Source organism: Schistocerca nitens, chromosome 4, assembly GCF_023898315.1.
Source record: "Schistocerca nitens isolate TAMUIC-IGC-003100 chromosome 4, iqSchNite1.1, whole genome shotgun sequence".
In the NCBI taxonomy this organism is placed as follows: Eukaryota; Metazoa; Arthropoda; class Insecta; order Orthoptera; family Acrididae; genus Schistocerca; species Schistocerca nitens.
Window position 1 is genome coordinate 123,041,421 of NC_064617.1, and position 72,089 is coordinate 123,113,509.

The 72,089-nt window shown below is 42.7% G+C and overlaps 3 protein-coding genes across 3 annotated transcripts; 2 read left to right on the forward strand and 1 right to left on the reverse strand.

The window, feature by feature from the left end:
• Window positions 1-10,878: 10,878 nt before the first annotated feature.
• On the forward strand, window positions 10,879-15,670 carry LOC126252158 (uncharacterized). The gene is made up of 3 exons (XM_049953027.1): window positions 10,879-11,023; window positions 13,287-13,380; window positions 15,552-15,670. Exons 1-3 carry the CDS (start codon window positions 10,925-10,927, stop codon window positions 15,668-15,670), a joined length of 312 nt encoding a protein of 103 aa, XP_049808984.1. The 5' UTR covers window positions 10,879-10,924.
• A 1,974-nt stretch (window positions 15,671-17,644) lies between these two features.
• Window positions 17,645-18,931, forward strand: LOC126252159 (uncharacterized abhydrolase domain-containing protein DDB_G0269086-like; the record flags this gene model as incomplete). Its single annotated transcript, XM_049953028.1, has 1 exon — window positions 17,645-18,931. A coding segment is annotated over exon 1 (1,287 nt), but the record flags the coding sequence as incomplete, so codon positions are not given.
• Window positions 18,932-19,958: 1,027 nt separating this feature from the next.
• LOC126252160 (uncharacterized) lies at window positions 19,959-27,028 on the reverse strand (the record flags this gene model as incomplete). The annotated part of the gene is made up of 5 exons (XM_049953029.1): window positions 26,963-27,028; window positions 22,633-26,898; window positions 22,255-22,550; window positions 20,621-22,199; window positions 19,959-20,579 (listed from the first exon to the last, which is right to left on the reverse strand). Coding segments are annotated over exons 1-5 (6,828 nt in total), but the record flags the coding sequence as incomplete, so codon positions are not given.
• Between the last annotated feature and the right edge of the window lie 45,061 nt (window positions 27,029-72,089).

The following is a 72,089-nucleotide window of genomic DNA, read 5'->3' on the forward strand; positions in this document are numbered from 1 at the left end:
TGCTTGGAGTGTTCACGAAAAGTGTGCAAGACTTGTGCAATTAAAAATAAAAGTTAAATTTTTTCTTTGCATTACATTTTAGTATTCATTTTCTTTGTGTTGTAACTATAATAATGTAAAAAAAAAGTATTTCTAAAGGAGTAATGTGTAAACAACAAAACACTGCAAATTAAAGTTTTTCCTAGTAATAAACTTGAATTTACTGGTATTTTAACAAATATTATGGTTCAAAAACCTATTATTATGTTTAATTACACCTTAAAGAGAGAGAGAAGCAACGTAGAAGTGCGGAAAAGTCATAAAAATAGAGAAAAATACACTTTAAATGTCCTAGCGGTCTAGCAGACCGATGTTCCATCTTACCGCCGAGTAAAAGATGTTCCGGTTAGAGGGTTATATATATACTTGAAATTCTGATACACTGTAAAGTTTTAGGGTCAACAGAAACCTCCGATCTTACTCGTCTGCTTTGACCCGTGACGTAAGCGTGTTGTGGTGTGTGACGTCATTACGGCGCGGAGTTTAGTCTTGTTTTTGTTTGTGGTGCTCTCTGGTGGTGTGTTCATGGTTTTCGTTTGTTTTAATTTAATGCTCATTGCTGTATGTCGGGTGAGTTTGTTATTGAGTGTATTTGGTTGTGGTTTTTTGTTTAGGAATGGATATGAAAGACCGCCTTAATAGTGTTCGGTTGAGGGCGATGATGGGCGAGACAGCGTTAGAACTTATCAAGTTCTTACAACTATTCGGTTTAATCGCCGAAGTTGTTAAGTGTTCTCTTTGCCTTGAGGCGATGAAATTGGTTAAAGTTCCGGCCTCTCGGACCAGCGACGGATACATGTGGTGTTGCCGGAAAGATGGCGTATAGCGTTCTATAAGGCGTACCTGGTTCGAGAAGTCTAGATTGGGCATGCGTGAGATTGTGCTTATTACATATTATTTTTGTTATAGATGCCCACAGAGTTTTTGCGCGTTTGAGACTGGTGTGAGTGAGAGGACTGTTTTAGACTGGTATTCCTTTTGTCGTGAAGTGTGTTCGGAATTTATTAAGTACAGGGGTAAGTTGGGTGGGCATGGGGTGCTTGTGGAGGTGGACGAGTCGCAGTTTGGTAAAAGGAAGTATGGGAGGGGGAAGTCTGTGGCTGGTCTTTGGGTGTGGGGGGGCTGTTGTTCACGGGGGTGGGGGTACTGAATGTGTTTTTAGGGTTGTGGAGGGGAGGTCGAAGGCTGAATTAGTGGGGTTAATTGAGGAGTATGTAGAGCCCGGGTCCACAATAGTTTCTGATGCTTTTTCTTCTTATAGGGGGTTGGGTGACAGGGGATTTAATCATTTAGTAGTGAACCACAGTCTAGAATTTAAGAATTATGATACTGGGGCTTGCACTAACACAATTGAGGGGATGTGGGGGGGCGGTTAAGTCAGTTCTTGGGAGGGGGAAGAGGCGCTCTTCCAACCTTCAGTCTCATTTAGATGAGTACTGTTGGCGGAAGAGTGTCCCAGAGGCCTATTGCATTTTTCGGGTTTTTTTAAGGGCTGTGGGTAAAATGTATAGGCCGAAAGTGGTTAGTTAGGGTGCATTTGTGTGTGATTGTGGTGGCCAATCTAGTTTGTGGGGCTGGAACTTTTTTGAGGTAAGTTCCGTTTTTTTTTTTGTTTTTGATGTATGTTTTGTGTCAACAGAAACATCCGATCTCACGCGTCGGCTTTGACCCGTGACGTTAGGGACCTACACATTGATCTGTAGCGTAGCCCTGAATACGAGGTTAGGTTGGGAGGTTTTTTTTTTTGGCGGGGCGGGTCGGGGGGGGGGGGGGTCGCAGCCCCCCCCCCTGCCTGGCCTCGAGTACCACTTGTTTATTATTATCTTTGTTCGATCGTAATTTATGCGATTGGGAACTGTTGTAGATGTATGTAGGTGTAAGGGAAGTGTTCGTTTTTTTTTTTTTTTTTGTATTGGAGGATGTTATCGGTAGGTTCTGTTGAGCTACATAGGTCAAGGGAAGTGTCCGATTCTGGATAGGAATGTGTTTTTTGGTATTTGGTCAGTTTTGTGATGTTGATTTATTTCGTTGTTTTGCGTGGTTTTGTATGGCGGTCGGCGGCTACATTTGTTTATATTTAGTTTGTCCCCACCCAAAAACCCCCAATTTCCCACGCTTGTCCCGTTAGAGTCATTAGGCTTTTTGTGAAACTTGTGTATTTCAGTGTTTATAATACGTATGCGATGTTTTTATATCCGCCATATTGGATAATACATATGCGATGGTTTTATATCCGCCATATTGGAATTGTCGTTTATAGTCGTTTCCGCTACATTTGTGACGTCATGGGTCAAAGCCGACGGGTAAGATCGGACGCTTCTGTATTTCCAAGTTTTACTGTATTGTTTTATTTCTGTGATTTGTCTTTAGATTTCCTATCAATCCAACGCGAAGAGCTCTCTGGGTGAACGCTTTGAGAAGGAAAGATTGGAAACCAACCAAGTACAGTAAAATATGTTCGCAGCATTTCCGGGAGGAAGATATAGATCGAACATCAGTTTCGTCAGTCCGCATTAGGGAAGATGCTGTGCCATCAATTTTTTCCGCTTATCCTGCTCACTTGCAAAAGGTTCGTGAAATGTAGCATATCAATATGGAATTCAGCTGCCATAAAATTACGGTTTAAAACCTCAATATCCGGAACTACTTGTCTGGAGATTTCAATTGCAATAGTTACGCACGTGTAGTAACTGAAATGTGGAGACTGCAACGGAATTAACTGTATGTAATAAAAGTGTAGAATCTGTTCATAGATATGTTAATTTCACTTTGTTATTGTATTACACGTTACAGATATTTGAAGGGGAAGTTCATTTACATTTATGCCAGTTCATTTACTAATGTCCTTAAGCTAACACAATCTCTCTCTCTCTCTCTCTCTCTCTCTCTGTCTCTGTGTGTGTGTGTGTGTGTGTGTGTCATATATTATTTCTGCACTGTATGGTAGTTGTTTGTTTGAATTAGAAGTTTTCAGGCAAATTAAATCGAACATTTACTGTCCTTTATTGTCATATATTGTTGTTTGACTGTTTTCTGGCAAGATTACAAATCTTATTTCTGCTGCTGTAGGTGTTAAACAAAAATTTATATTTAATTGCATTTTAACTGGCAGGCCATTCCTAGCAAAAAAAACAAGATTGCCAAATAACTTCAGACTGTGTCAGCTTAGCACTTTGACACTGCAATCACTTCCTTGACTTCTACTGCACAATCATTTCCACTTTCGCAATTATATTTAACTTTCTTTCTGTAGCAGAAATTTCAAAAACATGCTCTGTCCCTAGCTGATCAATGAACTTTAACCACCTGTGTTCAGTGTCTTCTCTACCATATATGCATGTCCCTTCATTATTCTTGATACTGCACACAAATCTGTTTGTGCACAAGATAATTATTATGTTCCTTTAATAAGTTTCTATGAGAATGTGACATTTTCTAGAGTGCTGTCAGGCAAGTTTGGTTTTTTTCTACATGTGACACATTTCAGTTGCAATGTTTTAGCTAAGTTTTTTGTTTTCATTTTTTTTAGAAAGAGCGGAAGAGACCACCACCAGCAGAAAGGCAGATGGCTACAAAAAGCACTGCAGATTTAGCCACCAAGACTGCAACTGAATCTGAAGTGTCTATACTTGCTGCTGAGACCACAAAGTGTTCGAGTAGTAGACATGATGAAGCATCAGTTGTGGTAAAAAAACTCAAGAGGGATGTGAGTTTATCATCAAAAAATGAAGAATACAAGAAAAAAATAAAAGTTCTTCAGCAGTCAAAATGACGTCTAAAAAAGAAAGTGACATTTTTGAACAGTGTTATCAATGAACTTAGGAAAAATAATTTTATTGATGAACGTGGCCTTACTGTCCTGGAAAGTATTCCTGGAATGCAGAAGGAGTTGTTGCAACGGCAAACTGCAAAAGCAAACTGTCAGAGTGTGCCTAGAACATACAGACCCGAACTACGATCATTTGCCTTAACCTTACACTTTTACTCTCCAAGAGCATATAAGTATGTCAGAAATACTTTTAATACATGTCTACCACATCCTAGAACATTATCAAGGTGGTACCAGTGTGTGGGTGGGGCACCTGGATTTACTTCCGAAGCTTTTGCCATAATTAGGTCTAAAGCATCAGCATCAGGTAACAGTATTCTCTGCAGCCTATTGGTTGATGAGATTGCAATTAGGCAACACATTGAGTTTGATGGTAGTCAGTATTATGGCTATGTTGATATGGGGTCCTCTATAGCCATGGATAGCTTACCTGTAGCTAAAGAGGCATTTGTACTGATGTTGTGCGCTATTAATGCCTCTTGGAAGCTACCAGTGGGGTACTTTTTGACTTGTGGGATAACAAGGGAGCAGAAAGCTCAAATAATTCAACAATGCGTTAGCCTTGCCAGTGCTAGTGGTGTTCAGGTGGTCTCTTTGTCTTGTGATGGTTGTGCCACAAATTTATCCATGGCCAAATACTTGGGATGCAATCTTGTCCTTGATAATTTAAAGACAACATTTATTGTTGAAGGTACCACTTGTGAAGTGGCATTTTTGCTAGATCCTCCACATATGCTGAAATTAGTGAGAAATTCCTTAGGAGAGAGGAAACATTTCTGGGATGAGAAAGGTGGTGTAATTTCTTGGTACCTTTTTGAACTGCTTCATAAGATACAGGTAAAAGAAGGACTTCATTTAGGCAACAGCATAATAGGCTCTCATATAAATTTTTTACGCAACAAAATGAAAGTCAGATTAGCAGCCCAGCTGCTCAGCAACTCTGTGGCAGATGCAATGCAATATTGTTCTGATATGAAGATCCCTGGCTTTGACGATGCATCTGCAACTATACAATTTATCCGCATATTCAATAACCTTTTCGATGTGCTGAATTCGAGGAGCCTAATCCAGAATCAGTGGAAGAAGCCTCTGACAGTTCATAACTTTAGAGTTGTGGAAGGATTTTTGTTGGATGCAGAGAAATACATCAAAACACTTTCAGTGTCTCCAGTGCCTCATAACATAAAACTTGTGGACTCGCAACAGGAAGACGGGATTTGTTGGCTTTATTATTTGTATACACAGTGTTTTACACTTGTATGCGAAGCTAGTTGAGCCTCAATCTTCTGCGGCTTTGCTGAAATTCTTACCAATTTACAAGTGCTCTCAAGACCATTTAGAAATGTTTTTCAGTGCTATTCGTAGTCGTGGTGGGTGGAATAATAACCCAACTGCACGTCAGTTCATGTCTGCCTACAAAAGGCTATTAGTACACAATGAGATTCGCGAGTCTGAGAAAGGCAATTGTATAGCACTTGAAGATATCTCTACTCTGACTTACTGTGGCCAGAGTATTGAAGAACACATAAATCTCACCTCAACTCGCTCACAGTTAGTAGACATGGACAGCTATTTAGTGACTCATGACCATGACTATGTTGAAGCTGGTGTGTTTCTGTCTGAAGTGGCTGCCCATATTGTAGTGTACATTGCAGGGTTTGTCGTTCGCCACTTAGAAAGTACACTTCAGTGTGAACAATGCTTATCTGTGTTGCGAGGTGATGGCAGTCATACCTTATATTCCCTTATACATATGAAGAGTAGAGGTGGTTTAATTTCACCATCAAATGATGTTGTTGACATTTGCCTTTCTGCAGAAAAGACATTCAGAAAATACACTGCTGGAGATTGGGAAGTTCCAAAGAAGCACCTGTATACTAAGTGTGTGTCAGAAATACTCACGACATTTCTGTACAGACCAATATTCACTGACTTGACAGAACATACGATCAGCATCCATTAGACAATCATTTACTGCTGCTTATCAAGGCGATTGCCAAAAGGTATCTGCTGACACGGCAGAAACACTCTGCAAAATGTGCAACAGATGCACTGCATGCAAAAAAGTTGAGATCAGCATACACAAAGCTGGTGCTTTTTAAGGGTCGGTGAATTTGAAAGTTCTCTCTCAATGGAGCATTTTTTTTCTGCATGTTGTTAATACACCATAAATAATGGTAAAATGCTGTTCATCATTAAGTATAATACCCTGTTCCTTAAATCTTTCTTTCGTTTCTATTTAAACTATTTCCCAGGTATGTTTTAAGATTTTCAATACTGTGTGTTATCCAAGATTTGTGTGTGTATGCCCAGATGAGTTGACTTTGACTAATATTTTTGGAAAACACTTTCAAAATTTGTCAGTGAGTCAGATCTTGTAGACTACCAGTTGCATCAATCAAACACTTCTTACTTGGAATTGAAAATGTTAATCAAAGAAATGTGTAACTTTGTCAAGTACAAGTGATTAAAATTGGCAGCATGTTGGCACAGAATGTCATGCAATTGAAATGCGAATTTTGAAACTGGAGAATTCTCTCTTGGAGCAATATTGTGTAAAATATTGCTTTTCTTCTTCATATTGAATTGCATTCATCAAATTTGTCTCATTTCAGTTTAGTCTGTAAAAAGTAAATTCTTAACTGCTTATGTATATTTTGCCATGTCAGCATTTGTCCACTCATTATAGAGAAAAAATAAATTATTTTTCATACGTGTGTTCACTAATGTGTTGTATTGAAAATGTCAAATGTACTAAATGTTATCTGGGTGATGGATGGATGGAAGAATGAATAAATAAAAGTAATTGCATGGGATATTAATATTGTTACGGACTTATTTGCTGTAACTGTGTGTACTCTAAAACCCTCAAAATGGAATTTAAAATTAATTGGAAGGAGGTGAGCAATACACTTGGTTTCATTGTTTGGTTATTCCCGTGTAACTGAAAAGTCCTGGCAAAAAATATACTTGAAATGGGGACTTATGTTTTAAAATGCAATAATGTAATATAAAGATGTAACTATATGTAGTTAATTAAATCTCGAGTAAGATGTGTGGAACCCCTGTTACTGTGGTTAAATTAAAAGTACTTAAAGGGTTACACATGTGTTAAAGCAAAGTTCCATATCTAAGTCCAGGCTATTTAGATCAATACATTAATCACTCTGCTGTCGTGTTACCCTGTAAATTGCTGTTATTTGCCACACTGTCACTTGGTAGGTACAAATTAAAAACAAAGCACATGTGTAAACTACAATGGGCCTGACAATCTTAAATTCAGTTCTTTTCCTTCATAATTTAACGAATCTTTCACATTGTTGACATGACAGCTGGCTTGTTTATACCATCCCTGTATATGTCTATGGGACACCAAAGGAAATAAGGTAAGTTTCTTGCAAACTTGAACATTTAAAATATGTATTTGACTTGAAAATGCGACGAATACAAATCGGTGCCTCTAAACTATCAATCATTGCTTTTGGCGTTCTGGCTTTATCAATAATCGACACAAACACAATGAAAGTGAATAGAAATGGATTACGAAAGCACGTTTTTCATATCACATTCTTCTCTTCTCGGTTATCCGAAGTGTATAAACAAAAAGGATTTACAGTACTGAGGCCAGATGCGTCGTATTTTCGTGTCGTATTACTGTATCGAATACGCATTTAAGACAAGAAAAACGATGGACGTTGCGTTCCTTATGCTGTGTTGTTCACTTTGAACTGTGTAACATTTACTATATAACACAAATGAGGCACTGAGAGCACAAGCGGACTAACCCACACTTTTTGTGAATTTGAGGTATTGACATGTTGTGATAACAGTATACGAGTATTATGCAATGCATGTTGATCTGTTTGTTTATCTGAAGGTTTGTCTAATGTAGCAACGTAAACATTGCTGTTGCACTCAACCGCCGAGAGATACCGTTGCGAGCAGGAGTGGACTATGCGTCATAGTCCATTTGTGCTCTATGCTCTCCGTCCACTGCCATTGCGCGTGACGCCGGCGAACGAAAGACTTGTGTATTTAGTGTGGAACAACGTATTGGACCAGTGACCACGTGGACGTGTATTTCAGTTGATCAGCATGGCAGCCCCTGCGAAAAGCGTGGAGGAGCAATTGGAAGGTTAGTTTTTATTGTGTTCCATTCCTTTTTTGCGGATAACATTGTCGATTGTACACTAACGCGTTCATATGCAAACACGTCTAGATGTACCGTATCTCGAATGGTGACTTTGTTCAGAAAATGCAGGTTGTTTTCCATACGAAAACAGAATGACATACAAACAATACTTTATGTATTGCTATTTTGTGTAATCAAGTAACGATCACTTGTAATGTTATGTGTACAACAATGTTTTACCGCCCGCCGAGTTGTGTTGAGCAATTGCTTCGCCTGTGGATACCAATGCACACGTTGACCATTACTGTAGTGTAGTTAATATTACATTGAGGGATGGATATTGTTATTACAGAGATGTTTGCGTCCGATGGGGAAGTGCCGGGAGACGCGAGAGCGAGCACGGCTGCAGCAACAACTGTTCCAGAGGACGTGCCAGAGACGAACGACGATGCCGTGGTACGGAGCCGAGGAAAGAAGCGCCTTAGAAACGAAGATAAATGGCTTCGTAACGTTAGGAAAGAACGGAGAGCTCTAGGTCAAGAGTATGTAAACCGTAAGGGTAACCTTGTACCTCGAAAGGAATTGCGGAAAATCAGCGAGTGTACGTGCCGGTATGAGTGCCACAAACACATCAACGAAGAACAGCAGGAACAAGTGTTCAATGAGTTTTATAATTTAGGCAGCCACGATCTGCAGTCGGCTTTCCTGTTTACCACGATTAAAGTCGTTGATAAAGCACGGTCTTACGTAGGTCAGCAACATTCACGTAGGGAGAAGACGAGATTGTATTACTTGCTCAATTCAAATGGGTCTGAAACGAGGGTGTGCAAAAGATTCTTTCAGAATACTTTAGCCGTATCTGCTGGAAGAATCGATAGGGTACTCAAGAATAAAGGGGAAAAAGCCACCCCTCCTCGTGATGGTAGAGGTAAAGGTGAACCTGGTAATAAAACACCTCGCCACAAAGTTGATGTAGTAAAACGTTTCATAGAAAAATTCCCGGCGTATGAAAGCCATTATGCGTATCATAAAAATAACGGTAGAAAGTATTTAGGACCAGATTTAAATTTATCAGTCATGTATTCACTGTACTGTGCAGAGGAGCAAATGCCCGTTTCTCATTTTATTTTCCGCAAAATTTTTTACGAAAACTTCAATTTGTCATTTCATCCACCAGTGTCCGACTCTTGTCGAACATGTGATGCTTTGCAGGTAAAAATAACAGCTGCCGATAATGATAAGGAGAGGACGGAGTTAATTGCAGAACGTGAATTCCATCAGCAAAAAGCTGCGTATGCACGGGCAGGTTTACATAGTGATACATTGCTTAGCAAATCAGATGGTAACGTTACAGTGATAACATTTGATTTGATGAAAACTTTGCCTACACCGATCATCTCAACTGGAGTTTGCTATTACAAACGTCAGTTGTGGACATATTGCTTTGGCATCCACAATATGCACAATGATGATGTATACATGTTTCTGTGGCATGAATCCATTGCGTCGAGAGGGCCATAAGAAATTGGTTCTTGTTTGCTGTACTTCATACGCAATTTTGTCAGGACTGAAAAACTAATAATGTACTCTGATCAGTGCGGAGGCCAGAATAGAAACATAAAGGTTGCTGTACTGTGCCAATACATTGTCAACAGCTCAGAGTTCTCTGTGAAGGAAATAGACCATAAATTTTTAGTTACCGGACACTCGTACCTGCCCTGTGATCAGGATTTTGGCTTAGTTCAGAAACGAAAAAAGTATTTTCCTAATATTTACCGTCCTAAACACTGGAATGATGTGGTAGTGAGTGCCAGAAAAAGGAATCCATTCAAGGTAATTAATATGAATGTGGAATGTTTCTTTTCAACAAAAGAACTCGAAAGAAACATCACGAATCGAAAAATGTCTTCTGGCAATTGTAAAGTACAATGGTTGAACATACAGTGGCTGCGGTATGAAGCAACCAACAGATTCAAAATATTGTATAAATACTCGAACCAAAACCAAGAGCCATTTCAGGAAATTGATGTGGCCAAACGAACATCCACATGCATCAGCAATCTCGAACTGCTTTATCCTAATGGAAATGTAATTACAGAGGCAAAAAAGAAGGATCTGCTAAGTTTGCTTCCGTATGTACCTCCACTTCATCATGATTTCTACAAAACTTTACAAACGTCATCAAATGCTGTAGAAACATTGCCTGTGGATGATTTTGAAATGTAACACAATGCGTAACATTACAGAAACCAATGTAAAATGTTACATGTAATGTGTACAATGTATACTAGTAATGAATACTATTGTCACATGCATCAGCGTACTAACGGACCTGTCATTGAGAATGTTCAACTACTTGGAGCGAAAATGGACTAAGCCACAACAAAACTGCTAATATTCTACTATATAGTACTTTTGTAATTTATCTATGTCAAAATATTGTTCAATAAAACCACAGTTACATCATATGCATGTTACAAGGCTGCAATGTATCACAAACATACATTATTTTGTGGGCCCGTATTATGAGACCTGTTTCCTCCATATTGACTTCTCCGGGGTTAGTCCGCTTGTGCTCTCAGTGCCTCAAATATCGTGTGCACAAGACAGAAATGACGAATAAGAAGCAATTGTAAACACTCGTCTGCTAATGTTTTGGGGGATCCAAGATGGCGGCAGGCCCCGCCCACTGGCTTCAAAACAACGTACAGCGTAAATCTGTAGTGCCATCTCCCCTTATTCTACCACCATGCCAAAACCACTCGGAAGTGACGTCAAAATGACGTATACGCAAACGCCCTGCACACTTGTCGACTGCTCGAGATCTGTGGTCGAATCGAGTTAGCGGGAAAAGCGTCTGCTTTGTTCTTCACTGTCATACTGACCGTGTATCTTGAGTGGTTGTGTTTTCGCTATGGAGCAAAATGTCTCAGGTGTATGAAAACATCTTTCGTGACGCTCTGAAAGATTTCAGAGTTTCGGAGGATGGCCTGATTTCAGGCTATTGTAATTCGTTGGAGGAGGTAATAATAATTTTATGTTAGAATTAGCTGGCAAAAATATGCGCCTTAGAAAATAACTTTTTTTCTGCTGCCAGTTAAGATTTCATTTTAATAAATTTTATATGTCGCTTTCCGCAATCTGATTCCAATTTTTAAGTGAGTTTTTTAATGTATTATGCAGTTTTTTCTTTGTTTTCGAAGCGCAAACGTCGTCTCGAGTAAATGGCATAATTTAGAAGACACACACATAAAAATAGGACTCAGGGCCTGGGAACAATCATGCAAAAGGAAAATAAAAAGCAGTATATTTGCAGCCAATGTCATTGCCAGAGCGTGGGCTCTGTATTCCACATAAATGTATCCTGCATTTTCCCCAGGAATTTTACGTAGTTCTTTCTAATTGCACTATCAGCTCCAGTGCATAATTGCACAAATCCATTACTGCTGTTTTCTTTGTGCTGGCCCTGAGCTGAATTTCATTGAGGTACTGAATTCAGAGATTAGCTAGAAAGCTGTCTATGCAGGGATATGGAGCTCTGTAATTAAAATGACTGTAAGATCCTTAGTTTCTCACCAAAGTTTCAGCAAGGTCAGTGACATCAACTATGAAACAACTTTTTTCATCAATAGCACTGTAATGAATGCCACTTTATGCAAATGTTGCAACATGATCACGTTTGGGCTCCTTACTGAATTCTGAGCAAAGGTGTATTGTTGATTGATGCTGAGTGAGAGCTTTTTGTTCAGGATACCATTGCTCAATAATAACTGTCCGCTTAATTAATACATGTTATGATGTTTCAGTTATTACCACTGCTTAGGTGGCTGCTTAAGCATGTGTGTGGATAATGTTGGAACTCTATTGGGATTCCTGGATTATATTGGTAGACAAAGTCTGTCAGGATCTAAAATTTTCTCAGCACCACACTGAAATTTAATTTCTTCTGTTGATCTGGCTTTTACTGGAGATAATGATGATGGGAGTGAGTTATTAAGTCATTTATTTATTTTTCTTAGTTTTTCGTCTCACAACATAGGACTTGAGATGAGGCAAAATGTCTTCTGGAAATATTATCTCAGTTCTTCTACTGGATAGTGTTGACTTCTCGAGGACGAGAAATGTTGAGGTCTGCATCTATAACCTTGTCAGGAATACCAATAGTAGAAATAGATGGCAAATTATTTTTAAGTTTGGAGTGTATCAGTCAAATACGCCTTAAAAGTGCTGTATTATTTCTGTTGGTGATAAGGAGGAATTCTGGCTAACCAGCCCAGGTCGTGATTGATTTGCTCTATTTGTCATTAGATAATTTCCTGTATCATACAATAACTTAAGTAAGACTTCAAGACAAGAAGTCATAGCTTATGGCTTGTATGATGTGGCAGAGTATGCAAAATTATGCTGTTTTTTTTCATATGATGATTATGCGGAATCATAAGTTGTGGTCCTTGAGGGGAGTGTCTCGTGTACGTAATGGAAGTTTCATGAATTCTGTGAGCAATTCGTCGTATCGTGCTCTCTTTCCCAGGTCTTTGTCACAGATTTCAATCCCTTTGCAAATTAATGTGCCAAGATGCTTGCAGATTTTGTGATTAAGCTTAATGGATGTTGTAGTGAAGTAATGTAGTCAGAGGTCTTTCTTCTACTTTTGTTAAGAGTTTGACAGCCGAAAACATATTTTTCAATTGTAGGAGAGAAATCTTTTTGTAATTTTTACAAAAACTTTTTCATGGATGTATTAACCAGTTTCAACTTTCATCAGTTGTACTGGATAGTTTTGATTGGTGATTGTCTTACTCTTAGTATATAAAACCTGGAATTCGTAGTATGCATAATTATTATGCTTAATAAAGCTTTTGTTGACATAAGGCAAGGCGTGCTTGAAATGAGGTTAACTGAAGCACTGATCAGTTAACCCCAAAACTAGGTCATTAAACTTCATGTGCACTTGGAAAATATTTTTCATCATCATAATCACAACTGAAAGAACATTTTATGATCACAATTTTAACTGAAGTCAACAGTAACATAATTTGTGGTCAGTGAATAACAATGGCATAAAAGCAAAAGAGCAAACAAATGAACTCCCAATTTTGTTAACTCATCCATGGTTAATAACATAACACTTACTTTAGCTGTCAAAAACATCAGATGTGATGAAAGGCTGTGTACATTAAATAACTGAATTTTGTAAAGCCTAAAATTTCCCTCTTCATTCATGTTTCCCAGTTAACCTTCAGTGTAGTTACCCTCAGTTTATGCTACTGGTCACTTTATTCTCAGGTGGAAACACTTCTCGATCAGCTGAAAACTGTGGGGTTTTCATACTGCGTGAGAAGTAGTCGTTTTAAAGAGCCATCTTCAGATGTTATGAAAAGTAAGTGGACTGCTGCATTAATTACTTTCTGTGGTTTACCATTTTAGTTCATATATGTATACTTGAAGGAAGAACTTAGTTTGCTGGAATTAGGGATAGTATATATACTTTAAATGGACATTTCTTTCTAAGTTGCACTAACAATTGATGGAATTGACGTTTTTGTTATTGTTAATAGTTGTTGTGATATGCAAGGCAGAATTGTATTAATTATTTTCCTCTGTGTTGACTTGTTTGTCATTTATCCATTTTCACATCCATACATTAAGTAATTTTTACACACTTGCATTTGATAATAGGCTGATTAAAATTATTAGTTGGTTGACAATTCCTGTTGGAGCTGGTTTCCTCCAGAGTGCTGAATGTGTCAGGTCCAAACTATCTCTGTTCGCCATTTCCTGACTGCCACAACAGCTGATCAATCCACTTCCATTTTCTTGTCTGACTTCCTTTCTTGATGTGTTTGAACGCCATGCAATCATTTGCTGCCTTCAACCAGATTGGCCTTAAACAACATTTTAAGACAGTAGGCATAACTACGTATCCTTACAATATCTTTATGGTGCTAGAGCTAGCTTTCACATTGTAACATAATGTGAAAGGCTGATCTGGTTGAAGGTAGCACATGATAATTGGGACCAAATAATCTTACATTAGTGTAGTGTAGAGTGGTGGCATAGTGCAACGGATAAGAAACATTCCTGATCCATATAAAGTTGTGGATTTGAGTCTTGACAGATTCTTTCATATTTTTTATACCAAAATATTATCAAAATTACTTCATTATTTTTATTTAGTTAATAGGTTTGGATGCAGTTTTATTTCTAACACTCTGCTGTGTCATTTTCGACATTGTATTTACTTTTTAATTCCTTATATTTCTTCTTCATATCATTATTTCATTTGAAATCAGCTTGTCACCTATAACCTGTAACTGAATACAAACCAGGACTGCTCATTAGTTGGTAATTTGGCAGTCCATGCAGCTTGTGTGAGGACAGTTTCAGGTGCCATAATTAATGAAAGGAAGAAATTAGTTTGCTTTTAGCATTGAAATACTTTTTTTTTTTTTTTGCTTATAGAGAATAGCTTCAGCTAGTTTCCTGCCACATGCTTAGTGTTGGATGTTTCACCATCAAGCCAGGCCAGGCAACAGCATTAGGTGTGAGGCTCTGCTGCGACTGCCCGTGGTCAGTGTATTAATTGTTGTGAACAAAGTACGATTAACAGTTCTTCTGTAGAATGCTGATAGCTATTTTCTAGGATATATTGCACATCATGTTACGGTTAGGTTATCAAATGAGTTTAAATTCTGGGCTATAAAATGTCGTACCTGCCACAGTTATGCCATTGGTCACTCCAAAACCAGTTGTCAGCAGAGCATGCCATATTCATGTTATTTCATAATGGCCACTTCCAACACTGCACAGAGTTACATGTATACGTCTCCCATCCTTTCGTAATCCCAACCTGTGCTCTGCCTCTACTGAGCTAAACCTACTTTTTTTAACATGAAAATTAAATGGAACAGCACTTGCTGAGTGACCTGCTCTGTTTGTTGCCTATAATACAGCAGCAGCCGGTGTGCCAACACACTAGCAACAAGTAACAGATGCCAACTAACAAATAATTTTAATGAATCTATACTGCTGTGTTCATGTTGAAATGGTTTCTATGGTTTTCGATAATTGTGATGTTGATATGTAAAACAGTAGTCAGCTCATTGAACCTATTGACAGGCATGTTTAGCTTTATTGTCTTCCTAGTTACGTTTATTTTTTGTAATACCACATTTATAGTAATTACATTTTTCTACATAAGTGTTCTTCACATCTCCTTTATTTACAAAGAATATTAATTCCACATTTATTGGAACCACAATAAAGTACTTCAGTTGCTCGAAATCAGTATGGCATCCTCATTGCACATGGCAGACAGTTCCATTTCTTTGCTAGATACAATAGGTGTGACATCCTGTAAAATTTTGCTCCAGTACTATGTAAAGTAGATAGACAATCTGCTTCCATCAGTTCAGAACTTTGATAATACCTGTCAAATGAATGAAATGTTTTCTCACATTGTATTTAGTTAATTAACAATAACAGATGTGAATTATTTAACATTAACAATGTTTGTGTTTTTGTCTGTGAGAAATATATTAACTGTTCCAGGTAAAACAAAGCATTTCTTCAAGCAAATGCAGGGACATGTCCCTATCCCCTATTTTGGTTGTGCATTTGCAGTGGAGAGTGTGGTCGAGGCACTGTGTTTTGGGGCCAAAATACTATAAAAGTAAAGAGTCTAGTGTACCTGACCACTTGGTAATATCATGCTGTGTTAAGATATACTTACTTTCCATAAAACAAGTTCGTTACAGGGAAAGTTTATTAAATAAATTTTATAGTAGTTCTTTACCCTCTTTAGGAAGACCATGTGACTCCTCGTAAGAGATTGAGGATCATGGATACTAGAAAATCCAACTGCCCAGAAACTTTAAATATGAAGTGTATAAGGGTGTATCCTGATTACAGTATGCACTCAGCAACTGAACACAGGGATACCAAGGCAAAAGTAAGTATCCAGTTTGGGTTCTGCTTGGAGAAAATTTTACATGATCAGTTGACGGTATACTTTAAAATCTATTGTTTTTAATGCTCTTAATTAAATAATTGATACATTTTTGTCTTACAGGTTCTTGCAAGTCTACAGAAAGATTTGGCATTGCCATGCCCGCCTAAGAGCTATCTACGTTATTATTTGACTGCTTCCCCAGCAAGCGCACACACACATGCTACTGAAAGTGTTGAACCAAGTGGGTACATACATCCTTCACTTGTAAAGGAAATCAAAAACTTGGTACTCAGTGGAATGACATCTCTCAAAGTCATTAAGTTGGCTCTAGATAGATTTGTTGAAATCAATTTCACTGGGACACACATACCAGGTCAAATGAATACTACCTTTTACCCCACAGAGAAAACTATTTACAGTCACATTTATCGGACCCTTTATGATACGAATAAAGTATTGTTTGACGAGACTAGACTGCAGAATCAGGTTGATGAGTGGCACAAAGACTCGAGCAATCACATGATTTATTATAGACGTTGTATGGGAGCCAATGGAGAAGTGAAACCATTACTTTTTTGCTATCAGAGCAGTTGGCAGAGAGATCTTTTGAAGAAGTATGGGGGTAGTTGTTTGTTAGATGCAACATACAAAACAACAACATATGATATTCCTTTATTTTTTATAGCTGTGAAGAGTAATGTGGGCTATTTGGTCGTCGTTTTTTTTTTTCCATTCAGATTGAAACTGCAAGATCCATTCATGAAGCACTAGACATTTTCAAGGACTGGAACAAGGATTGGAATCCCCTCTATTGGGTTACTGATTTCTCGGAGTCTGAGATAAATGCAATTGAGCAAGCATTCCCTCAGACAAAAGTTTACTTATCCCTTTTCCATCGAAAACAGGCATGGGGAAGATGGTTGAAAAAAAAAAAAGGATAATCTACGTGTACCAAATGACATGAAGACATTGCTGGATATGTGGCAAGAAATTTCAGAATCACCAACAGAGAGAGAATTTAGAGATCTCGTAGAAGAGTTGCGAACGCATGAGGTTTCTCGGAGAAACGAGCGTGCATGGCCATACTTTCAACAGCAATGGCTAACGGTATGTGAAAGATGGGTGAAAGCGTATGAGGACAAGGGCAGATTTGCAACCATTGACACTACCAATGGAGTTGAAGCCATGAACAAGGTTGTAAAACATTTTTTCCTTAAACACAATTCAGACAGGACTTTAACTGGGGTTACTAAGGTTATAATAAACCAGTTTCTTCCAAGCCTAATTAGAAAGTACTGTCTGCAGAATTCTGCCATCAAAGCTTATAACAAAGATGTTCCACTGTTTTTGCATAAAAAAACAAACAAGTTTGTGAAACATGTCATGCAGCGATATGCATCAGCGATAGTTGAGTGAACTGCAAGATCAGTGAGTAGGAGATCGGATGGTTCATTTTGTGTGGAGAGTGCAAAGTCCAAAAACCGTAATTATGTTGTAAACTTTGATATACCAGATTGCACATGTGAAGATTTTCGGAGATATAAACACCCATTCAAGCATTTCTGTGCAATCTTTATTTTTTACCCAGAGTGGGGTTTTGATAAAATGCCAGGAAGTTATAAGACTAGTCCATTAATCTGTCTTGATGAAATGTATGGAGTGGGCTTTAGAAGTGGCTCTTCAGTAATTTCATATGAAGGCAGTTGAAACAGCTGAGGAGGCTGTCGAGGCTGAGGAGGCTGTCGAGGCTGAGGAGGCTGCCGAGGCTGAGGAGGCTGCCGAGGCTGCCGAGGCTGCCGAGGCTGCCGAGGCTGCCGAGGCTGCCGAGGCTGCCGAGGCTGCCGAGGCTGAGGAGGCTGCCGAGGCTGAGGAGGCTGCCGAGGCTGAGGAGGCTGCCGAGGCTGAGGAGGCTGCCGAGGCTGAGGAGGCTGCCGAGGCTGAGGAGGCTGCCGAGGCTGAGGAGGCTGCCGAGGCTGAGGAGGCTGCCGAGGCTGAGGAGGCTGCCGAGGCTGAGGAGGCTGCCGAGGCTGAGGAGGCTGCCGAGGCTGAGGAGGCTGCCGAGGCTGAGGAGGCTGCCGAGGCTGAGGAGGCTGCCGAGGCTGAGGAGGCTGCCGAGGCTGAGGAGGCTGCCGAGGCTGAGGAGGCTGCCGAGGCTGAGGAGGCTGCCGAGGCTGAGGAGGCTGCCGAGGCTGAGGAGGCTGCCGAGGCTGAGGAGGCTGCCGAGGCTGAGGAGGCTGCCGAGGCTGAGGAGGCTGCCGAGGCTGAGGAGGCTGCCGAGGCTGAGGAGGCTGCCGAGGCTGAGGAGGCTGCCGAGGCTGAGGAGGCTGCCGAGGCTGAGGAGGCTGCCGAGGCTGAGGAGGCTGCCGAGGCTGAGGAGGCTGCCGAGGCTGAGGAGGCTGCCGAGGCTGAGGAGGCTGCCGAGGCTGAGGAGGCTGCCGAGGCTGAGGAGGCTGCCGAGGCTGAGGAGGCTGCCGAGGCTGAGGAGGCTGCCGAGGCTGAGGAGGCTGCCGAGGCTGAGGAGGCTGCCGAGGCTGAGGAGGCTGCCGAGGCTGAGGAGGCTGCCGAGGCTGAGGAGGCTGCCGAGGCTGAGGAGGCTGCCGAGGCTGAGGAGGCTGCCGAGGCTGAGGAGGCTGCCGAGGCTGAGGAGGCTGCCGAGGCTGAGGAGGCTGCCGAGGCTGAGGAGGCTGCCGAGGCTGAGGAGGCTGCCGAGGCTGAGGAGGCTGCCGAGGCTGAGGAGGCTGCCGAGGCTGAGGAGGCTGCCGAGGCTGAGGAGGCTGCCGAGGCTGAGGAGGCTGCCGAGGCTGAGGAGGCTGCCGAGGCTGAGGAGGCTGCCGAGGCTGAGGAGGCTGCCGAGGCTGAGGAGGCTGCCGAGGCTGAGGAGGCTGCCGAGGCTGAGGAGGCTGCCGAGGCTGAGGAGGCTGCCGAGGCTGAGGAGGCTGCCGAGGCTGAGGAGGCTGCCGAGGCTGAGGAGGCTGCCGAGGCTGAGGAGGCTGCCGAGGCTGAGGAGGCTGCCGAGGCTGAGGAGGCTGCCGAGGCTGAGGAGGCTGCCGAGGCTGAGGAGGCTGCCGAGGCTGAGGAGGCTGCCGAGGCTGAGGAGGCTGCCGAGGCTGAGGAGGCTGCCGAGGCTGAGGAGGCTGCCGAGGCTGAGGAGGCTGCCGAGGCTGAGGAGGCTGCCGAGGCTGAGGAGGCTGCCGAGGCTGAGGAGGCTGCCGAGGCTGAGGAGGCTGCCGAGGCTGAGGAGGCTGCCGAGGCTGAGGAGGCTGCCGAGGCTGAGGAGGCTGCCGAGGCTGAGGAGGCTGCCGAGGCTGAGGAGGCTGCCGAGGCTGAGGAGGCTGCCGAGGCTGAGGAGGCTGCCGAGGCTGAGGAGGCTGCCGAGGCTGAGGAGGCTGCCGAGGCTGAGGAGGCTGCCGAGGCTGAGGAGGCTGCCGAGGCTGAGGAGGCTGCCGAGGCTGAGGAGGCTGCCGAGGCTGAGGAGGCTGCCGAGGCTGAGGAGGCTGCCGAGGCTGAGGAGGCTGCCGAGGCTGAGGAGGCTGCCGAGGCTGAGGAGGCTGCCGAGGCTGAGGAGGCTGCCGAGGCTGAGGAGGCTGCCGAGGCTGAGGAGGCTGCCGAGGCTGAGGAGGCTGCCGAGGCTGAGGAGGCTGCCGAGGCTGAGGAGGCTGCCGAGGCTGAGGAGGCTGCCGAGGCTGAGGAGGCTGCCGAGGCTGAGGAGGCTGCCGAGGCTGAGGAGGCTGCCGAGGCTGAGGAGGCTGCCGAGGCTGAGGAGGCTGCCGAGGCTGAGGAGGCTGCCGAGGCTGAGGAGGCTGCCGAGGCTGAGGAGGCTGCCGAGGCTGAGGAGGCTGCCGAGGCTGAGGAGGCTGCCGAGGCTGAGGAGGCTGCCGAGGCTGAGGAGGCTGCCGAGGCTGAGGAGGCTGCCGAGGCTGAGGAGGCTGCCGAGGCTGAGGAGGCTGCCGAGGCTGAGGAGGCTGCCGAGGCTGAGGAGGCTGCCGAGGCTGAGGAGGCTGCCGAGGCTGAGGAGGCTGCCGAGGCTGAGGAGGCTGCCGAGGCTGAGGAGGCTGCCGAGGCTGAGGAGGCTGCCGAGGCTGAGGAGGCTGCCGAGGCTGAGGAGGCTGCCGAGGCTGAGGAGGCTGCCGAGGCTGAGGAGGCTGCCGAGGCTGAGGAGGCTGCCGAGGCTGAGGAGGCTGCCGAGGCTGAGGAGGCTGCCGAGGCTGAGGAGGCTGCCGAGGCTGAGGAGGCTGCCGAGGCTGAGGAGGCTGCCGAGGCTGAGGAGGCTGCCGAGGCTGAGGAGGCTGCCGAGGCTGAGGAGGCTGCCGAGGCTGAGGAGGCTGCCGAGGCTGAGGAGGCTGCCGAGGCTGAGGAGGCTGCCGAGGCTGAGGAGGCTGCCGAGGCTGAGGAGGCTGCCGAGGCTGAGGAGGCTGCCGAGGCTGAGGAGGCTGCCGAGGCTGAGGAGGCTGCCGAGGCTGAGGAGGCTGCCGAGGCTGAGGAGGCTGCCGAGGCTGAGGAGGCTGCCGAGGCTGAGGAGGCTGCCGAGGCTGAGGAGGCTGCCGAGGCTGAGGAGGCTGCCGAGGCTGAGGAGGCTGCCGAGGCTGTCGAGGCTGCCGAGGCTGTCGAGGCTGCCGAGGCTGTCGAGGCTGCCGAGGCTGTCGAGGCTGCCGAGGCTGTCGAGGCTGTCGAGGCTGAGGAGGCTGTCGAGGCTGAGGAGGCTGCCGAGGCTGAGGAGGCTGTCGAGGCTGAGGAGGCTGCCGAGGCTGAGGAGGCTGTCGAGGCTGAGGAGGCTGTCGAGGCTGAGGAGGCTGTCGAGGCTGAGGAGGCTGTCGAGGCTGAGGAGGCTGTCGAGGCTGAGGAGGCTGTCGAGGCTGAGGAGGCTGTCGAGGCTGAGGAGGCTGTCGAGGCTGTCGAGGCTGTCGAGGCTGAGGAGGCTGTCGAGGCTGTCGAGGCTGTCGAGGCTGTCGAGGCTGTCGAGGCTGTCGAGGCTGTCGAGGCTGTCGAGGCTGAGGAGGCTGTCGAGGCTGAGGAGGCTGTCGAGGCTGAGGAGGCTGTCGAGGCTGAGGAGGCTGTCGAGGCTGAGGAGGCTGTCGAGGCTGAGGAGGCTGTCGAGGCTGAGGAGGCTGTCGAGGCTGAGGAGGCTGTCGAGGCTGAGGAGGCTGTCGAGGCTGAGGAGGCTGTCGAGGCTGAGGAGGCTGTCGAGGCTGAGGAGGCTGTCGAGGCTGAGGAGGCTGTCGAGGCTGAGGAGGCTGTCGAGGCTGAGGAGGCTGTCGAGGCTGAGGAGGCTGTCGAGGCTGAGGAGGCTGTCGAGGCTGAGGAGGCTGTCGAGGCTGAGGAGGCTGTCGAGGCTGAGGAGGCTGTCGAGGCTGAGGAGGCTGTCGAGGCTGAGGAGGCTGTCGAGGCTGAGGAGGCTGTCGAGGCTGAGGAGGCTGTCGAGGCTGAGGAGGCTGTCGAGGCTGAGGAGGCTGTCGAGGCTGAGGAGGCTGTCGAGGCTGAGGAGGCTGTCGAGGCTGAGGAGGCTGTCGAGGCTGAGGAGGCTGTCGAGGCTGAGGAGGCTGTCGAGGCTGAGGAGGCTGTCGAGGCTGAGGAGGCTGTCGAGGCTGAGGAGGCTGTCGAGGCTGAGGAGGCTGTCGAGGCTGAGGAGGCTGTCGAGGCTGAGGAGGCTGTCGAGGCTGAGGAGGCTGTCGAGGCTGAGGAGGCTGTCGAGGCTGAGGAGGCTGTCGAGGCTGAGGAGGCTGTCGAGGCTGAGGAGGCTGTCGAGGCTGAGGAGGCTGTCGAGGCTGAGGAGGCTGTCGAGGCTGAGGAGGCTGTCGAGGCTGAGGAGGCTGTCGAGGCTGAGGAGGCTGTCGAGGCTGAGGAGGCTGTCGAGGCTGAGGAGGCTGAGGAGGCTGTCGAGGCTGAGGAGGCTGTCGAGGCTGAGGAGGCTGTCGAGGCTGAGGAGGCTGTCGAGGCTGAGGAGGCTGTCGAGGCTGAGGAGGCTGTCGAGGCTGAGGAGGCTGTCGAGGCTGAGGAGGCTGTCGAGGCTGAGGAGGCTGTCGAGGCTGAGGAGGCTGTCGAGGCTGAGGAGGCTGTCGAGGCTGAGGAGGCTGTCGAGGCTGAGGAGGCTGTCGAGGCTGAGGAGGCTGTCGAGGCTGAGGAGGCTGTCGAGGCTGAGGAGGCTGTCGAGGCTGAGGAGGCTGTCGAGGCTGAGGAGGCTGTCGAGGCTGAGGAGGCTGTCGAGGCTGAGGAGGCTGTCGAGGCTGAGGAGGCTGTCGAGGCTGAGGAGGCTGTCGAGGCTGAGGAGGCTGTCGAGGCTGAGGAGGCTGTCGAGGCTGAGGAGGCTTGTCGAGGCTGAGGAGGCTGTCGAGGCTGAGGAGGCTGTCGAGGCTGAGGAGGCTGTCGAGGCTGAGGAGGCTGTCGAGGCTGAGGAGGCTGTCGAGGCTGAGGAGGCTGTCGAGGCTGAGGAGGCTGTCGAGGCTGAGGAGGCTGTCGAGGCTGAGGAGGCTGTCGAGGCTGAGGAGGCTGTCGAGGCTGAGGAGGCTGTCGAGGCTGAGGAGGCTGTCGAGGCTGAGGAGGCTGTCGAGGCTGAGGAGGCTGTCGAGGCTGAGGAGGCTGTCGAGGCTGTCGAGGCTGTGAGGCTGTCGAGGCTGAGGAGGCTGTCGAGGCTGTAGAGGCTGTCGAGGCTGTCGAGGCTGAGGAGGCTGTCGAGGCTGAGGAGGCTGTCGAGGCTGAGGAGGCTGTCGAGGCTGAGGAGGCTGTCGAGCTGAGGAGGCTGTCGAGGCTGAGGAGGCTGTCGAGGCTGAGGAGGCTGTCGAGGCTGAGGAGGCTGTCGAGGCTGAGGAGGCTGTCGAGGCTGAGGAGGCTGTCGAGGCTGAGGAGGCTGTCGAGGCTGAGGAGGCTGTCGAGGCTGAGGAGGCTGTCGAGGCTGAGGAGGCTGTCGAGGCTGAGGAGGCTGTCGAGGCTGAGGAGGCTGTCGAGGCTGAGGAGGCTGTCGAGGCTGAGGAGGCTGTCGAGGCTGAGGAGGCTGTCGAGGCTGAGGAGGCTGTCGAGGCTGAGGAGGCTGTCGAGGCTGAGGAGGCTGTCGAGGCTGAGGAGGCTGTCGAGGCTGAGGAGGCTGTCGAGGCTGAGGAGGCTGTCGAGGCTGAGGAGGCTGTCGAGGCTGAGGAGGCTGTCGAGGCTGAGGAGGCTGTCGAGGCTGAGGAGGCTGTCGAGGCTGAGGAGGCTGTCGAGGCTGAGGAGGCTGTCGAGGCTGAGGAGGCTGTCGAGGCTGAGGAGGCTGTCGAGGCTGAGGAGGCTGTCGAGGCTGAGGAGGCTGTCGAGGCTGAGGAGGCTGTCGAGGCTGAGGAGGCTGTCGAGGCTGAGGAGGCTGTCGAGGCTGAGGAGGCTGTCGAGGCTGAGGAGGCTGTCGAGGCTGAGGAGGCTGTCGAGGCTGAGGAGGCTGTCGAGGCTGAGGAGGCTGTCGAGGCTGAGGAGGCTGTCGAGGCTGAGGAGGCTGTCGAGGCTGAGGAGGCTGTCGAGGCTGAGGAGGCTGTCGAGGCTGAGGAGGCTGTCGAGGCTGAGGAGGCTGTCGAGGCTGAGGAGGCTGTCGAGGCTGAGGAGGCTGTCGAGGCTGAGGAGGCTGTCGAGGCTGTCGAGGCTGTCGAGGCTGTCGAGGCTGTCGAGGCTGTCGAGGCTGTCGAGGCTGAGGAGGCTGTCGAGGCTGAGGAGGCTGGAGGAGGCTGTCGAGGCTGAGGAGGCTGTCGAGGCTGAGGAGGCTGTCGAGGCTGAGGAGGCTGTCGAGGCTGAGGAGGCTGTCGAGGCTGAGGAGGCTGTCGAGGCTGAGGAGGCTGTCGAGGCTGAGGAGGCTGTCGAGGCTGAGGAGGCTGTCGAGGCTGAGGAGGCTGTCGAGGCTGAGGAGGCTGTCGAGGCTGAGGAGGCTGTCGAGGCTGAGGAGGCTGTCGAGGCTGAGGAGGCTGTCGAGGCTGAGGCTGTGAGCTGTCGAGGCTGAGGAGGCTGTCGAGGCTGAGGAGGCTGTCGAGGCTGAGGAGGCTGTCGAGGCTGAGGAGGCTGTCGAGGCTGAGGAGGCTGTCGAGGCTGAGGAGGCTGTCGAGGCTGAGGAGGCTGTCGAGGCTGAGGAGGCTGTCGAGGCTGAGGAGGCTGTCGAGGCTGAGGAGGCTGTCGAGGCTGAGGAGGCTGTCGAGGCTGAGGAGGCTGTCGAGGCTGAGGAGGCTGTCGAGGCTGAGGAGGCTGTCGAGGCTGAGGAGGCTGTCGAGGCTGAGGAGGCTGTCGAGGCTGAGGAGGCTGTCGAGGCTGAGGAGGCTGTCGAGGCTGAGGAGGCTGTCGAGGCTGAGGAGGCTGTCGAGGCTGAGGAGGCTGTCGAGGCTGAGGAGGCTGTCGAGGCTGAGGAGGCTGTCGAGGCTGAGGAGGCTGTCGAGGCTGAGGAGGCTGTCGAGGCTGAGGAGGCTGTCGAGGCTGAGGAGCTGTCGAGGCTGAGGAGGCTGTCGAGGCTGAGGAGGCTGTCGAGGCTGAGGAGGCTGTCGAGGCTGAGGAGGCTGTCGAGGCTGAGGAGGCTGTCGAGGCTGAGGTGAGGAGGCTGTCGAGGCTGAGGAGGCTGTCGAGGCTGAGGAGGCTGTCGAGGCTGAGGAGGCTGTCGAGGCTGAGGAGGCTGTCGAGGCTGAGGAGGCTGTCGAGGCTGAGGAGGCTGTCGAGGCTGAGGAGGCTGTCGAGGCTGTCGAGGCTGTCGAGGCTGTCGAGGCTGAGGAGGCTGTCGAGGCTGAGGAGGCTGTCGAGGCTGAGGAGGCTGTCGAGGCTGAGGAGGCTGTCGAGGCTGTCGAGGCTGTCGAGGCTGTCGAGGCTGAGGAGGCTGTCGAGGCTGAGGAGGCTGTCGAGGCTGAGGAGGCTGTCGAGGCTGAGGAGGCTGTCGAGGCTGAGGAGGCTGTCGAGGCTGAGGAGGCTGTCGAGGCTGAGGAGGCTGTCGAGGCTGAGGAGGCTGTCGAGGCTGAGGAGGCTGTCGAGGCTGAGGAGGCTGTCGAGGCTGAGGAGGCTGTCGAGGCTGAGGAGGCTGTCGAGGCTGAGGAGGCTGTCGAGGCTGAGGAGGCTGTCGAGGCTGAGGAGGCTGTCGAGGCTGAGGAGGCTGTCGAGGCTGAGGAGGCTGTCGAGGCTGAGGAGGCTGTCGAGGCTGAGGAGGCTGTCGAGGCTGAGGAGGCTGTCGAGGCTGAGGAGGCTGTCGAGGCTGAGGAGGCTGTCGAGGCTGAGGAGGCTGTCGAGGCTGAGGAGGCTGTCGAGGCTGAGGAGGCTGTCGAGGCTGAGGAGGCTGTCGAGGCTGAGGAGGCTGAGGAGGCTGTCGAGGCTGAGGAGGCTGTCGAGGCTGAGGAGGCTGTCGAGGCTGAGGAGGCTGTCGAGGCTGAGGAGGCTGTCGAGGCTGAGGAGGCTGTCGAGGCTGAGGAGGCTGTCGAGGCTGAGGAGGCTGTCGAGGCTGAGGAGGCTGTCGAGGCTGAGGAGGCTGTCGAGGCTGAGGAGGCTGTCGAGGCTGAGGAGGCTGTCGAGGCTGAGGAGGCTGTCGAGGCTGAGGAGGCTGTCGAGGCTGAGGAGGCTGTCGAGGCTGAGGAGGCTGTCGAGGCTGAGGAGGCTGTCGAGGCTGAGGAGGCTGTCGAGGCTGAGGAGGCTGTCGAGGCTGAGGAGGCTGTCGAGGCTGAGGAGGCTGTCGAGGCTGAGGAGGCTGTCGAGGCTGAGGAGGCTGTCGAGGCTGAGGAGGCTGTCGAGGCTGAGGAGGCTGTCGAGGCTGAGGAGGCTGTCGAGGCTGAGGAGGCTGTCGAGGCTGAGGAGGCTGTCGAGGCTGAGGAGGCTGTCGAGGCTGAGGAGGCTGTCGAGGCTGAGGAGGCTGTCGAGGCTGAGGAGGCTGTCGAGGCTGAGGAGGCTGTCGAGGCTGAGGAGGCTGTCGAGGCTGAGGAGGCTGTCGAGGCTGAGGAGGCTGTCGAGGCTGAGGAGGCTGTCGAGGCTGAGGAGGCTGTCGAGGCTGAGGAGGCTGTCGAGGCTGAGGAGGCTGAGGAGGCTGTCGAGGCTGAGGAGGCTGAGGAGGCTGAGGAGGCTGAGGAGGCTGTCGAGGCTGAGGAGGCTGTCGAGGCTGAGGAGGCTGTCGAGGCTGAGGAGGCTGTCGAGGCTGAGGAGGCTGTCGAGGCTGAGGAGGCTGTCGAGGCTGAGGAGGCTGTCGAGGCTGAGGAGGCTGTCGAGGCTGAGGAGGCTGTCGAGGCTGAGGAGGCTGTCGAGGCTGAGGAGGCTGTCGAGGCTGAGGAGGCTGTCGAGGCTGAGGAGGCTGTCGAGGCTGAGGAGGCTGTCGAGGCTGAGGAGGCTGTCGAGGCTGAGGAGGCTGTCGAGGCTGAGGAGGCTGTCGAGGCTGAGGAGGCTGTCGAGGCTGAGGAGGCTGTCGAGGCTGAGGAGGCTGTCGAGGCTGAGGAGGCTGTCGAGGCTGAGGAGGCTGTCGAGGCTGAGGAGGCTGTCGAGGCTGAGGAGGCTGTCGAGGCTGAGGAGGCTGTCGAGGCTGAGGAGGCTGTCGAGGCTGAGGAGGCTGTCGAGGCTGAGGAGGCTGTCGAGGCTGAGGAGGCTGTCGAGGCTGTCGAGGCTGAGGAGGCTGTCGAGGCTGAGGAGGCTGTCGAGGCTGAGGAGGCTGTCGAGGCTGAGGAGGCTGTCGAGGCTGAGGAGGCTGTCGAGGCTGAGGAGGCTGAGGAGGCTGTCGAGGCTGAGGAGGCTGTCGAGGCTGAGGAGGCTGTCGAGGCTGAGGAGGCTGTCGAGGCTGAGGAGGCTGAGGAGGCTGAGGAGGCTGTCGAGGCTGAGGAGGCTGTCGAGGCTGAGGAGGCTGTCGAGGCTGAGGAGGCTGTCGAGGCTGAGGAGGCTGTCGAGGCTGAGGAGGCTGTCGAGGCTGAGGAGGCTGTCGAGGTTGAGGAGGCAGCAAATACAGATGGTGTTGTTCAAACCCAGAATATTCCTTTGCAGCAGTTTGAAGCAAGGGAGCTGTGTAAACAGATTTATAATCTCACATACAACTGCAGCAACAGTGAAACATTACAAAAAGTACTTGAATCACTGAGCAACTGTGTGCAAGATTTGCAATTAGCAAATCCTGAAGTTGGTGGTCTCCCATTAGCAGTGCCATCAACTTCCAAACAATAGCGAAGAACGATGCCAAAAGCCTTACAAGATCTGTCTTAAACACATTATAACTTTCCATTTGAAGGGTAAGAAATGACAGTTTATTTGAATTTTAGATATCTCTTTGTGTATGTAAAATACGAATAAGCTCCATCATTTCTGAGCCTCGAGATGGAATGCTATGAGGTCTTTATGTTGGTCTCTGCTTTTAAACTTTGTTGCACATTTGAATTTCGAAGTAGCAATAGATAAAATATTATAAAAAGGATAGTTGCTACATTTGAGTGTGTGTGTGTGAGAGAGAGAGAGAGTGTGCGCGCGCGCTTTTGAAAAGGCCCTTGTTGCCCGAAAGATAAGTCCAACAGTCTTTTTGTTGTGCGTTTCTGTGACTCAGCATCTTCACTATTTGGTGAGCAGCAACAACTATCCTTTTCATAATATTGTTACATTCCATCCTGGATTTTTCGTTGTTCACCAGAGAAAAGATTTTTCTGAGGAATTAAACTAGATGATAGTGTAGAACTTGCAAACTTTTTAAAATATGAAGTAAAAGATTTCAACTTTAAATTAGGTTAATTCAAATATGGGACAATGTTGAGAATTGAGAAGGTGGAAAAAATAAATAAGACATATCTTAGTGGCATTGAGATGTCGTATGACTGATGGAGAAAAGATTTTGCATTTCTTTTTCCAAGTAAGAATGCACTTGCTCTCACTTGCTTCAATACATGTGTAGTGATTCACGTGAAACAGAGAAAAAGATAAAGACTGCCCTGTTAATGAACATGTGAGATTGCCCAGTATCACTCTGACAGAAGAGTGTGCTGTTTCCTAGATATGGTATCTGGTTGGCAATGTCATTGGGACCAAATGAAGTAAGGATTGACTTTTTTTATTTGCTTTGGAAGCTTAATGTGTATCAGTTACCTACATATTGGATATCTACCACCTTGGTTCTAATGTTCTTAATAACTTTGCAGAGTTACTGCAGATACCACACAGAAGCAATTAATGTTACTGGAATACCAGTAATGTTTATTAAATTCAGTTATAAAGTAGTTCTGGGAATTGCAGCTGGTGAGCAATGTCATTGGGCACCAAAAGAAGTGAGTACTAAATTTTGGAATTGTGCCTTGAAAACGTGTATCAGTTGCCTTCATGTTGCATAACTCAATTACTTGTTGTTAATTTATTTGTTAGGTTCAGTTATGATGGATTTCTGGCCTTCAGTCCATGGGAAAATTCACACCAGATTGCATCAAGACTGTTATATTCCAAGGATATCTTGGAAGATTGATAGTATTCCTGAAGGAAAACAATCCATATAGTATTTCACGTGTGTATCAAACTGCCATTTGTTGTGGCACATAAATGTTTGCAACTTGATTGTAATTTTTGAACAGTTTCTCAACAATCCAAGAATTTCTTGTAATGAGAAATAGACATTGTTGCTTGGGTAAAGGAAATACAAATCACGGTCAATATAACTACCTTATTAACTTTCCACAGAGAAATATTTTTCACTACTGCTACTTAAAAATTCAAATGTGTGACAAAGTTTGCTTACAGAACTTGGCATAAAGATCTCCCTTATTTGTATTTTTTAGGTAGCTCTTATTGTTTGATCCTTCAAATGGAATGCTATGACCTCCATGTGATCTATTCCTTAGTAGTTAATTATCCATTAAGGCACAAATATATGAACATTACAATGAGAGGGGTCTTTATGCCAGGCCCTGTAAAAGTAATGGCATCTTACTTAATATTATTGTTGGGAATTTGATGGCACAGCTGTGGGGAGACCACAAATTTCAGGGTTTGCTAACTGCAAATCTGGCACACAGTTGCTGAGTGATTCAAGTACTTTTCATAATGTTTCACTGTTGATACAGTTGTATGTGAGATGATAAACCTGTTTGAACACCACCTTCACTTCAAATTGCTGCAAAGAAATGGTTAAGGTATCAGTGTGATGCTCTATATGTGTTTCCTCAACTGTGTCCTCATTGCTACTGTCTTCATGTGAAATTACTGCAGACACACTTCTGAAACCAAACCTGTACATCTTGTGAAGACAGATTAATGGGCTATTCCTGCAGCTTTCTGGTATTTTATCAAAACCCCACTCTGGATAGAAAATTGCACAGAAATGCTTGCATGGGTATTTACATATCTCAAAATCTTCACATGCGCAGTTTAATAGAGCAAAGCTTACAACATAATTACAGTCTTTGAACATTGTACTCTCCATACAAAACATTGTCCAACTTCACATTCACTAATCTTGCAGTTAACTCAACTTTCCCTGGTGCACACCACTGCATGACATGTTTCACAAACTTGCTTAAAAAAAAAAAAAAAAATGAAAAAACAGTGGAACATGTCTGTTATGATTTGATGGCAGAATTCTGCAGACAGTACTTTCTAATTAGGCTTGGAAGAAATTGATTTCTTATATCCCTAGTAGCCCCATTGAAGGTCCCATCTGTGTTCCATTTTAGGAAAAAAAATGTTTACAATCTTGTTCATGGCGTCAACTCCACTTGTAATGTCAATGGCATCAAAATTGCCCTTGTCCTCATAAGCTTCCACTCACTTTTCATGTACCAATAGCCACTGCTGTTAAACGTACGGTGATGCATATTCGTTTCTCTGAGAAGCCTCACTATCTCTTCTGTATGATCTGTAAATTCTCTGTTGGTGTTTCTGAAATTTCTTGCCACATGTCCAGAAATCTCTTCATGTCATTTGGTATTTATTCAGCCATCTTCCTCAAACCTGTTTGACTGAAAAGGCACAAGTAAACTTTAGTCTGAGGAAATGCTTGATCAGTTGCGTTTATCTCAGACTATAAGAAATGAGTAACCCAGTAGGTGGGATTCCAATCCTTGAAAATGGCTAGTGCTTCAAGAATGGATCTCGCATTTTCAACTTGAATTAAAAAGAAAACCAAATAACCCACATTACTCTTTACAGCTATAAATAAAGGCATATCATGTGTTGTTGTTTTGTATGTTGCATATAACAACTATCCCTGTACTTCTTCAAAAGATCTCTTTGCTAACAGCTCTGATAAAAAAAAGTGATGGTTTCACTCCTCCATTGGCACCTATACCATGTTTGTAATAAATCATGTGATTGCTTTATTCCTTGTGCCACTCGTCAGCATGATTCTGCAATCTAGTCTCGTCAAACAATGCTTTATTTGTACATTACAAGGTACAACATGTGTGAATATAATTTTTTTCAGTGGGGTAAAATGTAGTATTCATTAGACCTGGTATTTGTGTCCCAGTGAAATTATCAATAAATGTATCTAGAGCCAAATTATTGGCTGTATGATGTCATTCCATCGTGCACCTGAATTTGCATTTCCTTTACAAGCTATTGTTAGCATGTGTGTGTGCTGATTTGCTGGAGAAGCAGAGAGATAGTCTTTCAGCTATCTTTGAGACAGTTAAAGGAGGTGCTTTAGAAATGAGTGTCCTGATTGATATGAAAAACAGTTTTCAAATTTTCTGTACAAACTATAAACAGTTCCTCAGTTGGTGATTGTGGAAGAGATTGCCATAGCCACAGTATTGATCCACTGTCAGGTGGTAAACCTAGGATTTCCTTTCAGTATGAGCCAAGTGAAGTAAAACTGTGGTTGGAGAAATGTTTTATATTCTTAAACTGAGTATTTGTAACCCATTATGTTGGATTGCAGTTCATGTGTCAACACTTAAAAATGTTTAGTTCTTCACTGATGACCCGTGATACAATTTCAAGTTTTAAGGCTATTCTGTGTCAAGTTAAATTTTGAATTATCCATTTAAGCTTATTTTTTTTTGCTGTGTGGCAGATGGATTTATGTTCATGTAATACTTTTAACGTAAGGTGTAATCATATGTAAATGCCCAATAAAATAGATTGATATTTATATTTTTTGTTTCTGTATAATAATTCTGTAGCTTGGTGACCTGAGTTGTGTGTGTGTGTGTGTGTGTGTGTGTGTGTGTGTGTGTAAGATATTATCATTTCATGGGAAATGTGGCAATAACAGATCAGAAAGTGTGTGCAGAATATACCTAATTATCAACACCTGTAAGCGGCTAAAGGTCTGGGATTTCATTCTTCGAGAGCTGCAAGATCACGAATGGTATCTGTACAGATACCAGCTTCATATAAATTAGTAAGGTTTTTACTGACTATTATTCACCAAAGCCGACAAAACAGGCTGCATTCAGTAGTAGTAGTAGTAGTAGTAGTAGTACATAATGGTGATACTTCAGTACAACTTTGAACCCTTTAACTGGTTTAGATCAGCAGGAGCTAAGTATATTCTTCAAGGTATGTTTCACATGCAACTAAGAAACCTTTGCCTTGAATGTCATGTGATTTTGCACTCTGCTGCTAAGTTTTCCTTTTAGATTTATTAAATTTCTTAAAGAGGCTTCTGTTACAAACACTAGCAATCCACATAGGTAACATATGTGACTGATATTCCTTATGCATCACAACCTTATTTCAGTTTCACTCTATTGTTGCTGGTAACTGTTATGATGGAAGAGTTGATTTGTGCCACATTAAGGAAGGTTAAGAAACAAGTCATTTACAAACTCGTGAAAAGGAGGCAGGGTTCCCCAAAAGTATAAAGGTTGCCATTAGCAGTCACTTTTGTTGGATTAAGCTATTTCCATATCCTTTCTGGATATTTCAGCCAGCTGCATCCTACTGTAGAGATAGACTAACCAAAAACCTTAGTGTTATATGAACAGAGCAGAAAAAACTTTATTAAATGCACAAAGGACTGGTAACTACCTTCATGTATGGACCACTTTCCAAAAAATACACTGTGTCAAGGCATTCAGATTGTACATATTCTTTCTGAATATTTTTATTGTAGCAGGAAGAATGGGGATTGTTTAACTTACCTTTAACCTAAGGTACATTAGATTGTGTATAAAATTCATCAAAAGAGTAAATACGGGCTCTTACTTAAACTGTTTACTATAACAAGAGAAATTAGAGTACAATATTATAAGAGACAGATGAAGACTAGGTGGGAGATAGACTAAGAGAATAATTTCACATGGTGATGAAAGACCTGCACCCAAACAAGGCACCTGGAGTAGACATTCCCTCAAATTTGTGGAGATCCTTCAGACAGACAGCCAAGTTGAACTATTTCATGTGGTATGCAAGACAAGAGACAAGTGAAAAACCTTCACGTTTCAGAAGGAAGTAATAATTCCTATTCCAAGAAAACCAGGCACTGAAAGTTGGAAATATTACAGAACTATCAGTGTGGCAAGTCATGGTTGTAGTTTGACACAAATTAAGTAAGGAATAGTGGACAAACTGGTAGGTGCCGACTGACCTCAGGAAACATTACTTTGGTATCTGGGGAAAAAGTAGCAACACATGAGGCAGTATTGGTCCTATGAAAATTCTTACAAGACGATATAGAGAAAGCTTTTGACACTGTTGGCTGGACTATACACTAGGAAATTCTGAAGGTAGCAAGGATAAAATACAAAGACTAAAATTTGCACACTGATGTAACAGTAATGTGTAAAGACATGAAAAGTGTGCAGTCCTTGGGAATGGAGTGAGACCGGTAGTGAAGTACTGTAGAAGGTGAAACCACGACTTGCAGATGTATGTTTAAAAGGGTGTTGTTCCTGTTGCAGAGGAATTAATTTAGTGTACAATCCTTACTGTGATTTGTATTACCAATGTTTTGAGAGGAATGGAAACATTAAAGTAACGGTATACAAATTCAACAAAGGTTTTTAACTAATCAGTATCATCTTCAAGCTCTGATTCAACATGCATTTAAAATGCTTGGCTGTATATCATGGCACTGTCTGTAGCTCTTGCCAGTTCATTACACACAATTCGAAGATTCAACAGTGGAACGAAAGACCTGACATAAAAGTAGCGTTCATTGAGCGATTGGATATGATGTTCTATCCTGACAATATTTTACATATAAATTATAGCCATACGAGTTGCTTATCAATTGAATTGGGTGTACACAGGTATGATCAACATAATAAACCCATAATAAATATCACTGGTATCTTTAAGTACTCATCTTAGCAACTGAAACGGCTACACATCTATGCTGATAACTGAAGCCATGTTTAACATCCTCAGATGTATTTTACTACATTAGATTCAGTTCTCATTCTATAGGCCCAAAAATGAGATGGGTTTCTTGGATATAGAATATGTCAAAGTACAACATAAAAAACAAAGACCATCTGAATATAACACTTCCATGATCACATGTCAGGATACTTTAAAGATATGTGAATACATAACAGATAAACTGGGACTGCCAACGTTTACAGAATTAATACACTCGGAATGAAACAGTTATGCACTTTTAACAAATTTATCATACACACAACACCTAATCTTAACTGTTGTAAAACCAAATCTAAGACATTTTTACTTAAGCTGGTCTAACAGTCCCTGTTAAGATATTCATTTATAGAGGAGCCGCCTGCCTAAAAATCTTTCAAACTCTGTTTAAACTGTGCTGTTTCTGAAACAAACTTTTTAATGGTAGCTGGCAATTTATTGAAAATGTGTGTTCCCGTAAACTGGACTCCTCTTTGGACCAAGGTAGCAAATTTTAGGTTTTATTGTTGCTAGTATTTGTGCTGAGCTATTGTCTGGAAATAAACATGTTATTTGCAACCAATTTCTTTAAGGGATAAATATACTGAAGCATTGGTTAGAATACCCACTTCCTTGCTCAGATTTGTACATGATTATATGGAATTTACAACACAATTGAGTCTTATTACATGCTTCTGCAGTCTAAAAACGTTTGCTCGGTTTGACGAGGTACCTCAAAATATGAAAGCAAATGAAGTAAGCATGTTTTTTTTCTATCTCCTACATCTGACATCATTCCCATTGCAAATACAAACTTGTTTAGGTGCTTCAGCAATTTTGTGGCACACACCCTTCCTAACTGAATTTATTACTGAGTTGTAACCAGAGAAATTTAACACTGTCATCTGCTTCTATCTGCATGTCTTCGTACATTATACACATCCTGGAACCTAATTTCTTACAGGTTCTTATCTGCATATAGTGGGTCTTTCCAAAGTTTAATGACAGTAAATTACTTCTAAACCATTTATTGTAAGTGAAAATTTGATTAGTAGCAATTTCTAAATCTGTACTTGACTTGCTATTTGTTGCAATGTTTGTGTCATGTGCCAACAAAACAAACTTAGCATCTGGCAATTTAACAGATGAGGTCATTACTGTAGACAGGAATAAACAACAGATTCAGGATGGAACCTTGAGGAGCACCACATGTAATTACTTCCCAATCAGACGAAGACTATTTGCTTACTCTGCACGTATTTGCAGTGTCACCCTTGTTTCCTTTTAGTTAGGTCAGACTCTAACCATTTTGCAGCACTGCCAGTGACATCACAATATTCTAATTCTCTTGAGAGAAAGCTGTGATTCATAGTCCAGGGCTTTTGACAGGTCACAGAGAATGCCAGTAGCCTCTAACTTGTTTTCTTATGAATTATTCCCACTGTATGTGCAAATACCCTTCTCTATATCAGTAAGCATAAGGAACCCAAACTGTGACTTGGATGATATATTGTTTGCAGTCGGATGCTTAAGAAGATGCTTAGACACAACCTTTTCAAATATTTTTGAAGACGCCAGCAAAAGTGAAAATGATCAATAATTTGATAGTATCTCTTTAATGCTCTTCTTGTACAGAGGCTTAACTTAGGCATATTTTAGCCAGTCTGGAAATGTTCCACTGGTAAGAGATTGATTACACAAATAATTTGAGGTACAACTCAACTCACATGAATACACTTTGAAAAACTTCACTAGAATACTTTAAGGATTTTATGATGGATGCTGCTACTTAGGGAGAAGTGAGTGTCATTTCCATTTTACTGAAGTTATTTGTAGGGAGTGGTCTCAGATGTTCAATTGCACTGTTAACTGAACCTGATAACTTGAAGCTGTCAGTAACAGATACAAAGTACTGTACCTATTTAAGAAGTTTGCAACACTACATGCATTTGTTACCAATGTCTCATTTACTTTAATTTACTGGAATTTTCAAAATTCAGAACCTGTATGTATCACAGCATCAACAACAAGTTTAAATAACACATGGCTTTATCTCAATAGGAAGTCAGACTGCTACTTAATTTACAGATGGCAGCAGAAATGATTTTCTTTCAGTGTTATCTATAAGGCAAACAGTAGCCTGTCTTCCTAATCACAGTTAATGTAACATAGCTGTTACTGTAGTCTCTTTAAATTTGGTCGTCTTGTCAGACTGTAGTGTATCAGATTGTCTTATTATTTACAGGATACCAGATGCATTAGCATTAGTAAAACAAGTGTTTTCTGGAGACAATTTCTTAATCAAAACTGTGTAGCACAATAAATACCTTACATCTCTCAGTATTTGAACATCTGAATCAAATCTACAGTTACTCTGCATTATGTGGTGCAAAATGTAGATGTATGCTCTCACAGTAAGAATGGTTACAAGAATGCTTTATGGAAAGCTTCATAGCGTTCTGTTGTTTGTAAATTTTTAGTAAATTTTCCAAAACTGAAGTCACAGCCACATGAGAAGAAAGTCTACATGACCTGGATTCATATACAAAATGAAATATTTCATTCAGCTATGAATTGTGCATAGTTAAATTGCCAGGAAAGTGGAAATAATGTGAAAGGTTTAAGACAACACTCTTTGTAACACAGCCTGTCATTTACTCTTCTTTCTTGCTGAGTGAGCTATGCACCCCATAGCAAACTGCCTTGTTTCTTATGCAGTCAAGTTATTTACCCATTCTTCTTAAATCATATATAGTTTTTGTGTGACACTGCATGGCACAACACACAAGTATTCTTACTAATTTAACTGTGGTATAATGAACACAGGAAGTAGTTTTTTAAAGAATTTTATGTTGCCCTTGGAGGTTTCTTTCATGATCCTTTAATGCCGCTTTTGCATGATCAAAATTCATTTGTATGATCATAGAAACTATTCTTAATATAAAAGATTAGCTGTCCTATGTATAGCCAAACAACTACCCCTTAAATGTATAACAAAGCCTGCTTCTTCTGAAAAGTTGTTTTCACAATTAGCTGAGAAGACGGCAAAAGGCATTAACTTCCTGTGAGGCATAATTTAGAAAACATATCTATTTTTTTAACACAAGTAACAGCTCTTGGTAAACCAATATTTCATTATAACTGCACTGGAATCTTACGTATGCCAGGAAACGAAAATTTATAGCCTTATCACGACACTATTCTTAACAGTTTGTTTTTTCCCCCAGTATGAGCTGCGTACTCGACAACAAATGCTATTTCTCGTAAGCAAACTATTCTTAATATAAAAGATTAGCTGTCCTATGTATAGCCAAACAACTACCCCTTAAATGTATAACAAAGCCTGCTTCTTCTGAAAAGTTGTTTTCACAATTAGCTGAGAAGACGGCAAAAGGCATTAACTTCCTGTGAGGCATAATTTAGAAAACATATCTATTTTTTTAACACAAGTAACAGCTCTTGGTAAACCAATATTTCATTATAACTGCACTGGAATCTTACGTATGCCAGGAAACGAAAATTTATAGCCTTATCACGACACTATTCTTAACAGTTTGTTTTTTCCCCCAGTATGAGCTGCGTACTCGACAACAAATGCTATTTCTCGTAAGCAATGGCAATGTTTAGCTTCTCTCAACGGTTATACATGATGGTTTATGGAATGTGTAACGGAAATACTGCATTTATTATTTAGGTGTATAACATTTTATGCTACCTATTTGGCACTCGGCAGAATAAGCAGATCAATCACAGCATGGTCAAGAAACAGGTAAAATCCGATAAGCTGAGAATTCGTACGATTTATTTACTTCTACGTAATTTATAAATACATTTCCATTTCCACATATCAGCGGATCACACTCGTTTCAAGACGATTCAGCAGACACGCACCGACGTTTTAACATTCACTCCAGTGTGGTCCGAAAACTTTCACGTAACTCGACTCGACTCGACCACGGATCTCGATACTCGACAGGTGTGCAGCGCGTTTGCTTATACGTCATTTTGACGTCACTTCCGACTGGTTTTGGACCACAATGATTTATTTATTTATTTACTTTCGTGCTGTCATTAACCGGAACCGTCAGCTGATCACTTCCCCTCCCCGCAGATTAGAATTGGCAACACGATTCTTTTTCCCCGATTCTATTCCTACAATTCAATCTCACATTGCGAATTGATTCCTACGATTCGTTCACGATTCATTCTAGTATGCGATGGCACGATTCTTAGGATGTAACGATGATGCTCTTTAAGCTCATACAGAACATTCTCAACCATCGAATGCTGCAGTAACTCTTCCTGGAAGCACTACCGCTTCTGAACTTCAACAAAGAGATCTTCGAGTTCCGTCTGATGCTGCTGTTCCTGTCCCGAAAACCATCTGTCAACATAAATCGCATTATGGTATGCCGAGGAAGCTTGTGATTCTTGCCGATCCTCACGGTCGAGATATTGCTTCTCGTATAAATGAAACTGTGAAGGCAACAGGATTTGTCACGCCTGGAGCATCTCTCTCTTAAATATGTACGTATATACATTCAGAAGAAATCGGTAAGTTGTCATCCAAGGATTTCATTGTACTACTCGGCGGCTCTAATGACGTGTACCGCAATGAAACATCAGTAGCTGCCAAGAAATAAAGAAGTGCTTGTATTATCTAGGACATACAAATGTAATATATGTAAACATTCCACAGAGGTACGACTTACATCAGTCGTCTTGCGTGAACAGAGAGATCGAACTTGTAAATGAACAGCTCTCAAACGTATGGAAACAGTTTAAAAATGTAAATGTTCTAGATGTAAGTGGCGTTGGTCGAGGATTCTGTACCTAACATGGGCGTCATTTGAACAGTCTTTGAAAAGGTTCCTAGCACAAAATCTAATTGAAAGAAGCACAAGCAACAGTTTTACTACAAATTCAACAGTAACACTCTTAGGATCATCTTAGAGCAAAGCAAAGAATTCCAAGCAACCATGTACCTGGCATTCATTGATTTTCAAAAGGCCTCCGATTCCGTGAAACAAAGTGCTCTGGCAGATGTTGCGGAAGTATGGCATACCACAGAAGATCTTAAACATCATAAAAGATCTATATGATGGCTACGAATGCTGCGTACTCCACAAGGGAAATATGACAGAGCCCATAAAAGTAACAACTGGAGTCCGGCAGGGTTGCATTTTGTCACCAACACTTTTTCTACTCATTCTAGACTCTGTTATGAGAAGAGTCACAGCAGGCAGGACACAAGGAATCCAGTGGGGGATCCACGAACGTCTGGAGGATTTGGATTTTGCCGACGACTTAGTTTTATTAGCTCCAAGGCTGACTGATATGCAAGCTAAATTAAACTTGCTGAAAGAAGAAGCCGAGACTGCTGGCCTCCAGATAAATACAGGCAAAACAAAGGAAATGAGAGTAAATTCAGGGAACATGGAGGTACCCCTGTTAATAGGTGAGCAGCGAGTGGAGACTGTCAACTCATTCCTGTATCTGGGTAGTATAGTGGCGGAAGATGGTGGAGCTGGAGATGACGTGAAAAACCGCATTAAAAAGGCAAATGCTGCCTTCATACAATTGTATCCAATATGGAAAAACAGAAATATCACATACAAAACAAAAATCCGTATTTTTAATACAAATGTGAAGGCTGTTCTGTACGCCAGTGAAAGCTGGAAAATGGATAAAAAGATAACAACCCAGTTACAAAGCTTCATAAATAGATGTCTTCGACGCATCATGAATATCTGGTGGCCAGAAAAAATATGTAATGAGGAGCTCTGGTGAATAACAAACCAGATACCTATAGAAGACCAGATACGAGAGAGAAAGTGGGGTTGGTTTGGGCACACCTTGAGAAAACCAGATGGAGCCATCGAGAAAAAAGCATTGGAATGGAATCCCCAGGGAACAAGGAAGAGAGGAAGACCAAGGGGCACATGGAAGAGGACAGTGGAAGGGAAAGCAAAAAGAGTTGGTAAGACCTGGGCAGAATTGAGGCAAATGGCAAAAGACAGAGACGGATGGCGAGTTCTCCTGGATGCCCTATGCCCCCATAGGGGCCAAAGGAATTAAGCCAAGTAAGTCAACAGTAATGACAAAATTTGTTTCATCGCCAACCACAGAAAAGAAAAATGTGATTTTTTTCCCACAGCAACACATTCCAGTAATAGTCAACACTCAAATAAGATCTTTTTTAGGCTAACGAACAGAAGAGAGCACAGTAATAATTTAACTTGTGTGAAAACTAACATTAAGGAACCAGTTAAAAATACATTTGATAAGTTATATTGTTTAAAAATATTTCATCAGAATATAAGAAGTCTTTTGAATAAAAAAGAAGAACTGCTGCTTTCACTTCAAGAAACATCTGACACAGACGGAATTATTCCTGATGTGCTCTGCTTAACTGAACATCACTTGGAAGCCACAGAAATTAATCAGCTACATTTAAATAGTTATAAAATTGATTCTTCCTACTGTCAGAGCAATTTAAGACAAGGCGGAGTGGCAATTTACACACACAATACTATTAGGTCACAAGTTATAGATTTATATAAATACTGTATTGAACAGCACTTTGAATGTTGTGCAGTCAAATTAGAGCTTGAAACACAGTTCCTTATCATAGTAACAGTTTACAGGTCACATATGGGAGACATTCAAAAATTTCTCTCTCAGCTAGAAACAGTTCTTACTAAACTTTATGAAACAATAGTAATGCCATCGTATGTGGTGATTAAAATAAACTTACTCACAAAAAATAACAACCAGAAACTATTAGAATCACTAATACCATCAATCTGCTCCCCATGATCTCATTCCCAACAAAAGTATATGGGCACAGCATGACCCTGATTGATAATCTGTTCCTAGATACCACAAATTACAATGAAGTGATGACACGGGCAGTAACAAATGGTCTGTCTGATCACAACGGTCAAATGACAACCCTAAAACTTGCCAGCAGAAAAACAACACATGGCACATTGTAACGAAGTTAAATATGTTAGATCAATAAATGCTGAATCTACTTGCTTGTACAGAAATAGTGTATGCCATGAACAATGGGAGGAAGTATACGAGGCTGACACAGTGAAGGAGTTCAACTCATTCCTGAACTTATTCCTTAACATTTTGAAGCTTCTTTCCTCCAAAGATAGATTAAAATCAAACCAACCTGTAGTAAAAGGAAAGAGTGGCTAACTGCTGGCATAAAAATATCATGTAACAAAGAGAGATCTGTATGTATAGAGGACTAGTACAGACCCAGCAAAAAAGTTACATTACAAGAAATACTGTAAAATTCTAACAAGTGTAATCAAGAAGGCCAAACAGTTGCACTATGCACAAAAATTAGCAATTCGAACAATAAAAGTGAGACAAATAAGAACATAAAACCTGACAATAATAAACACAAAGCTGCAGCCTCAGAGTTCAACAATTTTTTTCTTTATGTAGCTGAAAGAACAGTGAACCATAACAAACAGGCTCACACAGAATCTATTGAACTACTTAACCGTATGAAAATAACATCTAAAGTAGCACTTCATTTCAGAAGTACAACCCCTAAAGAAATTGAAAAAACCATAAAATTACTCAAAAACTCAGATTCCTGTGGACACGATGGCATATCAAGTAGGATTTTAAAACCATGTGCAGACTTAATCAGTTATATATTGTGCTATTTGTGTAACCAATCTATGGAAACTGGTGTGTTCCTAGATAGATTAAAACATGCAGTAGTGATGCCAATCCACAAAAGTTGAGCAAGGGATAAAATATACAACTATCGGCCCATCTCCCTGCTGCCAGTATTCTCAAAGGTATTTGAGAGAATAGTGTATGATAGGATTTATAGTCACACTACACAAAATGGCTTACTGTATCCTACACAGTTCGGCTTTCGTAAGGGCTCCTCCCCGAACAGAGCTATATTTAACCTAACAGATGAAATTTTAGGTGAGCTAAATTACAAAAGGTATCCAGTGGAGATATTTTGTGACCTTGCCAAGGCATTTGATTGTGTAGATCACAACACACTCTTAAAAAACGCTTCCACATTATGGCATTAAAGACAACTCTTTGTCTTGGTGAGAATCATACTTACAGAACAGGAAGCAAAGGGTTTTCTTAAGGAGGACAGGAACAGCATTAACATCAGACTGTAGAAATATAAAGTATGGAGTCCCACAGGCCTCAATTCTCGGGCCATTAATTTTCCTGATATACATTAATGATCTACCAATCACAATTAACAACAGAGCAAAAATAGTAATGTTTGCCGACGATACAAGTATCCTCGTAAAAGGACCCAACTCCACAATGCAGGATACAGCCATGACAGTCTCTACTCAAGTACACAAATGGTTCACTGCGAGTAGCCTAACCTTAAATATTTCAAAAACCAATATGATACAGTTGCTGACAAAAAAAAAAAAATAAATAAATAAAGCTCCTGAAATACATGTTAACAGTCACAAAATTAATGAAACCACACATACAAAATTCCTAGGTATCCAGATAGACAGTCACCTAAGATGGAAAGAACAAATTGATCAGCTGGTCAAGAAACTTAGCTCAGCGTGCTTTGCTCTCCATCAGTTAGTAGACAGAGAAATAATGTTGTTGTTGTCATACTTTCCATATTTCCATTCTGTTCTCTCCTATGGCATAATCTTCTGGGGAAATGCTGCAGGTGTTGAAAAAGTCTTCAGAATACAAAAACGAGCAGTGAGGCTAATATGTGGGGTCCCTAATGGGACATCTTGCTGAGGTCTCTTCAAATCTCAGGATACTTACCATCATAGGTCATTATACAGGGTGTTACAAAAAGGTACAGCCAAACTTTTAGGAAACATTCCTCACACACAAATAAAGAAAAGATGTTATGTGGACATGTGTCCGGAAACACTTAATTTCCATGTTAGAGCTCATATTAGTTTCGTCAGTATGTACTGTACTTCCTCGATTCACCGCCATGATTTCATACGGATTACTCTACCTGTGCTGCTAGAACATGTGCCTTTGCAAGTACGACACAACATGTGGTTCATGCACGATGGAGCTCCTGCACATTTCAGTCGAAGTGTTCGTATGCTTTTCAACAACAGATTCGGTCACCGATGGATTGGTAGAGGTGGACCAATTCCATGGCCTCCACGCTCTCCTGACCGCAACCCTCTTGACTTTCATTTATGGGAGCATTTGAAAGCTCTTGTCTACGCAACCCCGGTACCAAATGTAGAGACTCTTCGTGCTCGTATTGTGGACAGCTGTGATACAATACACCATTCTCCAGGGCTGCATCAGCACATCAGGGATTCCATGCGACGGAGGGTGGATGCACGTATCCTCGCTAACGAAGGACATTTTGAACATTTCCTGTAACAGTGTTTGACGTCACGCAGGTACGTTCTGTTGCTGTGTGTTTCCATTCCATGATTAATGTGATTTGAAGAGAAGTAATAAAATGAGCTCTAACATGGAAAGTAAGCGTTTCTGGACACATGTCCACATAACATATTTTCTTTCTTTCTGTGTGAGGAATGTTTCCTGAAAGTTTGGCCGTACCTTTTTGTAACACCCTGTATTTCCTAACTCAATTGAGCGCCAAAATGTCAAGTTAGTGTTGCGTATTTTCAATAATACGACAGTTGTTGCTTTGGACACATTTGGTTCAAGAAAAGCAATTAGCAACTGGGAAGGTACTGCAACATTCATAAAAGTAATAAATCTTTGGTGGGATATTGTAAATGTAAAAACATTACTCAAGGAGCAGAAGTTAAGAAATACTTTCCAAGAACCTGTGACTAGTAATTCCAATCACTTACAAGAATTCTTACAGTGCTTCATCTCATGGTTATGTTCTTGGGAAGATTGTAGTGATGAAAGAAAACTTACTCGAGAGACACATAGCGCTTTTAAACACACAAATGCTGCTTTGATCGACTTCAGTGACTACTGGCTTTCTGATTTGCTGTTAGGAAAAGTACAGACAGTTTCGACGACAGGTTCAGTAAATACAGCCAGCTATGTGGGGGAAATTATGAAGTTTCTCTAAGACAAGTTTTTGAAACTGAACAAAAACTAACGGCACAGTCTATGTTTTCCCTTGTGCTTCGGTCAAAAGTAGTTGGGGATGTTGTTATTAAGACCACTGATATTTTTTTCTACTCATACTGAAATTCAGGGATTAAAAGAAACATCAATACCAGAATTTTTAAATGTAGCAGTAGATGAAAATGATGACGGAATAGATGAGAATACTTGGCCACCGTTGCATTACATAGCAGGTTACTGCTCACACCAAGCTATTAAAAAAAAACCATTGTGAATACTGTACGGTATTCCTTACTACAGATGGAATGAAGCAGGGTGATGATTTGATTATGGTAAAAGACAGAGGAGAGTTGACATATCCTGCAGATGATGATGATGTAGTAGTAGTAGTAGTAGAATGTGTGTGTGTGTGAGAGAGAGAGAGAGAGAGAGAGAGAGAGAGAGAGAGAGAGAGGTCTATTTAACTCTACAGAAAATTCTGAAAGACCAGGAAATTTTATTTTTAGAACAGGCAAATCAGAAAAATGTACTTGTGAAGGTAGCACCCCACAACATTCCTAGCAATCTTTTTTCTGGATTTCACTGTAAAAATACACACTCATTTGATTCAGTCATGAATTGCATACTGTTTTGCTGTGCAAATATTTTGCTACACAATTTCACCAAGAGGAGGAATGATGAAACTACTGTTAAAAGAGTAACTGTGTACAAAAGATTGAAAAAATGTTAAATTATACTGTGGTTGTACATTTTCACTGTTTGAGGCTTTGGAAGATGATGTGAAATGTTTATTTCTATGTTCTGTTTTTATTTCTTGCACGTTATCTCATACATCTTGTTGGTAAATGTTTTGTATTGGACCCCTTCTGCTCTCTTCGATATGGTGCAGCCATAAACCTGAGGCTTTGCTACAGATTAATTTGTTACCACAAATTCTCTGTGAAACCCCAATCTCATAGAATTAGGGGAATAGTCTTTTCCGTTCATCAGTAAATATATAATTAATGCTGCTCCTGCTCTATGGTTGGCAAGTTTTTGTGTATACTTTTTTCGAGTGAGTAAATTAATTATTCTCACAAGGTAAACAATTCATCGCCAGTATTAGCATGTTAGTTTGCCATAATCTTAAGTAAAAATTAATCTGCAGATCAGGTCCAGTTTGTCAATACAACCAATACGCAATTTTATTTTATAACGTTTTTGGAGTTTGGAATAGCAGTGCTTTTTTTTCCTCTGGGACAACATTAATGAAAGAATTTTATTGTCATTTAGCTATTGCAGCAATATCCCGTCAAATTACAAATATATAAAAAGTATACAGCATGTATACAAAAATTACTTTACACAAATTAAAAAACAATATGTTACAACAGATTTTCCATAAAGTAAAAGATTCAAGCTAAAACGATTTGTGTAGTACATCTTAAATTGAAATCATTAAGGAAATTATGGTACACTCACAGAGAAATTATCACTGTGATATTTATACTCATACATTCAAGTGAGTAGGAAGGATTTACCGATAACCAACTGTACTACTTGTGCTTGAATAAAGCTTCTACCCATTCTAGAGGCAGCTTGTTAAACAGCTTCATACTCACTACATTGCTGTTCTATGATTTAGATAATCTCAGTAAGGTATGTGAAGATGCCTACTATTTCTAGTTCTGGCATTACTGAAGATTGGGATACCACTCATCTGCTTTCACAAATGACCCTACAGATGACATTTTAAATTTTTACAACACTGTAATACCCATTGCCAATGATCAATGTATCAAATGACAAGTATTTTAATTAAAAGATGGGGATCAGTATGTGGATGGGTGAATATAAATCGATCAGTTTGTACAGTGAAAAGTAATAACAGGTTCTTAAGATATGTCATTACATGAAGCTGATGGGTGGTGTCACATTCAATTAAACCCCAGTTCCATGAGAGTGTAAATCCTGTCTAATCTGGTATTCTGATAAGTTAGTCTTTGTATGCAGTAGAACAGTGTAAATATGCAAGTTTTTAACAGTTAATATTTTCACGTTGATAAACAATGGATTGCAGTGGGCACGTTTTTCAGAGTTAGTAATAATTCTAATGGGTGGTTCCCATGTCAATTTATAATACCTAATAACTTAACACTACCTAGTCTTCTACTGGCAAATCTGTTAAACTGAGTAGTATGTATAAGGTTCAGTGAAGTTTGCACTAATTTCTGTACGGTAATGTTTTCTTAAGTATACAACTGTAGATGACTGCCAAATGACGTATCTGTCATACAAAAATAAAATTTGACATAGATACAAGTCTCAGAGTACCTACTTCGATTCATTGTCAGTGTTTCCGATTACGGTACATCATTTTCAATTAAATTATGCAAGGCGACTTACACTGTGAAAATAGTGCTGTCAGAGTTACGGAATTAGAAATTCGCATTTTCAAAACGCAAGTGACGGAAATTACGAAAAAGTTTTTTCGCCTTCGGAGCTACAGTTTACGAGATTTGAACAATTTAATTCTGAAATGAGAAGTTTTAATGTTTGTTTACATATTTACTTAAAAAAACAATGCATAATTTACCAGGAAAGTGTTGAATGTCTATATACGCGACACTGCTGATTATAGAAATTCGCAGTTGCAAAACGCGTGAGTGACGGGAATTACGAAAAAGTATTTTCACCTTTGGAGCTGTAGTTTACGAAATTTGAACAATTTAATTCTCCAGTGAGAAGGATTAGCGTTTGTTTACAAATTTATGTATAAAACACTATGAGTAGTCTATCAGGAATGTGTTTAATGTTTTCATATACGTGGCGCAGAGCCTAACAAACCGCTCGGCATTTCAGGCCCCTAGTCATGACGTCACGAGTCGCGCTGGGAGGCCTTGCCTGAACTGTATATGTTTGGGACAATATTTGCTTTGAACTGTGTTTAGACAAGAAACTCTGATACAGTTATGCAAGTAATCAGTAATCTAATGCTGTAATGTGCATATTACTCTTGTTATTACCATGATGTGTGGAAGACCGAGCTTTAGCTCTTGTTTCTTTTTGTAAAATCATATTTTTTGGGAGAAGCTACTTATTCAAATAAAGTTGAAAGCAAACAGTTAACTAAATATAAATTTTCATTTCCGAGGTACCAGCGATCAGAGGAAACCATGTCTAACCTAAAACATATCTAGGATGTAAGGTAGGTCCAACGTGTTCGTATTCGGATAATGTTATACCGTCATCTCAAAGTTTTGATACACCTCTACTGTAACATCCAATAATAACAAAGATGCATGTACTTGCATAAAGTTTTAACAAAGAACGACATTGACGTAGTCGCAATTCAGGAGACCCATACTGAAGATGACGAGCAGCTAAGATCAAAGGGGCATAATATCTGGCTATGACCTAATAGGCGCCACACACCACAGACATTATGGCACGGCAACATACGTCAGGAGAAATATCGAAGAAGTGGCTCTCGTATCAACATCTACCACAAACGAGATTCACCAAGTCATCATAAAAGTGGGTGAAGTCACAATAAATAATATATACAAGCCTCCAGGGCAATCGTGGCCCCCACAAGCCCTTCAAATCCTGCCTCACCCAGCAATATACGTGGGTGACTTTAATAGCCACCATGAACTGTGGAAATATCGAATATCTGACCAAAACGGCGAAGACCTGGTGAAATGGACAGAAGATCATAATACTCAACTAATCTTTGACGCCAAAGACCGAGGTACATTTAAATCAGCCGCTTGGCTAACTGAGACCTGCCCTGACCTCAGTTTTGTTACAACTGACAAGAACAACAAACCCCTGCCGGTCTCTCGCAGGGTACTTGAGGATTTCCCCCACTCTCAGCATCGTCCAGTGCTCCTAGAAATAGGTATTACTATTCCCCTGATATCCTCTTATCCTCGTCCTAGATGGAACTTTGGGAGGGCAGATTGGGCTGCTTTCTCGGAGAAACTTGATAAATGCCTTGGATGGATACCCCCAACGTATAAGAACTACGAAAGATTTGTTGGAGCCGTCATCAGCTCAGCAGTTAGTATGCCCAGAGGATTCAGAAACGAATATGTGCCAGGATGGAGCGAGGAAAGTGAACGGCTTTATAGACAGTTTCTGGACAATGGGGATAAAGAAATTGCAGACGATCTATTACATAGCCTAGACGCGGCCATGCGTGCTAAGTGGATGGAGACCGTGGAACAAATGGATTTTACAAGATCAAGCAGAAGGGCATGGTCTTTGCTTCGGAGACTTGGAGGTGGAGGTAAAAATCTGCGAATGACCAGCGCTATGTCCCCAAATACAGTTGCGGTTCACATCAGCAAGACGTCCAGGGCCCCAAAGGAACGAGCCCATACTATAAAAATTAAAAAGGAGCTTAAAGAGCTAAAATCGACAGCAGAGAACAATACATCTTATTCCCAACCCTTTTCAGTCGAAGAGTTAAATATGGCCCTGAACGATATAAAACCAGGAAAGGCCCCAGGGTTTGATGGGATTCACCCAGAATTTCTGCTCCACTGTGGTAAATTTGCAAGATTATGGCTTGCGCAATTCTTCTCTAACGTGTTGCAAACTGGAAAAATTCCGCACACTCTCAAAAAGGCTAAAATTGTTGCCATATTAAAACCGGGCAAACCGAGTGACCAACCTCAGAGCTACCGCCCAATCGCCTTACTCAGCATGATCTATAAATTACTGGAGAGACTTATGTACAACAGAATGAGCGAAGTCATCCTGGAGGCTTCCGGCCGAAAAGAAGCTGCACGGATCAGGTCCTCGCTCTAACAACCTACATCGAGGCGGGCTTCCAAAGACAGCAAAAAACATCAGTGGTATTTGTCGGCCTGACGGCAGCGTTCGACACTGTCTGGAGACAGGGCCTGATTTATAAGCTTCTCCGCATCGTGCCATGTCTAAAAACGGCTAACCTTATCAACGAAATGCTCTGCAATAGACCATTCCAGGTTGTCATCGGTAACAACAGAAGTAAATTCATGAAACTTAATAATGGCCTGCCCCAAGGTTCAGTACTGGCTCCACTGCTTTTCAGCATGCATATAGCCGATATGCCTAGGACGAGATCCAAAATGTTCGGATATGCGGACGACTGGGCCTTGGCCACACAACACCGAGTGATGGAGGAAACTGAGACCACACTATCCAGCGATTTGACCACTCTAGGAAAATACTTCCGTGACCGGAGGCTCCAACCCAGCCCATCCAAAACAGAGGCCACTTGTTTCCACCTGAATAACAAATTAGCAAACAAAGAGCTCAAGATCCGCTTTGATGGCGGCATTCTTCCATATAATAGAACACCAAAGTATCTGGGCGTGACACTCGATAGAACATTGAGCTATAAACAACACCTTGTAAAAACTGCTGAAAAAGTCAGAACTAGAAACAACATTGTCCAAAAGCTTTGTGGCACTAGTTGGGGGTCAACTGCCTCCGTTCTGCGTAGCTCTGCACTAGGACTTGTCTATTCTGCAGCAGAGTACTGTTCCCCAATATGGTTAAATAGTGCTCACATCAAGAAGGTGGATGCAGTCTTGAACCAAACGATGAGGATTATCTCTGAAACGATCAGGTCAACTCCTGTCCAATGGCTGCCTGTATTGAGCCATATCCCGCCGCCACATTTGCGCAGAGAACACGCACTTGTCAGGGAGTGTCGAAAAATCCAAAATAGCCCAGATCTTCCTATCCACACCCTGAGTAATGGAATTGAGCAAAATAGATTGAAATCCAGACACCCCCCTCTCGCAAGTGCCAAAGATCTGGTAAAGAACGCTTTTATTCTTGAGGACCGCTGGAGAGAAGAATGGGAGGAAAAGACACCGCCTCAGGTTAACACCTTATTGGGAACATCTAACAGACCTCGGGGCTTTGATTTGCCCCGCAAAATCTGGTCTACCCTTAACAGGATCAGGACGAGCCACGGCCGTTGTGCGGACTCCTTGTACAAATGGGGCATAGTGCCATCACCACAGTGCGACTGCGGCGCTGACAGGCAGACAATTCACCATATCGTGGTAGAATGCCCTCCGAGGGCCTACCCTGGGCCAACAAGGGACTTCATGGATGCGACTAACAGTGCAATCGATTATATTTCTAACCTAGATGTTTGTTTGTGATATTGTAACTGTTTTGTGTGTTATGTACTTTTAGATTTTTCATACGTGATTTGTACATTGCCATACGCTAAATAAATAAATAACAAAGATTTACGAAATTGCGATATGAAATACTTATTATGTAAAATCGAGTTTTTTCAGGAAACACACCAATATAGATAAACTTAAAAATCAAAATCCGTACCTAAATATAAAAATTTATCCAAACTATTAAAGCCGTTCCCAAGGAACACGAAATTCGCGCTTTTATTTTAAAAAATCGTTTGTGTAAAATCGCGTGCTGTAAGGAAAGACACCTATATACAGATAAAAATAAAACCAAAATCTTAACTACATTCAATACGTACTAACAAAGTTTTACGAGATGGCGTTCTAAAAACGCGGCTCAGACACTCCACAAGGGCGCTCCACCGTAGCCGCGCGGACCCAAACATCGAGTCTACATTGAGATTGTATAATTTAACATTTCCATAACGCAACTCTACCAGATGACCACGAGTCTACTGTGAGTTCGTATCCATTCATTTTATCCGAAAATACTGATGCCATCCAGCACAAGAAGATTTCGAGTCTACTTTGGTTTATATAAATTCCTTACACCTTCGACGTTTCTTCGGCTACTATCGCAAGAACATCTCGAGTCTACATTGTTTTATATAAATTCTGTAACTTTTGCACGTTTCGGCGAAACCTCCAACACCAGGAAGACGTAGAGTCCACATTGAGCTTACACACTTCTAATTTTTCTTTGAACTTAAAAAGCTGACAAATTATCAAGACCTTCAGTCTGTTTTGCCTTATGCTATTTTATTGTCTGATGAATTCTGTTTTATGAAGCATCTCCAGCTAAATTATTGCACATGGCCAATTCGTTGTAAAGCTACTTTGTGTAAATCATTGCTTGTCTACGGAATTTGACCTTTAAAGAAACAATTGTTATTTGTTTACCTCTGTTCTATGTCAAGATGCTAGTATGGTTGTGTCATGAGTATGTATGTGAATAACCCTTATTTATTTATTTATTTTTTTACTTAAAATATTTGATGCATTGCACGAAATATCTGAATACTTAAACTGTCTATCCGTTGTTGATTCATATGCAAATGCTTCGTACCTTGGCTTTACCCAAACGTTAGTCGAAGACTGGAAGGTATTCTGTGGTTCGTATGCCTTCAAGCCTTCGAGGGGGCCACTGTAGTATTACTTTTTAATTAGTAGCACTTATTTTACTTTTAAAATTATTTTCGACACTTATGGAGTCAGGTTCCATATTATATCCTGTCTTATAGTTTCATCTGTGTGTACTTAACGATGTACCTGCTGACGTACAACGCCTGTTTAATTTCTTTAGTCATTTTTATGTCTTAATTCTTTTGTCTAGCGTCCGCTGGTTTGTGTTCTGTTCCCGCTCTTATCAGGTACGGATGCGTTGTCATGACTGTATGAATGTATGTCAAAATGTACCTTAAATGCGTATCATATAGTCAAAGTTAACTTAGCTATGATTTTCACTTCTATATTTCAGTCCTCCATGTCACTTTGTTATTAATAATTTATGATTTTCAGACGATCACGGCTGAAAGAGGCGCCGACGACCCATTGTTAGTGGACGTATATGGCCGAACACTTCTCGTGTTCAGTCATTAATTTCAAACCGCGTATATCGCTCCACGTCCCTGAGATCGGTGCGCCGATTATTTCATTGGCATCTTGCCGCAGTTTTCACTCAAGTGACCAAAAGAATGATTCGGCCCGCCGTCCACTAACAGTGCCGTCGTTGTGCGACACAGGCCCCGCTTCGTTCAAATTATTGATGGTGGTCCATGTTTTATTTTTTAATTTATACTAGCCGATTCACGACGAACTCGGCACGGAGCGTTGCAGTATCATTTCGCTGCGCCGTCCGTATCACGGGCGCAATACGCGCTCGACCGCCATCTAATGGCACTTTACTCATCCTTTATTAATTTGGAATGCTATTTTACATTTTTGATTCCCCTTTAAGGCTGGAAACGTGACAAGTTGTACACATCAAAAATAACATTGGTAATTACTGCACAACAGCTCTGTCCACGACCATGGAACAACTGCTAGACAATTTACATTTACCAAGAAAAAATAAACATCAAACTCGAAACAGCATTTTATATCAAGTAACAAAACTGTACTATAAATTACCAAAAGAGATTAAAGAAACTGCAAAAATACACTTACTTACCATCAAGCTATGCATAGGACACTACTAACACCTCTTCCTTTTTCTGAGCTCGACATCTCACTCATTATAGAACACTGTTGAGTCAGTTTCTCAGAATAGCAAATGGGAGGTTGCGGTACAGAAAGTGATCCAGTGTGTGCGTGTGCGTGACCCAGACTGATAGCGAGATAGGAGTGAACAGCGTGGCATTACTGTATTTAAGAAGTTATTTGTAAACGAAGTATTGTATACCAGGAGTAAATATAATGATTGTCTCTAACTAGAAGTCTGTGAATGTATGTGTATACGAATTGGCTTAATTTAAAGTGGTCTAAACTTGTAAATACTTTGACATGTCCTATATCCTTGTAAAACGATATCTACAGCTGAATAAAGCTGGTACTACTACTATTAGAAGTCTCAGAAGTGCGCGCGGGAAAAACGAACACTTAAACCTTTCTGTTCGAGCTCTGATTTATTTTATTTTGATGATCATTCCTACCTATGTAAGTTGGGCTCAACAAAATATTTTCGCATTCGGAAGAGAAAGTTGGTGACTGAAATTTCGTAAATAGATGTCGCCGCGACGAAAAACGTCTTTGCTTGAATGACTTCCATCCCAACTCGCGTATCATATCTGCCACACTCTCCCCCTATTACGTGATAATACAAAACGAGCTGCCCTTTTTTGCACCCTTTCGATGTCCTCCGTCAATCCCACCTGGTAAGGATCCCACACCGCGCAGCAATATTCTAACAGAGGACGAATCAGTGTAGTGTAAGCTGTCTCTTTAGTGGACTTGTTGCATCCTCTAAGTGTCCTGCCAATGAAACGCAACCTTTGGCTCGCCTTCCCCACAATATTATCTATGTGGTCTTTCCAACTGAAGTTGTTCGTAATTTTAACACCCAGGTACTTAGTTGAATTGACAGCCTTGAGAATTGTACTATTTATCGAGTAATCTAATTCCAACGGATTTCTTTTGGAACCCATGTGGATCACCTGACACTTTTCGTTATTTAGCGTCAACTGCCACCTGCCACACCATACAGCAATCTTCTCTAAATCGCTTTGCAACTGATACTGGTCTTCGGATGACCTTACTATGCGGTAAATTACAGCATCATCTGCGAACAACCTAAGGGAACTGCTCAGATTGTCACCCAGGTCATTTATATAGATCAGGAACAGCAGAGGCCCCAGGACGCTTCCCTGGGGAACACCTGATATCACTTCAGATTTACTCGATGATTTGCCGTCTATTACTACGAACTGCGACCTTCCTGACAGGAAATCACGAATCAAGTCGAACGACTGAGACGATACCTAGTAACAAAACTGTACAATAAATTACCAAAAGAGATTAAAGAAACTGCAAAAATACACTTACTTACAAGGGAACCTCCCCATCGCATCCCCCTCAGATTTAGTTATAAGTTGGCACAGTGGATAGGCCTTGAAAAGCTGAACACAGATCAATCGAGAAAACAGGTAGAAGTTGTGTGGAACTATGAAAAAATAAGCAAAATATACAAACTCAATAGTCCATGCGCAAGATAGGCAACATAAAGGCCAGTGTAAGGTGAGGAGCGCCGTGGTCCCGTGGCTAGCGTGAGCAGCTGCGGAACCAGAGGTCCTTGGTTCAAGTCTTCCCTAGAGTAAAAAGTTTATTTTCGCAAATTTATGATCTGTCCGTCCGTTCATTGACGTCTCTGTTCACTGTAATAACTTTAGTGTCTGTGTTTTGCGACCGCACCGCAAAACCGTGCGATTAGTAGACGAAAGGACGTGCCTCTCCAATGGGAACCGAAAACATTTGATCGCAAAGTCATAGGTCAACCGATTCATCCACAGGAAAGCACGTCTGATATTTTCTATACGACACTGGTGACGGCACGTGCGGCACATGACAGGAATATGTTGACGACCCACCTAACTTGTACACTTAGCGAATGTGTAAAAAGATTCTTCTACCTTGTCCGATTTAGGTTTTCTTGTGGATGTGATAATCACTCCCAAAAAAGTGATGAAAACACAAGGGTTTGTCACATAAACTGAAAACATAAAATTAAACTTTTCACTCGAGGAAAGACTTGAACCAAGGACCTCTCGTTCCGCAGCCGTGCACGCTAACCACGGGACCACGGCGCTCCTGAGCTCACACTCTCCTTGATGTTGCGTATGTTGCGCATGGACTACTCAGTTTGTATATTTTGCTTATTTTTTTCATAGTTCCACACAACTTCTTCCGGCTTCCTTGATTGATCTGTTTTCAGTTCTTCAAGACCTATCCACTGTGCCAACTTATAACTAAATCAGAAGGGGGTGCGATGGGGAGGTTCCCTTGTTAGCACCAAGCTATGCATAGGACAATACTAACACCTCTTCCTTTTTCTGAGCTCAACATCTCACTCATTATACAGTAATGCTGAGTCAGTTTTTCAGGATAGCAAATGGGAGGTTGCGGTGCAGAAAGTAATCCAGTGTGTGTGTGTGTGTGTGTGTGTGTGTGTGTGTGTGTGTGTGTGTGTGTGTATATTCGCGCGCGCGTGTGTTAAGTGTTATGAAACAATATGTGTACAGTGACTGATGGCGAGATATGAGTGAACAGATTTAACAAGTTATTTGTAAACGAAGCATTGTATACCAGGAGTAAATATAATGATTGTCTCTAACTAGAAGTCCGTGAATGTATGTGTATACGAATTGGCTTATTTTAAATTGGTCTAAACTTGTAAATACTTTGACATGTCCTATATCCTTGTAAAAAGAGATCTACAGCTGAATAAAGCTGCTACTACTACTACTAGTAGTAGTAGTAGTAGTAGTAGTAGTACTGTAAGTCTCGGAAGCGCCCCCCTCCACCTCCCCCTCCCGCGTGTGATCAACATTTGAGTTTGACATCTGGGACGAGTGACCTGGCGAATCATATAACTGAAAAAAAAAACGTGAAAAACTGTAATACTACTACTAGTAGTAGTAGTAGTAGTAGTAGTACTGTAAGTCTCGGAAGCGCCCCCCTCCACCTCCCCCTCCCGCGTGTGATCAACATTTGAGTTTGACATCTGGGACGAGTGACCTGGCGAATCATATAACTGAAAAAAAACGTGAAAAACTGTAATACTGTTGTGAAACAGTCTAAATTAACTGAAATGCTTAATGTGAGAATTAGCAACAAATTACGTTAAAGTGTCAAGAAAGCTGAAATACGTCTCGCTAGTTTTGCTTGTGAACACTACCAAAAAGAGCAGTAGACCACACCTATAAAAGCAATGTGTCCTGATCGTGTAATTTCAAGGCGTATTGAGTGTGGTAGAACAAAATTAACAGACGTTATTTATAATGTGACTGGGAAGGAAAATTTCTCTCAAGTCGCTGAACTTCTCAAAATAAACACATTTTCCCTTATTGTAGACGAATACACTGACAAGGATTATATTTAGGGTTGCCACACGTCACGGATTTCGCGGACAGTCTGCGATTTTATGCTCGAAGATGGGTGTCCTGGACGAAGAGGAAAATGTCTGCGAAAAATGTGGCTAGTTAGTAAAAAAAAATTACGCAAGTTTTGCCGCTGGCCACCGATCAAGTGTTTCATAACTCCTGTAAACTTTACGATAGCCGTTGAAACCTGTGCTGGTATTCCGTGTCACTTCAGAATCGCTCGGCTATTTTCAGAACACTGTGGAAGCAGTGCAATAATCGATTCTCTGCGATTGTTTCAGTTTTCCGCTGTTGGTTTACAACGTCTCTTCTGTCTGTATATGATATTCTTTGGTCGTGTAAAGTTTAACATTCAGCTGTGCGAAGTGTACTTTTAGTGTTGTTATTGCACAGAATTTGAAATTTAAAATGTCGAAACGAAAAGTACGTTTTCAAGAAGAATATATTGATGCTTTTTCAAGTATTAAACGTGAAAGAAACGAACATGAGGCTGTCTGCCCTCTGTCCAGGGCTCAGAGAAATATAACTGGTTTAAAGCATAAAGTGAAATATATATATATATATATCAATTGTAGCAGCATAATTGTGTACATGTTAATAATTTGTGTTCAGTGCTTAATTAAAAAGTAATTTAATGTTAATTGCAATTTTATTCATCACTGACCACTCCTTTATAGACACCATTAACGCTTGGATTAATTTTCCTTGTTAATTACAACTTCTTTGCTGACCGAATTACTGTTTGAATTATGGTAATTATGAAGATTTGGCTGACGTGCAGAAAGGTGAAAGGACATTGTGTGATTCCAGGTTTCAACCACATCTTCGTAATTACCACTGTAAAGTAATGATGATGATGATTCAACTCAAATGCAAACCAATGGTCACTTGCACAACATATAGGTCCGTGTTTCAACCACACCTTTATAATCACCGAATTTTGTCCTTTATTTTCGTCCTTTGATTATGGCTACCCTAGTTATATAAAACATTTACATATCGTCGCTAGGCAATGAAAACCTCGGAACTCCATCTGACAATGAAATCCACGTAACTGCATTACCAAATGTAGAAAATTATGCCACATTGAAACCTACCTTCGAGTTGGTGTTGCCATCTAGCGGCAATAATGAAAAACTCACATCTCCAGCGATATGTAGCTTGTGCTGTAAACCTCGCGTCTCCGATAATCGCCATTGTTAGTGTACAGGGCGAACACATACTCCAGGATTAAAATTTTTTGATGTGATAGTAACTTTGACTGACAGACCCAACACTGATTTATTGCTACAGGTACATGTTAGTATTTCTAGGTATTTATGTATTGTATTTTAATATACAGAATTAATAATGACCTCGTTAAATACAATGTTGACTTACGAGTTTTTCTTCGCGCGTAAAGCAGACTGCACTCGGTACATACGAGGATCTAATTTTAGAACTGAACAGAATCCTATACATTCTACAGTAACTACTTTGTTTTCAGCTATGGGTAAAAAGAATAAATTCACTCTTCACCTTGTGAAACAAGCCGACAACGGGTCATATCGTATAAAATCACCGGAAGAAGATTCTAGTCAGGTTCCTCCTTGTCCTGCACCAAAAGAAACGGTAGACCAACAAAATGAAGGTAAACCGTTGTTGTAACTTGAAGTAAGATCCTTGTTTGGAAGTTCAGGTGATTAAATTATTTAAATGTTATTGATGACGTTATGGTTTACACTACAGATAATGCGGAAAAAGAAGCCAATACAGAGGTGAATTCCACTTCTGAGTTTGAAAGTCTTTTCGAACACAGCAGCGAGGATGATATCTCCAGTGGCAGTAGTGATGCGTACGATCCAGATAAAAACAAAAATGACCATAGCAGTGACAACAGCACGGAAGACGACGTTGATGAAGTTGATGTGGGGGTAAAAAGTACTAAGCAGAGCCGTAAAAGGAAAAGCAATCACTCACTTCAAAGTTTGCAGAAAGAAAAACGTATGAGGGGACAGGATTATTTAGGAATGCAGAAATATGAGTTTGGCAAAAAGAGACCAATAATGAGCAGAAGTAGGAGGGAAATGAAACCACGATGTACTTGTAAACATTCTTCCTTAAATCGGAACAGGAATTGCAAGGATATTACAGAAGAGCAGAGACAGCTAATATTTAATCATTTCTGGCAGGATATGTCTTGGGGTGAAAGAAAAACTTTTGTTAGAAGCCATTCTACTACGTTCCAGTTAAAAGACGCAGAAATAATTCAGAATCTAATAAATCTCACCGTTCTAACACACTATATTACAATTTTGTAATAGAAGGGCAGAGAAAAACTGTCTGCAAGGCTATGTTTCTGAATACTTTGTGCTTAGGCGAATGGAGTGTCAGAACATGGGCATCTAGTGCATCAGGAAGAACGCTTGCAGAAGGGCCTCAAATGCAGGAGAGACCAACGAAAGTTTCAGGTGGACGACGATCAGCATCAGATTTTTTTTGCAGAGTTACCGAAACTGGAATCGCATTACTACCGTCGTTCTTCCACGAAACTCTACGTGGAACCTAACTGGCAGAGTTAAATCAGAACTACATAGGGAATAAATACAATTTTGCAAGAAAAGAGGACATATCCCAGCTGCTTACAAACAGTTCTGCGAGGGATTCGATGAAAATAATCTAACTTATTTTCGCCTAAAAAGGACCAGTGCGATCTTTGTTGTTCTCACCAGACAGGCAATCTCTCAGACAATGAATACTCTGCATATGGCCCGAAAAACTGAGGCAAGGGAAGCGAAAAATAGTGATAAATTAGGATAAGCTAGAGTGTTTACAATGGACCTTCAAGCACTTCTGCTTTCTCCCAGACTAAAAGCATCTGTACTATAAAAGCAAACTGAAGGTCCACAACTTTACCATCTATGATTTAAAAAGTAACGATGGTTATTGTTACCTTTGGCACGGAGTGAAGGTGGACTAACAGCTTCGGAATTTGCCAGTATACTCGTGCATTTTATAGAAACGTACGTCCAAAATGATTCAGAATCTATTTTCTATAGCGACGGATGTACGTACCAGAATCGAAACTCAGTCATGAGTAATGCACTGGCTTATCTCGCCAATCAGAAAGGCATTACAATAGTGCAAAAATTTCTGCAGAAAGGTCACACTCAAATGGAGTGTGATTCTATGCACTCCACCATAGAAAGGAAGTTAAAAAACGGACACATTTATACTCCTGCTGGCTATGTAGAAGTTTGTGCTATCGCAAGACAAAGTCGTAGACCTTATGTTGTCAATTATTTGGACCACACGTTTTTCAAGTCCTATGATAACTCTCATTGTATTCGTCTATTCGGCCAGGATCCAAAATTGGGGATCCAACAGTGACTGATATAAGGTGTCTCAAGTATGATCCCTCCGGAAAAATGGAATATAAATTGAAATTCAGCGATACATGGGAACTACTTCCAAGAAGGATGTCAAACTTACCCAGCTCATTTACAGTGCCCCCTCTCTACAGTTCACCACTAAAGATCAGCGCAGAAAAGGGGGACAAGAAAGGAGCCTCCACGAAGAGTATGTGAATGCAATACACATACTCGGGCGTCCCCTGGGCGGTTGTATACCGGCTGATCCTTTCACTGCAGAAGCAACATGACAATCCTACAGAAAAGGACCTTATCAGGCCCAGCACTGACGATTATCTCTGTAAATATTGAAGGCCTGTCTGCATGCAAAGAACGTCTACTACAAGACCTCTGTCAGAAAGAGAAATGTGACGTCCTGTGTCTACAAGAAACTCACAGAGATAGCACACTCAAAAGACCCAAGATAAACGGCATGCGACTAGTAGCTGAAAGGCCACACCGACAGTATGGCAGCGCAATCTTTACCAGGCCAAACATACAGATCCTTTCAAGCAGTATAAACGACATCAATCATACTGAAGTGCTAACCACTGAACTTCGTGACTGCACTGTTACATCAGTGTACAAACCACCAACTGTCGATTTTTCCTTACATCAGTGTACAAACCACTAACTGTCGATTTTTCCAGCTCCAACGTAAACAATTTTAATAAAGACAGAATTAATTTTGTAATCGGTGATTTCAACAGCCACAGTACGCAGTGGGGCTACCAAGAAGTAGACGACAATGGCACGGCTGTGATCTGCTGGGCCGAGCTAAACAACCTAAAACCGATACATGACAATAAACTGCCTGCTTCCTACAACAGTGGCAGATGGGGGAGAGGTTATAACCCGGACCTCATCTTCGTTAGCCATCAAGTAACGTCCCAATGCTCAAAAGGAGTTTGCTCACCAATACCAAACACCCAGCACCGTCCAATTATGTGCCAGATCACATCTATTGTTAAACCCCATAGCGTACCTTTTCGCCGTAGGTACAATTTTAAGAAAGCAGAATGGTCAACCTTTCAAAACCTCATGGAAGATTCTGTAAACAACCTACCACCTGAACCAAGATTCTATGACAATTTCGCGAAGGCTGTGCAGTGGTGTTCCAAGCAATCGATCCCTAGAGGATGCAGAAGCAATTATGTTGAAGGCCTTACGCCAGAATTAGAGGATCAGTTGCAGCAATACCTGACACTGTTTGACGCAAACCCTCTATCGGCGGAAACTATCACTGCGGGCGAGCAGCTAACCGAGTCACTAGCTAAAACCAGGAGAGAGAAATGGCTAAGGACAATAGAGGAATGGGACATGAAAAGGAGCAGTCAGAAAGCTTGGACACTCCTTAAACGTCTCAACAATGACCCGACTTTCTCTCCAGGACATGCTCCCGTCACAGCCGACCAGATAGCCCACCAGCTTCTCAAGAATGGGAAACCCGACACCAAAATCAGGAAGTCGGAGACCAAAATAGACATGATTGAACACCAAGAAAATTCCACTCTGGCCACCCCTCTCACAATGGCAGATCTGGACAAAGCCATAGCGAAATGCAAGCTAAGGAAGGCCCCGGGCCTGGACGGGATTTTTGTTGAACAGATTAAACACTTTGGTCCCAACGTTAAACAATGGCTACTGAAACTGTTTAACAATTGCATGGAAACAGGTCAGATTCCCACAATCTGGAGGAAGGCTAAAGTTATTGTCATTTTAAAACCAGGCAAAAATGCTGATGACACCAGAAATTTCCGACCCGTATCACTTCTCTGCCATATCTTTAAAATCATTGAAAGAATACTCCAGGATCGCCTCTCCATTGCCATAGAACCCTACCTAATCCCCCAACAAGCAGGTTTCCGCCCAGGGAATAGCACTCCATCTCAGGTAATTAACCTCACGCAGCTGATTGAAGACGGCTATGAGAACCGGAAAATAACCGGTGTCGCCTTTATAGACTTGACAGCCGCATATGACACCGTCAACTTACGTCTGCTAATGAAGAAGCTGTATGCCATTACCAGGGACTTTAAATTCACATCCACAGTTAGAAGTCTGTTAGAGAACCATAGGTTCTCTGTGGAATTCCAAGGGATGCATAGCAGGTGGCGGGCCCAGAAAAATGGTCTCCCTCAGGGCAGCGTACTAGCACCCTTACTTTTTAACATATACACCAACGATCAACCACTGCCAGCTGGTACGGAAAACTATATCTACGTCGATGACCGTGCTATGGCCATACAGGGTGACTCCTTTGAGGATGTTGAGACAAAGCTCACGGATGCGCTAGACATGCTCTGTCAGTACTACGCCGACAATCAAGTCAAGCCGAACCCTAGCAAAACACAAGTTTGCGCCTTCCATCTCCGTAACAAGCAGGCATCCCGTAAGCTGCGTGTCTTCTGGAAGGACACACTCCTCGAACACTGCGTTAACCCCAAATACCTAGGAGTAACCCTAGACAGGGCTCTGACGTATAAACAGCACTGTATTAACACCAAAATGAAGGTGAGCGGCAGAAATAATATTCTTCGGAAAATAACGAACTCCTCCTGGGGCGCAAAGCCAGAGGTAGTGAGGACCACAGCACTAGCAGTTTGCTTCCCAGCAGGCGAATATGCAAGCAGTGTCTGGTACAACTCTACCCACGCTAAAGAGGTCGACATTGCTCTGAACGAGACCTGCAGGCTCGTCACTGGATGTCTGAAACCGACGCCAACAGACAAGCTCTACCATCTTGCTGGGATTGCACCTCCTGCAGTGCGAAGAGAAGCGGCAGCCTATAGTGAAAGAGCGAGGGCTGAGATGGCAGACAGCCACCCCCTCCACAAAACTCAGCCAGCCACCAAACGCTTGAAATCTAGATGCAGTTTTCTCAGAGCAACCGAAGATTTTAGCGACCAACCTGGATCTAGGGTGGAGAGATGGAAGCGGTCGGGAGAAGGGCACTGGATGGAACCAAAGGAAGAATTGGCACCAGGTTACGATGAGGACTGGGTGGTCTGGAGATCACTAAACAGGCTACACACCAACACTGCACGGTCAAGAGATAACCTTCTGAGGTGGGGATATTCTACTACATCAAATCTCTGCGACTGTGGAGAGGTGCAGACGACCCAGCACATGTATAACTGCCCTGAATGTCCTTCACACTGCACTTTTAGAGGATCTGATGTTGGCAACCCCAAATGCTATCGACGTAGCCCGCTTATGGGCCAAATGCCTATAACATTTTGTTTCTGTGCACACATATTTGTATATATATTTATATATATTTTCATATGCCTGTAATTAATTTTTTTTCTGTGTGCTATTCATTTTTTGTTATATTCCTGTATCCATGGTGCTTCTGACACGAATAAAAAAAAAAAGCGCAGAAAAGTTTACGCATTTGCAACAACTAAAGCTGGTCCTTCCTAAGGATGGGCACTCATTTTATGACATACTGCCTCACATTTGTAATGAGAGAACATGTCCGTGTCTAAAAAAATGCAGCCGAAAATAAACTTGTTTACAGCCACCTATGACTGACTGTGTAACAGCAATAGTAACAATAATAAATGTTAATAAACTGCACAAATGTTTACAGTAATAAAAGGTTAATTAAAGCTAACAACATTGTTTCTATGTTTTTTAAACACTGTAATTTATTAACATCCAGATTCCAATATTTTGATCAAAGTGAAATTATTCATTTCACTTTATATCTGTAACACTGTATCGTTACAGACGTTTCATAATACACAAATAACGCAAAATTTAAGTAAGTTTTTTTTAAAACAAATTCATTTCAATTCTTAACCGTGCACTCGTTACATGCCTCTTATCTCCATCACTACCAAAAAAATAACTGAAAACCTCGTAACTCCAAAAACTGGCAGACAATTTGAAGTGCATAATAAAGTCTTATGTACCAATGACCGGATCCATATTGTGTAGCAGAAACCACTACATTTGACTAATCAGGTCCTCATGTGATTTCTATAATTCGTTTTTTTGTTTCTCCTGTAAAATTTGACCAATTTGAGTTACGAGGTTTTCATTGCCTAGCGACGATATGGTAGTCCGTGTAATGACAAATGGTAAAATCAATGACAAGTTGCTTGGCCTTATTCCTTTGTATGAATTAGACTTGGCCACTGTTTCTATGTTTCGATACAGTGTATCGATACGTGGAACTGTCTCAGTGTTTCGAAACGGCTGTGTTTCAGTGTTTCGAAACAGTGGTGCTTCATACGGCTCTGTCTCGGATACCTGGACCAGTTTCGATCTCGAGCCAGACACAGAAACTGTATCGCTGTTTCAAAATAACGCTGTTTCAGTCCACTTGTGCTTGGAAGGGACTAATTGTGTCGAAACAGTGACGTTTCATTCTGCTCTTGTCTCTGGCGAGATTCGGGCACGGTACAGATACTGAAATACGAGGGCGGTTCAGAAAGTAACCTCCGATTGGTCACAGTGCGGGTTGTGGGGGGAGTAGCGACGCCATCTGTGCGTTCACGCACTCAACAGGTCAGTCGGCATCAAGCCGTGGTCGAGCGAACGTCGTACCTGCGCTAGTTTAGTTTTTGTGGCAGTTTGAAATGTGTGCTGCAATAGAAAACCCCGCCAAATGTGAAGTGCGTGCTGTCATAAGGTTTTTTACAGCCAAAGGATATTCTGCAGCAGCTATTCATCGTGAGCTTTGTGCCATGTACGGACCAAGAGTTATGAGTGAATCAGTTGTCCGTGAATGGGTACGTTTATTTAAAAGTGGACGAGAAAACGTTCATGATGAAGAGAGGAGTGGTAGACAATCATTGGTGACTGACGAACTCGTTCAGACAGTTGATGCAAAAGTTCGTGAAAATCGACGTTTCTCAATGTCGGAGTTGTCTACTGGTTTTCCACAGATTTCTAAGACTCTCTTGTACGAGATAGTGACAGCAAGATTGGGTTACCGTAAGTTCTGTGCACGATGGGTGCCCAAAATTCTTACCGACCACCACAAAACTCAAAGAATGGCCTCTGCATTAGACTTTCTGTCACGTTATGAGGACGAAGGAGAACCATTGTTAAACAGAATCGTGACCGGTGACAAAACCTGGATTAAATACGTGAACCCTGAGACAAAAGAACAATCAAAGATGTGGGCACATTCAAATTCGCCTACCAAACCAAGAAAAGCCTCGCAAGATTTTTCTGCCAGAAAACTGATGGCAACGGTGTTTTGGGATGCCAAAGGGGTGTTGTTGGTTGAATTCATGGAACGTGGTACGACCATTAATCAAGACGTGTACTGTGAAACAATAAAAAAGTTACGACGGGCTATACAGAACAAACGCCGTGGTATGCTGACTTCCGGTATCGTTTTTTTGCACGATAACGCCCGTCCTCACTCTGCTCGCAGAACAACGGCCCTTCTTGAGTCCTTCAAGTGGGACGTTATCAACCATCCACCTTACAGCCCAGACCTGGCGCCAAGTGATTATCACCTCTTCATGCATTTGAAGAAATGGCTCGGGTCACAGCGGTTTGATGACGACGAAGAGCTCAAAGATGCGGTCACAGGCTGGCTCCAGGCACAAGCGGGTGATTTTTATGCAGAAGGAATTTCAAAGCTTGTGAAGAGATACGATAAGTGCCTCAATCGCTATGGAGACTATGTAGAAAAATAGTGCAAAGATGTAGTTGTAAGATGTATATATTAAAATATTTTTATTTAACTTGGTGTATTTTTTTTAAATCAACCGGAGGTTACTTTCTGAACGGCCCTCGTACATTTGATATCTCACTTCATGAAACACTTTCAAGTCTGTCGAAATCTTTTTGACACACGACAGCACGAAGCTTAAGGTTTCCGAAAATAAAGCTTCATTTCTAATTGACTGCCCTATTCCGAAATGGCGTAATATCTGCTCTATGAACACCAACAAACAATAAAATAACGCACATTATTCGCATTCAAAATAATAAAAGTGTGAAAAACATTCAGTTAAGTTGCACATCTCTTATAACATACACGTGCTTCAAGTACAGTCGAACTTGATAAAAGTATGAAAATGCCACTGATACACGAATCACAAGATCCATTGCTGTGGCGGAAAGAAAATTGTGTGTTGTTTCCTACGCTGTTTGAAATAATAAAACGACGTCTTGGTGTTATGGCCACCTCTGTTCCATGTGAGTGCATATTTTCAAAGCAGGGACAAACAATAACAGACAGACGATCCCGTCTTTCAAGCTAAAAAGTATCAAAAATGATTTTTCTAAACTACAACTTAGAATAGGTACAGTAGATCTACGCAGAAATGAAACAGTAAAATTTCAGATGATTTTGTTCTTCTCTGGCAAATATGCACTGAATTTGTATTTGACTGGATTTTGTTTAGTCCACTAAATCTTAGATGTAGCTACCTTATAAGAATATTTTTCTCAGATTTGTTGCACGCAAAAGACACTTCCGTATTTGCTCACCATTCAGTGAGTTTAATTTTTTTTTTTTTAGTACATTTATTAGTGTGTTTGAGAATAATTATCTGATTTATGTATGTATATGTTTGTCTGTTGTAAATGTGCTATGTTTGGTTATTACACAATATAGGCATCTTAATACTTGTGTATCATAGACAATTCTCAGGCAAACCAAAACAGTACTTTGATACTTTTGTTTTTGGCTTTCAGATGCTGTGATAAAAATTGCATTTCGGCAGCAACTTTATCTCCGATTTCCTGGGGAAGTTTGCAATAAAATGATAATATATCAGCTTGTTGTGAGTACTTGAAGGAACTCCATATACCTGTACTTCAAACAAACTTCCTTAACAAGAACTGTAAGTAGCGTAGAGCCAGATCTGCCATGATATAGGTCTCACAAAGGCGTTAAACTGTATGAATTATTTAAATTTTACTATGGATTTTATACTTCAAGGGCATACACCACAACAATGGAAAATTTAACTCTTGAGTAAGAAAAGTGTGAGTGGCAGACTCAAATGTTAATTCAGTGCCTCGCTTCCCAGAATGCCATCTCAGTAAATTATATCCCATGATTTGCATTTTGAAAAGCACATACAGATCATCACTCATGAAACTTATCAAAATTAGGCACTAGAATACAGGGAAACGAGTTGGCAAAATCTGTTATGTCAAACATACAAACTCTGACCTCAGCCAATTGAAAAAATGAAAGTCACATGACACGAAAACAGCGCATTTGCTGTAGGAAATACGAGACTGCCAAGACACCTAAGTGAAACTTTCATACTTTCAGCGATATGATTGGCGCTCTCACACCTTATTTGTGTTTATATGGCAATATTTGTATGGTAGACATTCAATATGATATAATGTGTGAGTCTATACAATTACGAAACACGAACTGTTTCACTGTTTCGAAACAGCGTTTCGAAACATTATATTGTACTGTCTCATTTGTTTCGAAACAGTTGTGTGTTTCAGTTTGCCCATGTCTAGTACGAATGTATTGTTACATCTTTCAATGACCATGACATACCATATAAAAAAGGAACATGATAGGTTTTGCGTCAGAAGGACATCCGACATCTCTTCACAATGGAATAGACATGTCATTCATTTGCACTTTGTACTTTCTATGCCTGCATAAAACTGTTTACAGGAAATGAAGATCTCACAAGAAGTGTATACAGCTATTTTCAGTCAACTCCTAAGCCTGTAGCTCAGCAGAAGGAATTTCAGGATTTTGCAAACGTGAAACCTCACAAGATACTACATCCTCGTCAAATATGGGGGCTTTAAAAAGATGGTGGTTGTTCCAATCTGGAGCAATGTGAGGCCTCAACACTGTATTTTACCGAGGCCGTCTTGAATGAATGACTTCTTGCTGGTGAAACTACACTGCAGGTATTCAACAGTCCAACCACAAAACTGTTTCTTCAATTTCTGGATTTCATACCACCCTTATTCAACGATTTGAATTTGCAACCACCACAAATTCATATTATTTACCTCTATCTAGCTAGTACACTGAGAACAATTATGGACTGCTTCGTGAAAGATAAATACCTTTCCAAGAAAACGTAAGGGCACTAGCAGTATAAAAAGCCCATGAATTTTAAACCACTAGACCATATTTATTTTGGTGCTACAATTCCTCTCACAGTAGCTAAAATCTAAGCCCCCAAGGAACTGAAATATTTCAAACTTTGATGCTTACACTTCTACATAGAAGGTGCTAATCAAATATACAAGTGATTTTATTTTGATGACAATCTGTGGAAGGGCGTAGGATCCCTTCACCCTGAAAACGTAAAGAACAAATCAATTTCATCATTGTTTAGACTTGCATCACAGTTTCCGAATTTAACTGGAGCCAATGAGTTACAACAGCTACACACAGATTGAAGAAAGCTGCGAAACATTGATATCACCACCAAAGAAAACAGTGTTCCGGATTGTAGTTCAAGACAAAGAAAAGGGACGGATCATTGTTTCCAAAATTATCTAAATTAATGATCACACTTTTGTGCTTGCCTCATGGCTAACGTTGAAAAAAGTGTTTCTACAGTGAATAGAGTGAAAACCAGGAGTAGTCCATTGACCAGTGGAACAATTTCAGGCCTTTTCCAGTCCAAGCGGTTCACAAAAAATGATGCCTGTTACGACTTCAATGTAAGTGCTGAATGTATCAAATTAATCAACAGTTAAATGTACAAAAATGTATAAGAAGAGGACGAGAAATAAGCTCAACATTGTGGAGAAAAATCAAACTGGGACTTTCAAAGCGTTTTAATTATGAAACTGTAAACAATATACTGTTTAATACTGGTTATTGTCCAGTTTCTGATGAACGAGTGCTTCAGAGATGTTGGGTAAGTAGTGGCAAATCCACATGGGTGGTGCCCTCCCAAGCCTCCCCCCTCGTGGTGCCGCCCACACTGACACCCGTGCCGCCTCCGCCAGTCAGTCCGCATGCTATTCGTTCGTTTCTTTACAGTCAGTCGACTCGACTGAATCGAGTCATTGAGTAGTTGTACTTGCCTACGCAGCACGCGCGTCCGCGTCGTCGTATTTTATACGTTTCTGTCTGGCACATAGATAGCTAACATATACCTACGAGGAAAGTCGCGGCCTTTCTAGTGATCACGATACGTTATCCTGTCTAGCATTTGTTCGCCGCGAATATTCTACTATTTTGTGATTAAAACGAGACTAATGCGAGAGATTCTTCAATACAAGCAAACGAGCATGAACGTCCTTAACGATCGTGATTCTGTTATGCAAGAGTTGTCTGTCTGTCCTAGGTTTGACTATCCTTGCACACGCGGCATAAAATATCTGCTTTTCTACCTTCATCTATTGCTACAGTAGAAAGAAGTTTTTCGACTTTGCGGCTTAGATCGACAATCAAAGACGATCGACTTAATGGCTTAGCACTGTTGAACACTCACCCTGACGTTGACTGTCTATAGACGATGTACACAAGCCCGAGCCCCCTAAAAAAAAAAATTTTTTTTTTTTTGGGGGGGGGGGGGGGGGGGGGTGTAGGCAGAGCCTCCCCAATAATTTAAGAAAACACAACCGCTGACTTACCGTATGTTCTAACAAGTTGCAAAGAATGTTGGTGAGGCTGATGGGCCGATAGCTATGCACCTCAAGCAGGTTTTTACCGGGTTTGAACACTGGAATGATGGTGCTCTCCCGCCATTGTGATGGAAAGATGCCATCACACCACATCTGGCTGAAGATGACATGGAAATGTCGCTTGTGGTCGGACGAGAGATGTTGATCATTTGACTGTGGGTCCAATCTGGCCCAGGAGCTGTGTCGGGGCAATGTTCAAGGACAAGCAGCTCCCACTCTGTAAATGGAGCATTATAGGGTTCGGTGTGACGTTCAGTGAACGAGAGGGCTTTCCTTTCCATCCGCCGTGTGAAAAACTGGGGGATAATTGTGACGCGGAGGCTCGAGCATAGTGCTCAGCGAAGTGCTCGGCAATTGTGTTTGCATCGGTAGATAAAACGCCATTGATGTCGGGGTCTGGTACCCACAAACACGTCTGATTTTCGTCCAGACTTCTGCATCTACATTTATACTCCGCAAGCCACCCAACGGTGTGTGGCGGAGGGCACTTTACGTGCCACTCTCATTACCTCCCTTTTCTGTTCCAGTCGCGTATGGTTCGCGGGAAAAACGACTGCCGGAAAGCCTCCGTGCGCGCTTGAATCTCTCTAATTTTACATTCGTGATCTCCTCGGGAGGTATAAGTAGGGGGTAGCAATATATTCGATACCTCATACTTGGGAAGGTGACGTACGGTGCCCAATGGCCGAAACGTACATCTCCCAACACACCTGTCTCCATCTTTTTATAAGCTGGTGAATGCGGGCACGGAGCCATTTAGAAGCTATTAGGGAGTGGTCGGAGTCAGTAAATAGCCTGTTCAGGAAGTATTGTGTATAGAATTCAGTTATCAAATCATACAATGAGGAGATCCCCCATTTCCTTACACAAGAAGAAGTGTAAATTCATAGATTGTGTGATGGGATTCTGATGAACTTGGGTCAGTGAAAGATCAGAGACACTGATGGACTTTTGTGTCAGAAGTGCAGTGGCAAAGAACAAAACTGAAGCAGTGAATTTCCCCTTCCTAGCTGTGCTTGTGAAGAATTACTTGTTCAAACATTTTTGTGCAATATTCATTTTTTATCCTGGATGAGGATTTGATAAAGTTAAAGACGTGTACAGAATTAGCCTCAACAAATATACCTGGATGAGACATACGGGTTTGGATCATGCAGTAATTGCACAGCCCATACCAAGTGCTGTAATACATTCACAAAGTATCAATGTACGTACTGATGATATTAAATACATTAAGTTCACACTCTTCACGGAGTCTAGAGTTAAGGAAGATCAGTTAATATATTAGAAACTTCACCTATAATTGCTGTGATGGCACTGCATTAGATGAAGTTCTAGAAATGGTGAAGACATGTTCTGTGAGGTTAGAAAAATCACACCCTGTAGATGATTGACTTCCCTCAGCAGTACCAGTGTCGTCTAAGACACAATTAGTAGCAGTTTTCGAACAATTTTTTTTAAGTAAATACACAATCACTTTCAATCAGTGGGCTGTGTTTATTCTCTCTCTCTCTCTCTCTCTCTCTCTCTCTCTCTCTCTCTCTGTGTGTGTGTGTGTGTGTGTGTGTGTGTGTGTGTGTGTGTGCGTGTGTGTGCGTGTGCGTGTGTGAGCGCGCGCGCGCGCGCGCAGCTGTTCACATATCTGCCATTTCAGTGCCTGTGCACCAAGATCAAAAATTTGTGCAATAAATTTACAGCCCTTCAGTTCTGGGTAGATGTGATAGACAAAGATTACAGGTTTTGCATCAAGAACAGTTAAGTTAATCCAAAATAGGCGACCAGGTCTTAAGACTTACTGTTAGAGAATATCTTCTACTTGACGTAGTTGACAGAGTAGAATTTAGGAAAATGACTCATTTATTAAACAGAAACTATGTGCCTCCCACTACAAAAACACTAACATTTGACTGTCTCAGAAGTTCAACAACACACTTGTGCAAGTAAGGTCTGCAGTGCAAGCTGCCTCTTACACCTGCATTACGACTGATGGATAGACATCTGTGAAAAATGATAATTTCATGGCAGTGAGTACATCACTAATCCAAAATGTAATCTGAAGTCATATTTACTACCTAATTTTAAATTACCTTACAGGCATACAGAAGAAAACATTGCAATAAATTACAAAACATGACATCAACTTAGAGTATTACCAATAAAATTGCAGCTTGCACTAAAGATAAAGCACCTATTTTGTACCTTGAACCAATTACAGGTACAAGGGAAAAATTGAAATCAATATTGGAATTTTTCAACAGAAGTCTTTATGCACTTTACAGCTTAAACAACATTCAAAAGCAAATGGATTTCCCTATTTTAACACCAAAACAAGCTTGCCCTACAAGAGAGAGCTCCACATATGAAATGTTTAATGGGCTTTTGAAATTCAGAGTCTTTACAAAGCACCCTCATCTCCCTCAGTGTGGGTTTACAAACAAAACTGTCCATTGAAGACTGAGCAACTACTAAAATATCTTGTGAAGTACTGTCTGCTTTTGAGCAAGTAACAACAGAAAATGACAGCAAAAAATTGCAGCCTTGTCAAAAGTTGTCTTTTAAGTAAAGGCTTATAAAGTCATTGTCCGAGGTTCAAAAAACCCAGGTTACAGCAACGAAGTCATTGATACCGTAACTGCTAAACCATTCAAAAGTTTGCATATAAAGCCACTGCTGAGAAGCAACATTATTGGAGACTCATTTCCAAAGAGTGAACATCGATTAAAAAAATAAAAATATAAAGAATACTATAATTAACAAGTGCAGTGGACTACAACAGAAACCCACTCATTGTTCTATACACAGTTCACCACCAGCACAGCTAGTTGTTGTAAGCACATTCAATTCTGGCAGGGGCAACATTTTGTAAGCTTTTGAACAAGCTGTAGGATGGTTGATCCAAAGTGTAGAAATCCACATGCTCCAAGTATAGTTAAGCTTCATAAATAGATGAAGGCGCCACTGATACATGGGATAGATCACCAAGGCGAAGAGAGGATTTTTTGTTTCCTACACCATTTGAAATATGAAACAATGTCTCCGAACAGGGAGCTGCAGAAATACCTGACTGTTTTCATTCATGCACTGTTGGCAGTAGCATGCAGTGGGGTGGTGGGGAGCGCAGCATTTTCAAGGTTACTTGAGGCAGTTTCCGATTCCATGGAGCAGTGGCCCTGTGAATGTTGCTCGTTCATCATCAAGATGTATTTTAAAAGTGGTGATTCTGTTGCTGTCACACACATCAGTTTTGCAAACATTTTCATGTGAGTAGTACGGTACAAATTCTATCCCATAACATGATTAAGTTGGGGGCCAAGAACTTCAAATCAACTGGTTCAACATTAAAATAAAAGTGTAAAGGACGTCCAAGGTCGGTCAGAACAGTGGACAATGCAGAGTGTGTGAGACAACCCGTGCTGATGAAGCGCATCAACTAGTCTTCGGACACGCTGCTGCTCTCTGAACATCCGACCACTTAGTGAGAAGAATATTGCACAAGTAGCTACACTTTCGCCAGTATAAAACAGCAATTGTTTGAAAGCTTACGCAAAATGTTTTCACTTTACACTCGTTCGAAAGTGCGCCGATTCGTCAGCCACTATTGTTTTCACTGATAAATCATTATAAACTTCTACAGCTTCTTCCGTCTTCCTTTGTTCTACGTATATCTTTCTTTGCCTTTCAAGAACCATAGCTTCTGCAATTTTCAGTAAAATCTGTCCTGTACACCCAGGAAACAACAAAAGCAGCAGACAAATAGCCGAAGACATGACAATATACAACCACAAGATCAATAACAAGTACAAAAGAGAAACAAATTGGGAAAAGAGTAAGAGCAACACAAAAATATGCAAATAATGGAACATTACACCCAACCCCAACTGAGATTTTGGAACGGTTTCCTCCTCAGCCGGAAGCTCACTCCTAGGGTTGTGAATCTCCTCTCACAACAAAAACCAAGATAATCCCAAGAAGTCACCGAACAGATTAAATAAACTGAGTCAATACAGCATAAACTACAAAAGCTAATGCCCAAAGAACATTAGGTTCTCTATGAGCCCACTATCTCCCATAAAAAAATTCTGAAT

What these genes read in the sequence shown, in the direction of transcription:
- LOC126252158 (XM_049953027.1), top strand. Translation starts at nt 10,925, where the DNA reads ATGTCTCAGGTGTATGAAAACATCTTTCGTGACGCTCTGAAAGATTTC. An exon ending in ATTGTAATTCGTTGGAGGAG is followed by an intron (nt 11,024 to 13,286) that starts GTAATAATAATT and finishes CTTTATTCTCAG; the next exon opens with GTGGAAACACTTCTCGATCA. An exon ending in ATCTTCAGATGTTATGAAAA is followed by an intron (nt 13,381 to 15,551) that starts GTAAGTGGACTG and finishes TAACTGTTCCAG; the next exon opens with GTAAAACAAAGCATTTCTTC.